Raw genomic sequence first — 71,273 nt, forward strand, 5'->3', positions numbered from 1 at the left:
GCTGCTGTAACAAAATACTTGAGACTGGGTAATTTATAAAATACCATTCATTTATTGCTCATAGTTATGGAAGCTGGAAGGTCCATAACCATGAGCCAGTTATTGATCAAGGTGCCAACATATTTTGTGTCTGGTGAGGGCCCACCCTCGACTTCCAAGATGGCACCCTGAAAGCTGAGTCCTGCAGAGAGGAGGACAGTGGTGTCCTCACATGGTGGGAGGGATGGAAGGGGCAGAAAGGGCAAAACAGGGTGAACAGCTTCCATGCAGTTCTTTTATAAGGTCATTAATCCCATTCATGAGGGTGGGTCCCTCATGACAAATCACCTTCCCAAGGGCCCCACCTTCTAATATTATCACCTTGGAGATTAGGTTTCAACATGCAAATATTGGAGGGACACATACACTGAAACCATAGCAACTAATGAGTTGCATAATCTCCATATAAGAGTGAATTTGTCTATTTCTTCTTATAGTTGTATCAATATTTATATGATAGTTTGAAGCTATATATTATATATAATATGTATTTTATATATAATACATATATATTTTATATATAATATATATTGTATATAATATATACATTTTATATATTATATATATTTTATATAACATACATTTTTATATATAATATATATATTTTATATATATATTATATATATATTTGAGACATAGTTTCACTCTTGTTGCCCAGGCTGGAGTGCAACAGCACGATATCAGCTCACTGCAACCTCCATCTCCTGGGTTCCAGTGATTCTCCTACCTTAGCCTCCCAAGTAGCTGAGATTACAGGCGTGCACCACCATGCTTGGCTAATTTTTGTATTTTTAGTAGAGACGGAGTTTTGCCACGTTGACCAGGCTGATCTTAAACTCCTTACCTCATGTGATCCACCCACCTCGGCCTCCCAAAGTGCTGGGATTACAGGAGTGAGCCACTGCACCCAGCCTGAAGCTGTATTTTTATATGGATACGATTTAGAAGTATTATGTACTCCTGGTGAGCTTAACCTTTTCTCATTATAAATCACCTATTTGTATTACTCATCTTTTGCTAAGTTAGGCCATAGTAACAGCATGATAGCATGAATCATTCACTCGCTCTTAAAGTGCCCACCTGGAAATGATGCATGTTTTATAATACATTAGTGAGGCCGCGCGCAGTGACTCATGCCTGTAATTCCAGCAGTTTGGGAGGCCGAGGCGGGCGGATCAGCTGAGGTCAGGAGTTTGAGACCAGCCTGACCAACATGGAGAAACCCCATCTCTACTAAAAATACAAAATTAGCTGGGCGTTGTGGCGCACGCCTGTAATTCCAGCTACTTGGGAGGCTGAGGCAGGAGAATCGCTTGGACCCAGAAGGTGGAGGTTGTGGTGAGCCAAGATTGCGCCACTGCACTCCAGCCTGACAACAAGAGCGAAACTCCATCTCAAAAAATAATAATACATTAGTGAAAGAAAGCTACCTGAACACATCTACCTTCAAAAATTTCTGCAGCTTACAAATGGTTAATTTCTCACTTACGTTATATGACTTTTGTGTGTCATTTGTGGCACTATCCATTCTTTTTTTTTTTTTTTTTTTTGAGACGGAGTCTCACTGGTCGCCCAGGCTGGAGTGCAGTGGCGCGATCTCGGCTCACTACAAGCTCCGCCTCCCAGGTTCACGCCATTCTCCTGCCTCAGCCCCCCGAGCAGCTGGGACTACAGGCGCCCTCCACCACGCCCAGCTAATTTTTTGTGTGTTTTTTAGTAGAGACAGGGTTTCACCGTGTTAGCCAGGATAGCCTCTCGATCTCCTGACCTCGTGATCCTCCCATCTTGGCCTCCCAAAGTGCTGGAATTACAGGCATGAGCCACCGCGCCCAGTCTCCATTCTTTATTCTATATTCTCTTCATCCGGGGACCCAGGAAGGAAGAATAATCAGTCCCACCCGGGACACGCTCTTCTTGTGGCAGAGGGAGAGAGCAATGGTTCTGAAAGCTGTGCTCTGGAATGCACACATAACCTCCATTCACATTTCAGTGATCAAGCCTGACATCCACGGGATGGGAAGTAAAGCCTCTCACAGGAATGGCTACCAAATTATTGAAAACAACAATATAAGCTACCACATATTTCTAGAAATGTTTTTTGTTTTAGAGTCTATTTATCCAGTGTTTTTTGGTTTTTGAGACTGAATCTCACTCTGTTGCCCAGGCTGGATGGAGTGCAGTGATGTGAACATAGCTCACTGCAGCCTCAAACTCCTGGGCTCAAGGGATTCTCCTGCCTCAGCCTTCTGAGTACCTGGACTATAGGTGTCACCACACTGGCTTTTGTTTTTTGTTTTTTGTTTTTTGTTTTTCGTTTTTTGTTTTTGAGATAGGGTCTTACTCTATTGCCCAAGCTGGAGTGCAGTGGTGCAATCATGGCACCCTGTGGCTTTGATCTCCTGGGCTCAAGTAATCCTCCCACCTCAGCCTCTCAAGTAGCTGAGACCACAGATGTGTGCCACCACACTTGGCTAATTTTTTTATTTCTTGAAGAGAGAGCATCTCACTATGTTGCTCAGGCTGAAATTTTTTAATTTTATAGAGACAGGGTCTCACTATATTGCCCAGGCTGGTTTCAAACTCCTGGCCTTAAGTGATCCTCTCAGCTAGGCCTTCCAAAGAGCTGGGATTAGGGGTATGAGCTGCCACAACCATCCTTATTTATCAGATGTTAATATAATTTAACCAGCACAGAATCTCTTTTGCCATTCGTTTACCTCAATTTTTCTTTTTTTCCTTTTCTTTCTCTTTTTCTCTTTTTTTGAGACAGGTCTCACTCTGTTGCCCAGGCTCGAGTGCAGTGGCATGGTCATGGCCCACTGCAGCCTCAACTTCCTGGGCTCAGGTGATCCTTCCACCTCAGTCTCCAAAGTAGCTGGGATTACAGGTGCATACCACCACACCATTTTTTGTAGAGATGGGTTTTCACCATGTTGCCTTGGCTAGTCTTAAACACCTGGGCTCAAGTGATCCACCTGCTTCCCAAAGTATCAGGCCTCTGAGCCCAAGCCAAGCCATCGCATCCCCTATGCATCCCCTATGACTTGCACATATATGCCCAGATGGCCTGAAGTAACTGAAGAATCACAAAAGAATTGAAAATGCCCTCCCCCACCTTCACTGATGACATTCCACCACAAAAGAAGTGAAAATGGCCGGTCCTTGTCTTAAGCAATGACATTACCTTGTGAAATTCCTTTTTCTGGCTCATCCTGGCTCAAAAAGCTCCCCCACTGATCACCTTGTGACCCCCACTCCTGCCCGCCAGAGAACAACCCCCCTTTGACTGGAATTTTCCTTTACCTACCCAAATCCTATAAAACGGCCCCACCCTTATCTCCCTTCGCTGACTCTCTTTTCGGACTCAGCCCGCCTGCACCCAGGTGATTAAAAAGCTTTATTGCTCATACAAAGCCTGTTTGGTGGTCTCTTCACACAGATGCGCATGACACAAAGTGCTAGGATTACAGGTGGGAGCCACCATGCCCGACCTCAAATTTTCTAGGTTTGTGTTTTAAATAGTGTATAACTAGATTTTTTTCTTTTTAATCTCATGTTTCCACTTCATCCTCCCAAGTTGCTGGGATTACAGTCGCCCACCACCACGCTTGGCTAATTTTTTTGTTTTTGTTTAGTTTAGTTTTGAGATGGAGTCTTGCTCTGTCACCAGGCTGGAGTTCAGTGGCACAATCTAGGCTTCCTGCAGCCTCTGCCCCCGCCCCAGGTTCCAGAGATTCTTCTACTTCAGCCTCCTGGGTAGCTGGGATTACAGGCACACACCACCACACCCAGCTAATTTTTGTATTTTTAGTAGAGACAGGGTTTCATCATGTTGACCAGGCTAGTCTCAAACTCCTGACCTCAGGTGATCTGCTCACCTCAGCCTCCCAAAGTGCTGGGATTACAGGCACGAGCCACTACACCCGGCCATTTTTTTTCTTTCTTTTTTTTTTTTTTTTTTTTTTTGTATTTTTAGTAGAGATGGTTTTTCACCATGTTGGCCAGGCTGGCCTTGAACTCCTGACCTCAGGTGATCTGCCCGCCTCAGCGTCCCAAAGTGCTGGGATTATAGGCATGAGCTGCCATGCCCGGCTGCCTGACAATTTTTCAAGAGTTTCTTGATGCTTGTGCTTTTAGCCCCTTTGTTTTTCTAAGCATGCTTGTTTTATATTCTGCTTCTAAAATATCGAATATCTAAAGCTGGTGTGGATCCACCTCTACTGCTTGTCTTCTTTGCTTATTTCCTCAGGGGGTTTGTGGTTTCTGGTGTGAGTTCATATTTATTTAGAACCCTATCTGTGGGAATTCTTTGAAGCCTGGGTTGCCAGCAAGTTCTTTCAGAGATTTGTGTTTTGGCCAAATACTGTAGGCACCACCTACCCAGGTTCATTTCAAATTAAAATGTTCAGATTGTGGGCTTTTGAACTATGCAAATTGTGTGGCCATGTGATAGTCAGACTTTTTTAGCCATGAATCCTCCAGGGGAATGATTTCCCCTTCTGCTCAGAACCAAGGCACAGACAGACATCTTTAACTGCTGCCTACCTCTGTATGGCAGATTTTTTCCCCTGTAGTTTATCCTTCACCTGAGGACATATTTCTTCTTGAGTCCCAACCTGATGTTGCAATTTGACTTTAATCCTGTCTGGACCCAGGTGAATGCTCCTATAGTTGGTAGCAGTATCAGTGTTTACCTATCTCCAGAGATAATTTTGAAAATATTTGTCAGTACAGGGCATGCACCAATGGATCGGAACAGATGCAGACTTTACCTCTGCATAATTTCTGAACATCGTTTGACTTCCCAGGCCTGTGTTCTTGTTTTCCTCCTAGCTTCAGATAATTTTCCTGATTTTTTTTTTTTGCAAGTGTATCCATGCGTTTAAGAGGGTATTCTAAATATTTCTTCTAGCAATTTTATCTATTTTGTTGCAGTAATATTTGGAAATATATAGTCCTCAATATTGCCAGAAATAAAGTCCAATTAAGAAGTTTAGCCGGGTGCGGTGGCTCAAGCCTGTAATCCCAGCACTTTGGGAGGCCGAGGCGGGTGGATCACGAGGTCAGGAGATCGACACCATCCTCGCTAACCCGGTGAAACCCCGTCTCTACTAAAAAAATACAAAACAAAAACCTAGCCGGGCCAGGTGGCAGGCGCCTGTAGTCCCAGCTACTCGGGAGGCTGAGGCAGGAGAATGGCGGGAACCCGGGAGGCGGAGCTTGCAGTGAGCTGAGATCCGGCCACTGCACTCCGGCCTAGGCGACAGAGCGAGACTCCATCTCAAAAAAAAAAAGTTTATTTGTCTCATGCAACAAAACACTTAAGGGTGTCCAAAGCTGGAACTGTGGCCTAATGTCACATGGGACCTAGGTTCTCTCAATCTTCCTGCTTTGCCAGCCTTAGCATTTACTTACCACTTCATAGGCACATGATGGCAGTTGAACTTCCAAACTTCAGGTCTGCTTAGAGGCAGGAATAAAAGTGGCAAAACACTTAAAGAGTATACTCAACTAGGCTAGGCGCAGTTGCTCATGCCTGTAATCCCAGCACTTTGGGAGGCCAAGGTGGGTGGATCATGAGGTCAGGAGTTTGAGACCAGCCTGGCCAAGATGGTGAAACCCCGTCTCTACTAAAAATACAAAAATTAGCTGGGCATGGTGGCGGGCACCTGTAGTCTCAGCTACTGGGGAGGCTGAGGCAGGAGAATTGTTTGAACCTGGGAGGTGGAGGTTGCAGTGAGCCGAGATTGCGCCACTGCACTCCAGCCTGGGCAACAGAGCAAGACTTTGTCTCAAAAAAAAAAAAAAAAAAAAAAAAAGGCGGGGGTGCTGGAGAATACATGTTTGAAGGTTTGAAGTAGAATCTTTGACAAGCTGTTCTGCATCCATTCCCATTTCTGTGCTTCCATATTTGTTTTCTTTCATTTCGTTTTCCAGAAATTTTTTCTTCTCTTTTCTTTTCTTTCTTTTTTTTTTTTTTTTGGTAGAATTCTCTCTAGAAAAGCTACACTCCTGTGTCTTAGGGCCCAACAACAAGCGAGACAGGCATAATAGCTGGGAAACCAATCAGCTTAAACTAAGACAGACAATATCAAAAGGGCATGTCTAGCCCATGAGAACATCCACCCTAAATCCAGAAGGCATTATGACCACATCTCTTCAGCTGCCTGGATTTCAGGTATAAATTAGCTCTTCTACAAAGAGGGCACTTGGTCTGTAAATGGGTCCAAAGGTAAGAGTCCCACTGCTATAAGACCTATCTCTCTTCTACACTAACATGGTGGCGCGAGGGGGAAGAAAGGGGCGAGAAGGATGGAGGGTTTTGGGAAGGAGTGGGAGAACTGGAGGCTACAGAGATCGTTTCTGTCCCACCATCTGTGTGACCCCAGTGCCCAGCACAACGCAGCCCACGGAAAGGCACTGGTCCTTTCATTGAACGTTTACTGAACATCTACTACATGCCAAAAAGCTGGATGGGTGCTGTGGAGGCAGAAATGGATTTGGAGATAATCTCCGCCAGGCAAACTGAGGTCAAGGTTTTCGTTTGTTTGTTTAGAGAAGAGACGGAGAAGGTCAAGGTGTTTTTGTTTTGTTGTTGTTGTTGTTAAGAGTCTTGCTCTGTGCCCAGGCAGGAGTGCAGTGGCATGATCTCGCCTCACTGCAACCTCTGCCTCCCGGGTTCAGACAATTCTCCTGTCTCAGCTTCCCAAACAGCTGGGACTACAGGTGCCAGCAACCACACTCAGCTAATTTTTGTATGTTTTGTAGAGACAGGATTTCACCATGTTGGCCGGGATGGTTTCGAACTCCAGCCTCAAGCGATCTTCCCGCCTCGGCCTCCCAAAGTGCTGGGATTACAGGCGTGGGCTACCGCGCCTGGCCTATGTCAAGGTTTCAAGAAGGTTTAGAACTCGGTATCTGCTTCCCTATTTTCAACAGCTTAGCCAGTCCCTAAAATTGATTGACCCGCTCCAGACTGCACTGCGCAGGCGCCCGCTACCTATGCGCTCTCTCCGGACGCCCAGCTCAGACAGTGAATCCCGCATGCGCACTCCTCTTTCTCTCTGACGCACCCCCGGAAGCACTGTCAATTTCGGGGGGCGGGACCGGGAAGCGTTTCCGGGGGCTGAGGCACAGGCTGAATCTGTTGCGGCAGCGAAGGCTAGAACAGGCCTGCGCCGGCGGCGGAGAGGATCCGTTGGACGGGGAATGTGAGCGCTGAGCCCTTGGCAGGTACTGAGTGGCCAGGACCACGGGCGGCAAGGCTAAGGGAGGAGAAGTTGGTGGGGGAGTTAAGGGCTCCTCTGCAGGCCCCGACGCACGCGCCGCTTGCCCAGCCAGGCCCATTCCGTGGACCGGCATGCTAAAGCCCCGCGCGGAAGGTTAGGGTCCCGGCGCCCCAGCTCCGAATCCCGCAGTCTCCTGCCCACACGGCGCGCAGACCGCGATACCAAGGCCTTTGGGGCAGCTTCTCGCCCAAGGTCACCCTCGCGGCAGCGGAGCTCCGCCGGCCACAGCGCTTAGAGATCCTGCCCCCGTCCGTCCGCTGGCCTTTCGGGGCGTAGGGTGGGCGCGGCTTGACGGCCTCGGGTTCGAGCCACCAATGCGTGAAGCCTGAAGAGCCGAGCTGGCAGAAAGACTGCGCCTAGACTTCTCTGATCTTCTTTTTCCCTCTATTTCACCCCGGTTGCTGTCTCTGTCACCTGTTGTAACCTGTCCTTTTTGTCTTTCAGCTAGGTCCCTGTCAACCTGATATTTCTCTCCACTTTGTCTTTCTCGGGGTATATGGATCGTGTTTCATATCTGTCTCCACCTTGTTTCTGTGTCTGTTCACCCTGTCTCTGCCACTCAGCCCTTACTCTAATTCAGGGCCTGTCAGTCTGGCTTTTTGGCCATCTGTCTGTTTTTCTCTCTTTCTTACAACTTTTGTTTTTCCTCTTGTTTCTGTTTCCTAGCTGAGTTTGTCTGGGTAGGGCAGGGCTGCCCAGACCTCTGAGCCGTGGAAGGTGACTCATGACCCCGTGAAGCTCCCTGCACTGGTGACACTCTCAGTGACTCGACCGCAGTTTGGCCTCAGCTCTGACAGGTGCCGCCCAACATAAGTGTCAGAGTGCGGGAGAGCCTGTCAGGGAGACAGGAGGCCCATTTTAGGGCCAGAGCAGCTTGATGAGTCCTAGCCTTTTCTCGCCTGTGGTTTTTCAGGCCTGCACAGCTTCCCAAATCCCTTCACTCCATCCACTTAGCACGGGATGGTCTCCAGGGATCTCTGGAGCCTGCTCTTTGAGTTACAGCTGTTTAACAGGCCTGTCCACAGGCTAAAGAAGGATCAGACTGAGATCTTTGGGGCTACTGGAACAGTAGCAGAGTTTCTGGGAGAGCTGCATGCTTAGTTCAGAGACTGTGTCAGCATTTTCAGTTAAATTGTAAGAAACCTAATAATCGGGGATTTATTATTTGCTTTACAAAAGTACCACGGGAGAAATAAACCGCACACAAAAGGACAAATATTGTTTGAGAGCACTTAAATGAAGTACCTAGAATAAATCAGTTAAGAGATGGAAAGTAGAATAGTTTACCAGGGGCTGGGGAGAGGAGTTAGTGCTTAATGGATACAGAACAGAATTTTGGGGGATGATGAATAAAGTCTGAAAATGGGTTGTGATGATTGCACAATATTGTGAATGTACTTCACTGAATTGGACTCTTAAGAATGCTTAAAATTGTTAAGTCTTAAAGTTTTATGTATATTTTATACAATACAAAAAACAAAAACAGTATTCATTGGAGACTCCTGAAACCAATAAACTCCTTTTACGTGTAATTTTTCAAAATTCATTCGGTAGCTGTTAGGAACATTTAGTTGAACCTGGGTTTATTGATTCCTACTCTCTTTACAGCAGTGGGTACAGCTGAGGTTCTTAGAAAAGTTTAGTTAAATGGATATGGTTAAAATCTTCCTCAAGCTTTCTACTTACTTTCTGCCCTGGCTCTCTTCCCTCTGCCTTTCTTGGAATCAGTGCAAGAATCTGCTCATAAGTAGGATACTTGATAATTATACTCTTCACAGGAAGAAAACTCATAAGGTTAAAAAATAGCCCTTTTATTATAATGCAAAATTATGTGTTATTTCTTGAGTTTTCTTATGGGGGATGCCTTTGTGGGTTTTTTGTTTTCTAAAATCTCTAAGCTGTTTGCCTTTAAGGTAGTTTATCAAACTTTCTAATAAGATATCGCAACTGAATTACTAGTTTATTTCATTGAATCCTAGATGCTGTTGATTATTTCATGTACCACTAAGGAAGAGAGAAACCCTGCTAATTAAACTATGGCTTAATGCGCTCTTATCGTTTAGACTTTTTATTATTGAAAACACTTTTAGACTTAGACACTAAAAAATGGTATCAATGCCTATGCTAATGCATGTATATGCAAAGGAAAAATAATAATAAATTGGTTAAAGTATTCATTAAAGTTAACATTCCAAGTTCTACTCTTTATACTTTTCAGTTCAGAGTGTGTCCATATTTTTTCTAGCGTGTCATCCTTTGTGTCATCAAGAACATTGATGAGGACCTCAGCAGTTCTCTGTCATTTTCTCAGGCTGTGACAACTATTAAAACTGCCACCTGGTGATCACATGCTGATTTCAGGAATTTTAAAATGTGAAAAAATGCATGTCTGAAAATTAATTGAATAGTATCATTTTCATGAACTTTTCCTTTTCTTTTTTCTTTCTTTCTTTTTTTTTTTTGTGATGGAGTCTCGCTCTGTTGCCCAGGCTAAAGTGCAGCGGTGCAGTCTCTGCTCACTGCAACCTCCACCTCCCAGGTTCAAGCGATTCTCCTGCCTCAGCCTCCCAAGTAGCTGGGATTACAGGCACCTGCCACCATACATAGCTAATTTTTGTATTTTTGGTAGAGACAGGGTTTCACCATGTTGGCCAGGCTGGTCTCAAACTCCTGACTTCAAATGATGTACCTGCCTTGGCCTCCCGAAGTGCCGGGATTACAGGTGTAAGCCACTGCGCTGGGCCTGAACTTTTCCTTTTCACTCTGTTTATATTTTCAGTTAGAATAGGGGCTTTTGTCTTACTTGTAACATATTGAGGAAATAAGATTTTAAAAAATTTGTCGATATGTTGTTAATTTCGTGAAATGAGTGCTGTTTCTGCCTTCTGCTTTCTTGATTTCAACTTCTTATCCTGACTTTTAATGCACATGAGGGCACAGTTAAAAACATTTCCTTGGCTTTATTGAAATTTGTTGGAAGGATGACTGATGAATGGAGGATTCGTTTCTAGAACATTACCTTCTCTTTTGAATCTCAGAGAATTTGCTGTAATGGAATGTTTGTCCTGGAAATTTTTAAGTAAAACATTCAGCCGTGGCTTAAAATTGAAGGGAGTCATGAATCAAACTTCATAAAGCAGGTGGCTTGTTTTTTTAAAAAACATCTTAAAATAGATTTTACTAAGTTATTTGGCCAAAGTGTTCTAATTAGGAAAAAAATAGACGAATACTGATTGACAATGGTCAGGAGACCAATAGCGCTCTTCCAAAGGATATGTTAATTCTGTAAAATTACATAGTCATTGACCGTGTTGGTTTTCTAGTGTTAACAAATATAACACAGTAATGGATGAGAGGTATACGGGAATTATGCATTGTCTTTTCAATTGTTTTGAAAATTTAAAATTATTACAAAATAAGTTTATTTTTTTAAAAAATACAAAGGCAGGAGCTACAAAGTTGCAGAATGAATTTAATATAACCAAAAATGCCAGTCTTGATTACTTTTCTTTCTGCCACTAATGTACATCTCCAGTGTTTATTAGCAAATATACATGTACATAGCATCTCTTTTACATTTTCACTGTTACTCTTCCTTCCAGAAGTCAATGTGATTTTAATTTGAAGCAAAACTGAAATGGGTTCTTCTTCCTCATTCTATTCATATTGCTTTTTGATGGCCATGGCATAAGAAACTTTATCCCAGGAATACAGCTTTGCATTAGGTAAGCTATAAACTTGCTCATAATAGCATTGTTAAAAATTACTTACTGTAATATTTTCTCTTTTAGCAAAAATAATAATGTATTTTGTTAAGATATTTAATTCCTCTAGACCAGAAGATTCTTTCTTCTCTTCTGAAGAGATATTACGCATTCTAAGGCCCACCAATGACATACTTTTCACTGATATAACATTTAATGTCAGATAAATTTTTCTGCCAAGTGATTTTTTTTTTTTTTAACTTAGAAAAATGTTAGATTTGGAGTTATGCTGCTGTTTGAATCCTGACATGCCATTTCTGAGGTGTGTAACCATGGGCAGGTCTTTTAATTTGAGCTTCAGTTTACTCATCTTTCAGAAGGATGCAATGATACGGGAGTGTTGCACAATGTAGGTTTACATAGTGTGCTCTGTGAACTCTAAAGCATTTCACTAATGTAAAGAGTAGGCATAGGGAATTGGTATTTTTGTACATTTGTGCCAGGCTTTAAATTTACTGAAGCAACATTTACTATGTTTAAATGTGCTTTCTATAGTAAGCCTGCAAATTACCATATGCTCTGATTAAAGAAATCTCTGAAGGACTTCACAATAAGTAGCTGGTGGGTCTGCTTCCCCATTATATTGCTGTCATCTGTGTTTTTAGGATGTTTAATTGGGTTTAAATCACGTATAAAATTTGACTTAGAGTTCCTCAGCTGAATAATAAATAGTGGCTGCTATTAAACTCATCAAAGTTGGAGGGAATCTGAAGGTCATCTAGTTCAAGATTTCTTCAGTATGTTACCCTTCATCTGCTTTTAAAAAGCCAAATGGCTTTTCAGAAGCAGAGTGGAACAGGCTGGGATTGGTGTGTTTGTTTTAGAACTGTTGCTATTGGATTAAAAGAATAAAATATATGTGCAAAGTGACATAAAACTGCTGGTATCTTTTTTTTTTTTTTTTTTTTTGAGATAGAGTCTGGCTTTGTCGCCCAGGCTGGAGTGCAGTGGTGGGATCTCGGCTCATTGCAACCTCCACCTCCCAGGTTTAAGCAATTCTCTACCTCAGCCTCCAGAGTAGCTGGGATTACAGGCATCTGCCAGCATGCCCGGCTAATTTTGTATTTTTAGTAGAGACAGGGTTTTGCCTTGTTGGCCAGGCCGGTCTCAAACTCCTGACCACAGGTGATCCACCACCTCATGCTCCCACAGTGCTGGGATTACAGGCATGAGCCACCATGCCCACCTGTCTTTTTTTTCTTTTTTTGAGATGGAGTCTCGCTATGTTGCCCAGGCTGGAGTGCGTGGTGCGATCTCGGCTCACTGCAACCTCTGCCTCCAGGGTTCAAGCGATTCTCCTGCCTCAGCCTCCCAAGTAGCTGGGACTACAGGCACTGGCCACCACGCCCAGCTAATTTTTTTGTATTTTTAGTAGAGACGGGGTTTCACCATGTTGGACAGGATGGTCTCCATCTCTTGACCTGGTGATCCACCCGCCTCGGCCTCCCAAAGTGCTGGAATTACAGGTGTGAGCCACCATGCCTGGCCTGGGCCATCTTAAGTCTAAGGATGGTCAGTGTGCTAAAGTTTATGAATGCATTGTATATAATAAGATTATTTAGATTATTTGTGAAAATGATATTCGTGTTTACTTTCCATACTCTCAAACTATAATGATATTCACAGCCAGGCACAGTGGTTCACACCTGTAATCCCAGCACTTTGGGAGGCTTGGGTGGGCAGATCACCTGAGGGTCAGGAGTTCGAGACCAGCCTGGCCAACATGGTGAAACCCCATCTCTACTGAAAATACAAAAATTAGCGGGGCGTGGTGTCACACACCTGTGGTCCCAGCTACTCAGGAGGCGGAGGCAGGAGAATTGCTTGAATCTGGGAGGCGGAAGTTGCAGTGAGCCGAAGTGGAGCCACTGCCCTTTAGCCTGGGCGACAGAGTGAGACTCCATCTCAAAAAAAAAAAAAGAAAAAATTATATTCACCTTTTCTTTCCGCCTCTTAAACTATAGTGGGCCTGAACAAGTGCTTTGGATTTAAATCTCAGCTTTACTCCTTACCAGTTACATGACCTTAAGTTGCTTAGCTTTTTTGTCTATCTCCAATTCTGTACAATGGAAGTAAAAAATACCTATTGAGTGGGTTGCTGTGAAGATTAAGTGAGACAGAACATCTAAAGCGCTTTGCATAGACTTTGTACAATGTCTGTATGAAGCAGTTTATTTGTATATGTGTATCATAAATAGTAGTTGCTGTTATTTCCTATTAATGATGACATTTTCCTAGTCACTCAGTCATGAAACTTCAAAGTCAGCATTGGTACATCAGTTTGCCTTGCATTACTCTTTATTTTATTTATTTATTTATTTATTTGTTATTGAGACGGAGTCTCGCTCTGTCGCCAGGCTGGAGTGCAGTGGCGCAATCTCGGCTCACTTCAAGCTCCACCTCCCGGGTTCACGCCATTCTCCTGCCTCAGCCTCCCGAGTAGCTGGGACTACAGGTGCCCACCACCACGCCCGGCTAATTTTTTGTATTTTTAGTAGAGACAGGGTTTCACCATGTTAGGATGATCTTGATGTCCTGACCTCGTGATCCACCCGCCTTGGCCTCCCAAAGTGCTGGGATAACAGGCGTGAGCCACCGCGCCTGGTCTTATTTCTATTTTTTTGAGACGGAGTCTCATTCTGTCGCCCAGGCTGGAGTGCAGTGGGGCAATCTCGGCTCACTCCAGCCTTCACCTCCTGGGTTTAAGTGATTTTTCTGCCACACCTCCCGAGTAGCTGGGACTACAGGTGCCCACCACCACGCCCGGCTAATTTTTGTGTTTTTAGTAGAGATGGGGTTTCACCATGTTAGTCAGGCTGGTCTCGAACTCCTGACCTTGTGATCCACTCGCCTTGGCCTCCCAAAGTGTTGGGATTACAGGCGTGAGCCGCTGCGCCTGGCCACATTACTCTTTTTTAAACAACGTTATAGAGACATAATTCATAAGCAATAAAGAGGGTTTTTTTTTTTTTAGTATTTTCACCATCACCACAATCTAATTTTAGAACTTTTGTCTCCCCTCAAAGAAACCCAATTAGCAGTCGCTCCCCATTTCTTCTACCCCCAGCCACGAATCTACTTTCTGTCTCTATGGATTTGTCTATTCTGGACATTTCATGTAAATGGAGTCATACACGATATGACCTTTTGTGTCCGACCTCTTTCATTTAACGTAACGTTTTCAAGTGCCAGCCGTGTTGTCACATCTGTAAGTATTTCATTCTTTTTTATTGCCAAATAATCCTATTCTAAGGATATATCCCATTTGTTTATCCATTCATAAGTTGATGGAACTTATGATGGTTTTTTTGATTTTTAAGAGTAATGCAGTTATGAACATTCATGTACAAGTTTTTGTGTAGACATATGTTTTCATTTTTCTTGGGTATGTACCTAGGAGAACTGTTGGATTACGTGGTAACTATGTTTAACTTCCCGAGGTGCTGTCACACTGTTCCACAGTAGCTGTACCATTTTACACGCCCACCAGCAATGTATGGGGGTTCTAATCCCTACACATCCTCGCCGACACTTGTTACTGTCTGTCTTACTTTTCACAGCCATCTTAGTGAGTGAGAAGGGGTGTTTTGTAGTTTTGATTTGCATTTTTCTAATTACTAATGATGTTGAGCGGTTTTCATATGCTTATTGGTTATTTGTATATCTTCTGTGGAGAAATGTCTCTTCAAATCCTTTATCTATTTTTCAGTTGGGTTATGTATCTTTTTATTATTGAGTCATAAGAGTTCTTTAGGTATTCTGGATGCAAGTCACTCATTAGTCACATGATCTGCAAATAGTTTCTCCCATTCTGTGGGTTGTCTGTTCACTTTCTTGATGGTATCATTTATACCTTGTGCTACTGCTGTATCTTCCTGTTGACCAGTTCTGTCAGTCTCATCAATGCCACCCCTTTTCCATACACACTGTTACTTTTTTTTTTTTTTTTTGAAATGTAGTTTCGCTCTTGTTGTCCAGGCTAGAGTGCAGTGGCATGATCTTGGCTCACTGCAACCTCCGCCTCCCAGGTTCAAGCAGTTCTGCCGTCTCAGCCTCCCGAGTAGCTGGGATTACAGATGTGTGCCACCATGCCTGGCTAACTTTGTATTTTTAGTGGAGACAGGGTTTCAACATGTTGGCCAAGCTGATCTGGGACTCCTAAAATCTTGAGTGATCTACCCGCCTCAGCCTCCCAAAGTGCTGGGATTACAGGCGTGAGCCACCGTGCCCGGCCCCACTGTTACTTTTATTATTACCTGGACTATACTTGTTGAAATCTTAAAATTAACTTCTGCTTCAGACTTTCTCCTGCTTTAGTCCTTGAGCAGATCAGCCTTCCTTAACCATGACTCACAACATATCACTTAGAAGTTTTCAATGCTGCCCCAATGCAGACGTCTCATTCGGCTTTTTCCAGATTTCTCTCCCATCACTCATTGTCACTTGTAGAAGGAAGCACAGGTAATGATGTGTGTGTCACCAGAGTTAGTCTTGAGTGGAAGAGAGCCAAGGGAGAAATGAAATGCCTTTCTGATGGTAATTTCACCATAGTCTAGGATCTTGCCCTTAGTGTGATGGGGCCAATAACTCAGTTTCTTCAACATATCATACTTACGATGTACCAAACCCGCAAGAGATTGAACTATACAAACCAGAATGCCATGTGATTTATGATTTTTCTTTCTGTGTTAATAAATGAGATTGGCTTGTAGGGTTTTTTGTTGTTGGCCAATTTTGATACCAGAGATTTGTATAACATTTATGAATTTTCTCCTACCCTATTCCCTTGTCCTCTTCTCCTCCTCTACTTTTAACATTTCTAGTTTTATCATATTGTGTAATCCATTGTACAGTCACATGTAATCAAATGTGCCCTGTGCATTTCTGCTTTGGGGAATTTATTGATGTTCTCTGTAGCCACGTATATTATCATTTTTATAAATGTCCTGCAGACATTAGGAAAGAAGGAGTATTATTATTTGTAGAGTATATAGGTATTGCATTAAATTAGCTTTATTGATAGCTGTCTAAACCTATAGATTCTTATCTTTTGCCTACTTGATTTGTTAAGAATTAAAGAGGGATACTTTTATTTCCTGCTACAATTACATTTCTGTTACCATTGCCTTAATTTCTAACATTGTACTCTGACACATAAATGTTCACAGAGTAAACTTCATTGTGAATTACAGGATTCACAATAAACTTTCATCCTATCTGATGATTTTTGCATTGAAATTTACTTTGATACTAGTATTGTGTTGCTTGACTTTTGTTTTCATGTGATCAGGCGACTTGTTTTTTTATTTTTGACCTTTTTGATGATAAGTTATTTCAACTTTTCTATGTCTGAAAAAGTATTTTGGGCCGGGCGCAGTGGCTCATGCCTTTAATCCCAGCACTTTGCGATACCGAGGTGGGCAGATCACTAGGTCAGGAGATCGAGACCATCCTGGCTAACACGGTGAAACCCTGTCTCTACTAAAAATACAAAAAATTAGCCGGGCGTGGTGGCGGTCACCTGTAGTCCTAGCTACTTGGGAGGCTGAGGCAGGAGAATGGCATGAACCCGGAAGGCAGAGCTTGCAGTGAGCCGAGATCGTGCCACTGCACTCCAGCCTGGGTGGTAGGGCGAGACTCTGTCTAAAAAAAAAATAATAATAATAAAGAAAAAAAATATATTTTGCCTTCATTTTGAAAGATATTTTCGTGGGTGTAGAATTCTAAGTTGACAGGCCTTTCCACCCCTCCCCCACCTTAGTTTCAGTACTTTAAAAATGTTGATCTCCTGGCTTCTGAGGTTCTCTGTACTAAAGGGGTCTTTTTTTCTCTGGCTGCTTTTAAGATTTTCTCCACTGATTTTAAGTGATTTGTTTATGATGTGCCTTGCTGTAGTTTTTTTCATGTTTCTTGTGCTTGGAGTTTGTTGAGCTGCTTAGGTCTGTGCATTTGTAGTTTTCATCAAATTTGAAAAAGTTTTGGCTATTGTTTTCACATATGTATAAAATGTGTGTGTGTGTATTGTTTTTATATATATAGTTTTTAATGTATAAAACAGCATATACATATATATATATATATATATATATATATAGTTTTCATGTGTCTCATAGCTTATCACATAAAACTTTTTGCCTTTCCCACCACAACCATGTCTACATTAGGCATCTGGAAGTTGTCTCACAGCTCACTGATGCTCTATTCCCTTTTTATTTGCCTTTTTTTTCCTCTGTGTTTTATTTTGGGTAGGTTTTTGTTGCCTTGTTTTCAAGTTCACTAATGTTCTGCAGTGTTCATTCTGTTGTTATTCTCATCCCAATGTATGTTTGTGTGTTTTTTAAATCTCTAGATGTTTTATTTGGGTCTCTCTTTTATTTTGCAGTAGTTTCCCTGTCTCTACCTAACATGCTTAATCTTTTCTCTACCTTCTTGAAAATATAGAATGTAGAATTGTCTACCAGTTGTATAAATCTCTTGTCATTTCTGGATCTGTTTCTGTTGATTGGTTCCCACCCCCACCTCAGTATCCTGGGTTATATTTTCCTAGTTCTTGGCATGCCTGGTGATTTTTAAATTTGATGTCAGATATGAGTTTTACCTTGTTCGATGCTGGATATTTTTGTATTATGTAAATGTTCTCAAGTTTCATTCTGGAACATAATTAAGTTGGAAACAGTTTGATCCTTCTGAGGCTTGTTTTTAAGCTTTGTTTGGCAGGACCAGAACTGCATTTTGTCTGGAATTAATTTGTCCCCACTACTGAGATAAGGCTTTTCTGAATACTCAAGGTTTTCCACTCAGGGCAGTTTTCTTCAATTAAGTTTATTTTTTATTATTTCACGTTCTCTGTTTGGTTCTTTCTCTCAAGGACGTTAACGGGCTGTACATTGATCTATCTTCTCTGTTCTCCTGCTTTATCATCTTCTGTCTCGCTGTTTTCTTTTTTTTATCCTTTTCCTGTATTTTAGTAGAAAGTCCCCAAAGTGCCTTCCACATTATCGATTCCATTTTTTTACTGTTGTAATTCTGCTTCTTATCGCCTGTGTAAATTTCTGCTCTATATTAGTTTCATGATACCCTATCGTTAATTCAGGCCACCCTTTTTTTCATATCGTTCTACCATTTTGTCTCATCTTCCTTATACTTTACTCAGAGACTGTTTTCATGAAGTTTGTGAAACACATTTTAAAAATTGTTTAAAATGCACTCTTTGTCTATTTCTTGCCTTTTTTTCCTTTTTGCTATTCTGGAATATATCCACAGACCCTGTGTTGGTTTTATTTTGTTTAATTCTTGAGAAGGAAACCTGAATTTCTGTTTAGGTCTGAAATTTGCTTTTGGGTCCCTTGCTGTATACCTGAATATTGTTAGAATCAGCTCTTAGTTCTTAAGCTAGACGTAGGGCTGAACCACATTGACATCTGGGATTAGCTGAGTGGGGCTGAAGGGGTAGGCCTTAGGCCTTGGGCACTCTCAGGGTAGCTTGAGCTCTGTGTACTTCCTTTGCAGTTGGTGAAATTGGTATGCCAGGACCCTCTGTTGTCTTTGGCCCAGCTGGCAAATGATGGCTATGCCTTTATCTCTTTTCTTGGGGCTACTGAGCCCCACCCGCTTATGTTAATATTTTTTTCCTTCTGCCAAGGCAATGTGTGCAACCTTTGGTATTCTAATACCACCCACCTCTGAGTTTTGCCAGTCTACAGGACCTGTCTGTCCCTGGCTTTTAGCTCTGGGCCCCACGTGAAAGAGTGTTACTGATTCTGTCAGAATTGCCTGGAATAAGAAGTGGAGTTTCAGGCCAGTGTCTCCCTTCAACTTGGCCCCATTTCCACTATATCTTTTTTTTTTTTTTCTTGAGACAGAATCTTTCTCTGGAGTGCAGTGGTGGCAGTCACAGCTCACTGCAGCCTCGACCTCCCCTGCTCAAGAGATTTCCCCTCTTCAGCCTCCTGAGTAACTAGTGTGTCAGGTGCATGCCACCGTGCCTGGCTAATTTTTGTATATTTGTAGAGATGGGGTCTTGCTGTGTTGCCCAGGCTGGTCTTGAATTCCTGGACTCAGGTGATCTGCCCACCTCAGCCTCCCAAAGTGCTGGGATTACAGGCATGAGCCACCATGCCCGGCTGGGCTGTGACATTTCTTGATTGTCTTTGAAGTCCCCCATAGTACATTGAATATAATGTTCCATGAGGTTTTTTAGTGAGCTAATTAATTACTTCTATGACATCATCTAAATAACTGAAACAACAGCTATACTCTCAGTGTAGGTCACAATTGCATATGAGTTTGTAATAGAAAAACCTGTAGAAGTTTAGCATGTTGCAGCTCAGAGAATATGAATAAATGCCATATTCACCCAAAGTTAAGGGCAAGGATTTTTGATGGGGCTTGGTTTGAATCTGTGTATTGCTTTGGGTAGTATTGTTGTCTTAGCAATATTATGTCTTCCAATCCATAAACAACATGGGATGTCTGTTTATTTGTGTCTTTAATTTCTTTCAGTAGTGTTTTGTAGTTCTTTTTCTTTTCTTTTCTTTTTTTTTTTTTTTTTTCCTTTTTGGACAGAATCTCCCTCTGTCACCCAGTCTGGGCTACAGTGGTATGATCACAGCTCACTTTAGCCTAAAACTCTTGGGCTCAAATGATCCTCTTGCCTCAGTCTCCCAAATAGCTGGGACTACAGCTGTGCACCACTATGCCTGGCTAATTACAAAATACATATTTATTTATTTTTAGAAACAAGGTCTTGCTGTGTCGTCCAGTCTGGACTCAAACTTCTGACCTCAAGTGATCCTCCCAAGTAACTGGGATTACAGATGAGAACCACCACACATGGCAGTTGTGTAGAGACAGGGTTTTAGCATACTGCTCAGCCTGGTCTCAAACTCCTGAGCCCAAGCAGTCCACCCACCTCGGCCTCCCAAAGTGTTAGGGTTACAGGCGTGAGCCACCATTCCCAGCTTCTTGAGTGTTTTTGTCACAAAAGAGTGCTGAATTTTGTCAGATGCTTTTTCGATATCAGTTAAGATGATATGTGTTTTACGTGGGGTTTTTTTTCCTTTATTCTGTTAATTTGTGTTACATTGATTGATTTTGTATGTTGAACTATCCTTGCATTCCAGGAAGAAATCCCACTTGCTGTTAGTGTATAATTCTTTTAATATGCTGCTTAATTTGGTGTGGTAGTATTTTGTTGATATTTACTCCAGTGTTCGTAGGGATATTGGTCTATAGTTTTTGTATAGTGTTTTTGTCTGGCTTTCATATCAGAAGGTACTCCTGACCTAATAGAATAAATTAGGAAGTGGTCCCTCCTCTTCAGTGTTTTAGAAAAGTTTGAGAAGGATTGGTGTCAGTTCTTCTTTAAATGTTGTTAGAATTTACCAGTGAAGCCATCAGGTTAGGATCTCTTTATTGAGAGAGTCAATGCCCTTAATAGTGGTAGGTCTTTAAGGGTATTGTTTAATTTCCACATATTTATTAGTTTTTCAGTTTTCTCTCTTACTGATTGCTACTTTCATTTCATTGTGGTTAGAAAAATACTTTGTATTTTTAAAAAGACTCAGTCTTTTTAAGTGTATTGAGACTTGTTTTATGGTCCAACACATGATCTATCCTGGAGAATGTCCTGTGTGCACTTGGTGGTTGACATGTCATATACAGGCATACCTTGTTTTGTGCTTCGCAGATACTGCATTTTTTTTACAAATTGATAGTCTGTGGCAACCCTGCATTAAGGAAGTCTATCAGCAGCATTTTTCTTGTTGCACATGTTTACTTTGTGTTTTTGTGTCATATTTTGGCAGTTCTTGCAATATTTCAAACCTTTTCATTGTTATTTTATCTGTTACGGTAATCTTTGATCAGTGATTTTTTGATGTTACTATTGTAATTGTTTTGAGGCACCGTGAACTGCACCCATAAGGGACAACAAACTTAGACAATAAATATGTGCTCTGACTACTCCACTGAGCCACCATTCCCCCATCTTTCCCCTTCTCTTCAGGCCTCCCTGTTACCTGGGGAGGTAACAGGGGATGGTTGAGACACAACCATCTTGAACATAGACACAACCATCTTGAAATTAGGCCAATTAATAAACCTACAATGACCTGGTGTTTAAGTGAAAGGAAGAGTCATATGCTTCTTACTTGAAATCAAAAGCTAGAAATGACTAAGCTTAGTGAGGAAGGCATGTCAAAAGCAAACAGAGGCCAAAAGTTAGACTTCTTGTTCTAAATAGCCAAACTGTGAATGCAAAGGAAAAGTTCTTGAAGGAAATTGAAAATGCTACTCTAATGAACTCGTGAATGATAAGAAAGCGGCAGCCTTGATGCTGATATGGAGAAAGTTTTAGTGGTCTGGATGGAAGATCATGCCAACCACAGCATTCCTTTAAGCCACAGCCTTCAGAACAAGACCCTAATTCTCTTCATTTCTCTGAAGGCTGTGAGAGAGGTGAGGAAACTGCAGAAGAAAAGTTTGAAGCTAGCAGAGGTTGGTTTATGAGATTTAAGGAAAGAAGTGTCTCCATAAAGTAAAAGTGCAAGGTGAAGCAGCAAGTGCTGATGTAGAAACTATAGCAAGCTATCTAGAAAATCTAGCTAAGATAATTGGTAAAGATGGCTGCACTAAGCAACAGATTTTTCAATGTAGATGAAAAAGCCTTCTATTGGAAGGAGATGCCATCTGTAACTTCCAAAGCTAGAGAGGAGAAGACAATACCTGGCTTCAAAAGACAGGCTATAATTCTCTTGTTAGGGGTTAATGCAGCTGGTAACTTTAAGTTGAGGCGACTGCTCAGGTACCATTCCCAAAGTCCTAGGGCCCTTAAGAATTATGCTAAGTATACTCTGCTTGTGCTCTCTAGATGGCACAGTGAAAGCTTGGAGACAGCCTGTTTACAGAATGCTTTACTGAATATTTTAAGCCCACTGTTGAGACCTACTGCTCAGAAAAAGATTCTTTGTAAAACATTACTGCTCATTGAGAAGCACTTGGTCACCCAAGAGCTCTGATGAAGATGTACAAGGACATTAGTATTGTTTTCATGCCTGTTAATACAACATCCATTCTGTATCCCCTGGACCAAGGAGTAATTTCAATTTTCAAATCTTATTATTTAAGAAATACATTTTGAGCCAGGTGCAGCAGCTTACACCTGTAATCCTAGCACTTTGGGAGGCCAAGGCAGGCAGATTGCTTAAGCCTCGGGGTCCAAGACCAACCTGAGCAGCATGCAAAACCCTGTCAATACAGAAAATGCAAAAAACTAGCAAAGCATGGTGTCATGCACTTGTATTCCCACCTACCCAGGAGGCAGAGGTGGGAGGATCACCTGAACCAGAGAGTCAAGGCTGCAGTGAGCCACAGTCACACCATAGTGATTCCTCTGGCGCTCTGATGGATCTCTGGGCAAAGTAAATTGAAAATGTTTTGGAGGCAGCACGGTAGCTCACACCTGTAACTCCCAGCACTTTGAGAGGCCAAGGCGGGTGAATCACTTGAGGTCAGGAATTTGAGACCAGCCTAGCCAACATGGTGAAACCCTGTCTCTACTAAAAAAATACAAAAATTAGTGTAATGACATGGTGTCACATGCCTGTAATCCCAGCTACTCAGGAGGCTGAGGCAGGAGAATCGCTTGAAGGCGGGAGGCAGAGGTTGCAGTGAGCTGGGATTGTGCCACTGCACTCCAGCCTGGGTGACAGAGCAAGACTCTGTTGAAAGAAAGAGAAAGAGAGAAAGAAAGAGAAACAACAAAAAAAGAAAATGTTTTGGAAAGGAGTCACTTTTCTAGATGCCATTAAGAACATTCGTGATTGGTGGGAGGAAATCAAAATATCAACATTAACAGAAGTTGATTCCAGCTCTCGTGGATGACTTTGAGGGGCTCAAGACTTGAGTGGAGGAATTAATTGGAGGTGTAGTAGAAATAGCAAGAGAAATAGAATTAGAAGTGGAGCCTGAAGATGGGACTGAATTATTGCAAAGGCATGATAAAACTTGAGTGGATGAGAAGTTGCTCCTTAGGGATGAGCAAAGAAAGTGATTTATCGAAATACACTCTACTCCTGGTGAAGATGGTGTGAACATTATTGACAACATAGGATTTAGAGTGAGTTTTTCCAACCTGTGGCCCAGGACGGCTTTGAATGTGACCCAACGCAAATTCATAACCTTTCCTAAAACATGAGTTTTTTTGTTTTTGTTTTTGTTTTTGTTTTTTGAGACGGAGTTTCTCTCTTGTCACCCAGGCTGGAGTGCAATGGCACAATCTTGGCTCACTGCAACCTCCGTCTCCCGGGTTCAAGCAATTCTCCTATCTCAGTCTCCCAAGCGATTACAATCGTCCACCACCACACCCAGCTAATTTTTGTATTTTTAGTAGAGACGGGGTTTCACCATGTTGACCAGGCTGGTCTCGAACCCCTGACCTCAGGTGCTCCACCCACCTTGGCCTCCCAAAATGCTGGGATTACAGGCGTGAGCCACCATGCCTGGCTGAGTTTTGTTTTGTTTTGTTTTTTTAAGCTCATCTGCTATGGTTAGTGTTAGTGTGTTTTATGTGCGGTCCAGTTCTTCCACTGTGACTCAGAGAAGCCAAAAAAATTGGACATCCCGATTTGGAATATAAACTTTATTGATAAAGCATCAGCAGGATTTAAAAAGATTGACTCAAATTTTGTGAAAGAAGTTCTGTGGGCAAAATGTTATCAAACAACATTGCATGCTACAGAGAAATCTTTTGAGAAACAGTCAATTGATGTGGCAAACTTCACTGTTGTCTTATTTTAAGAAATTGGCAGGCCAGGCACGGTGGCTTATGCTTATAGTTCCAGCACTTTGGCAGGCTAAGGCAGGCGGATTGCTTGAGCCCAGTAGCTCAAGACCATCCTGGGCAACATGGTGAGACCCTGTCTACAAAAAATACATAAATTAGCTGAACATGGTGACACACGCCTGTAGTCCAGCTCCTTGGGAGGCAGAGGCAGGAGAGTTGCTTGAGCCTAGGAGGTCAGGGCTGCAGTGAGCCGTGATCACACCACTGCATTTCATCCTGGGCAACAGAGCGAGACCCTATCTTGGGAAACAAAAAAGAGAGAAATTACTACAACCACCCTACCCTTCAGCAGTCACCACCCTGATCAGTCAGCAGCCATCCGCTCAAGGTAAGACTCTCCACCAGCAAAGGATTGCAACTGGCTGAAGGCTCAGATGATTGTTAGCATTTTTTAGCAATAAATTTCTTTTTTTTTTTTTCTTTTTGAGACAGAGTCTAGCTCTGTCGCCCAGGCTGGAGTGCAGTGGTGCGATCTTGGCTCACTGCAACCTCTGCCTCCCGGGTTCACGCCATTCTCCTGCCTCAGCCTCCTGAGTAGCTGGGACTACAGGCGCCTGCCACCACGCCCGGCTAATTTTTTTTGTATCTTTTAGTAGAGACGGGGTTTCACCGTGTTAGCCAGGATGGTCTCCATCTCCTGACCTTGTGATCCACCCGCCTCGGCCTCCCAAAGTGCTGGGATTACAGGTGTGAGCCACCACGCCCAGCCAATAAAGTATTTTTAAATTAAGGTGAGTACATTGTTTTTTTTAGACATAATGCTATTGCACACTTAACAGACTACAGCAAGGTGTAAGTGTAACTTTTATATGCACTGGGATACCAAAATGTGTGTGTCTCACTTTATTATGCTGTTTGCTTTATTGCGGTGTTGTTGAACTGAACGAACAATATCTCTGAGGTATGCCTGTATGTGTCTTTATAGTAGGCTTAACTGGTTTATAATGTTGTCCAAGTCTTCTGTTTCCTTATAGATCTTCCGTCTGCTTTTTTCTGTGCATTCTTGAAAGTGGGGTGTTGGAGTCTCCACCTATTGTTATAGAACTGTCTATTTCTTCCTTCAGTTTTATCCACTTTTACTTCGTGTATTTTAGAGTTATATTGTTAGGTGTGTATATGTTTATAATTGTTATATTTTCTTGATAGAATTGAACCTTTTTACTCAACATATAATTGTTTGTCTCTTGTAACCTTTTTTGACTTAAAATCGATCATTTCTAATAATATAGCCATCTCAGACCATTTTTTGTTGCGATTACATGGAATATTTTCTTTCATCCTTTTACTTTCAACCTCTTTGTGTCATTATATCTAAAGTGAGTCTCGTGCTCACCTCGGCAGCTAAAGTGAGTCTCTTGTAGTCTGCATGTAGATGAGTCGTTTTTTAATCCAGTTACTGACAAGGAAAGATTCACTTTACAATTTAGATATTTGTTTTCTGTATGTCTTACATGTTTTTTATTCCTCAATTCTTCCATTATTGCCCTCATCGTATTTTTTATTATTTAGGGATTTTGGGTTTGTTTGGCAGTAAACCATTTTGATTCTCTTCTTTTTGTGTATGTTTTTCGTTATTTTCTTAGTAGTTACTTTGGGGTTTGCAATTAACATTTTAAACTTTTAACAACTTACCTTGAATAATACCAACTTAGGTTTAGTACAGTCACAGCAAGGTATATCTCCTGTCCCTTCACCTTCATGTTGTCGTTGTCACTGATTACATTTTTATACATTGTGTAATACGTATATTAACATAGATTTATAATGATTGTTTTATGCATTCATTAGCCTTTTAAATAATATAGAAACAAAAGGATTATAAACCGAAAGTACAATGATGGCTTTTTTTTTTTTCCTGAGACAGATTCTCACTCTGTTGCCCAGGCTGGAGTGCAGTGGTGCGATCTCCACTCACTGCAACCTCCACCTCCTGGGTTGGAGTGATTCTACTGCCTCAGCCCCCCGAGTAACTGGTATTACAGGTGTGTGCCACCACACCTGGCTAATTTTTGCCTTTTTTAGTAGAAATGGGGTTTCACCATGTTGACCAGGTTGATCACAACTTCTGACTCAAATGATCCACTTGCCTTGGCCTTCGAAAGTGCAGGGATTATAGGCATGAGCCACTGAGCCCAACCAGTGGTGACTTGTATATTTACCTAAGTAGTTAACCTTTACCAGCAATCTTAGCTTTTTTATGTGGCTTTGAATTTCTGTTTAGCCGTTCTTTTATCTCAGCCTGAAGGACCCCTTTAGCATTTCTTGTAGAGCAAGTCTACAGGTAGCAAACATCCTTAGCTTTTGTTTCTCTGGGAATGTCTTAGTTTCTCCTTCATTCTTGAAAAGATACTTTTGCCAGATCTTAATTGACAGATTTTTTTTTTAAGCGCTTTAAATAGATTGTCCTACTGCCTATGGCCTCCATATGGTTTCTGCTTATGGTTTCTGATGAAAAATTAGCTGTTAATTTTAGTGAGGATCTCTTTTACTTGACTAGGAGCTTCTCTCTTGCAGCTCTCAAGATTCTCTTTGGCTTTGGCTCTTTCTACAATTTGACTATAATGTGTTTTATCCTGCCTAGAGTTTGTTGAGCTTCTTGGATGTGTAGATTCAAATCTTTTATCAGTTTTTAGAAGTGTTTGATCATTATGTATTTCTTCCAATTGTTTTTCAGCCCTTTTCTGTGCCTCTACTTCTGGAACTCCCATGATATGTATGATGGTGTCCCACAGGCACCTCAGGTTCTGTTCATTTTTCTTTTGTTGTTGTTGTTGTTGTTGTTTTTGAGACAGAGTCTCACTGTGTCATGTAGGCTGGAGTATAGTGACATGAACATGGTTCACTGCAGCCTCAACCTCCTGTCCTCAAGCGATCCTCCCACCTCAGCCTCTTGTGTAGCTGGGACTACAGATGCATGCCACCATGCCTGGCTGTTGTATTTTTGGTCGAGACAGGTTCTCACTATGTTGCCCAGGCTGGTCTCGAACTCCTAGACTCAAGTGATCCTCCCACCTTAGCCTCCCAGAGTGCTGGGATTACAGGCATGAGCGACTGTGCCCAGCTCATTTTGCTTCATTCTTCTTTCTTTCTACTCTTCAACTGGATTTTATTTACCTTATCTTTGAGTTTGTTGATTTTTTTTTTCCTTTTTTTTTTCCTGCTCAAGCATGCCATTGAACCCCCTCTTATGAACATGTAATTTCAGCTTGTATTAGTTTGCCAGGACTACTGTAACAAAATACTACAGGCTGGGTGGCTTAAGCAATGGAAATGTATTTTCTCACAGTTCTGGAAGTGGGCAGTCTGCAATCAAGATGTTAGCAGGTTTGGGTTCTTCTGTGGCCTTCCTCAGCTTGCGGATGACCTCCTTCTCATTGGGCCCATACAGAGTCTTTTCTTTGTGCGTGTGCATCCCTAGTGTCTCTGTGTGTCCAAATCTCACCTTATTGGGACACTCATCATACTGTGTTAGGGTGCAACTAAATGGCTTCATTTAGGTTAATCACCTCCTAAAGACTCTACTTGTAAATATAGCCAGACTCTGAGGTGCAGGGCATTACAACTTCAGTGTGTGAACTGAGGGGCAGCGGGGAAATGCAGTTCAGCCCATAATGCATTGTTGTTCCTTTCAGCTCCAACTTTTTCCATTTGGTTCCTTTTTATTATTTCTTTTTTCTTTTCTTTTTTTTTTTTTTTGAGATGGAGCATCACTCTGTCGCTCAGGCTGAAGTGCAGTGGCGTGATCTTGGCTCACTGTAACCTCCACCTCCCAGGTTCAAGCGATACTCATGCCTCAGCCTCCTGAGTAGCTGGGACTACAGGCTCATGCCACAATGCCCGGCCAAGGTTTTTTTTTTTTTTTTTTTTTTTGAGACAAAGTTTTGCTCTTGTCACCCAGGCTGGAGTGCAATGGAACGATCTTGGCTCATTGCAACCTCCACCTCCCCGGTTCAAGCAGTTCTCTTGCCTCAGCCTCCCAAGTAGCTGGGATTACAGGTGCCCGCCACCACGCCCAGCTTATTTTTGTATTTGTTGAAGGCTGGTCTGGAACTCCTGACCTCAGGTGATCCGCCCATCTCGGCCTCCCAAAGTGCTGGGATTGCAGGTGTGAGCCACCACACCCGGCCCACGCCCGGCCAATTTTTATATTTTTAGTAGAGATGGGGTTTCACCATGTTGGCCAGGCTGGTCTCGAACTTCTGACCCCAAGTGATCTGCCCACCTTGACCTTCCAAAGTGCTGGGGTTACAGGTGTGAGCCACCACTACTCCTGGCGCGCCCCCCCCCCCTTTTTTTTTTGAGATGGAGTCACGCTTTGTCGCCTAGGCTGGAGTGCAGTGGCATGTTCTCAGCTCACTGCAAGCTCCACCTCCAGGGTTCAAGCCATTCTCCTGCCTCAGCCTCCCGAGTAGCTGGGACTACAGTTGCCCACCACCATGCCCGGCTAATTTTTTATATTTTTTTAGTAGAGACGGGGTTTCACCGTGTTAGCCAGGATGGTCTCCATCTCCTGACCTCGTGATCCGCCTGCCTTGGCCTCCCAGAGTGCTGGGATTATAGGCGTGAGCCACCATGCCTGGCCTCCTGGCCCCTTTTTATGGTTTCTGTCTCCTTATTGACATTGTTATCCTGATTTTCTTTATTCATCATTTTCTTTTGTTCTTTTTTTTTTTTTTTTTTTTTTTTTTTTTGAGGCGGAGTCTTCACTCTGTCACCCAGGCTGAAGTGCAGTGGCTCGATCTCGGCTCACTGCAAGCTCCGCCTCCCAGGTTAGCGCCATTCTCCTGCCTCAGCCTCCCGAGTAGCTGGGACTACAGGCACCCGCCACTGCGCCCAGCTAATTTTTTGTATTTTAGTAGAGACGGGGTTTCACCGTGTTAGCCAGGATGGTCTCGATCTCCTGACCTCGTGATCCGCCCGCCTCAGCCTCCCAAAGTGCAGGGATTACAGGCGTGAGCCACCGCGCCCGGCCTTCTTTTGTTCTTTGAGCATATTTAAAACAGTGGATTTAACCTCTGCGACGTGTGATTCTAGTGTTGGTGTTTCCTCAGTGACAGTGTTTCTGATTCTTTTTCCTGTGAATGCACTGTATATTCCTTTTTGTGTGTATGCTTTTACTTTCTTGTTGAGAATTGGACATTTGGAGTATGATATTGTGGTAACTCTGGAAATCAGATTCTACGCCTCCTCAGGGATTGCTTTTGTGACTTGGTGAGGTTACAGTTATCTGTTTGTACAATGACTTTTCCTATTTTGTGAAGTCTTTATTCCTTGTTGTATGTAGTTGCTCGAGTTTTTTTTTCTCTTATCCATGCAGCCAGCCTGTGACCTGAAGATTTTCTTAACTGTCTGGATCTGTGTGTGTGAGTGTACAGAGGTAGGTGTAGGTGTCTTAAATCTTGTGATAGGTGCCACCAGGGAAACCCCTGCAGCCTGAGGGGGCCAAAACAAGCTGAGCGAGTTTGCCAGACTGGACAAAATGCACAACCGCACATTTTTGGAGGACAAGGTCCTTCCTCCACCCCCCACTCCTTGTATGAGCCAGCTGCTGTGGGAACACAGGCCACCTTCCTGCAGGCTGCGTGTGGCAGGGCTGCGGAGTGGGGATTTATGCACACTGATCTCTCCTGAGCTTCAGCAGCCTCCCTTCATCCAGCACTCTCTTGGTTGCTGTGAGTGTCTGATCTGCTTCCAGAGTTCTGAAATCGTGATTTTGATCATTTTTTCAGCTTCCTGATTGTATTGGTGGAGGGACCGACCCATGGAGCTTCTGACTCCACCATTTTCCATAACCTCCCTTGTGGCATTTATTTTTTTAGAACGAATTTTAAATGTCTTATTCTCAGTCATTTAGAATTCCACAACAGAGGCCAGGAGAGCTGGCTCACGCCTGTAATCCCAGCACTTTGGGAGGCTGAGGCGGGTGGATCACCTGAGGTCGGGAGTTGGAGATCAGCCTAACCAACATGGTGAAACCCTGTCTCTACTAAACAAAAAAATACAAAATCAGTCGGGCATGGTGGCACATGCCTGTAATCCCAGCTACTTGGGAGGCTGAGGCAGGAGAATCACTTGAACCTGGGAGGCGGAGGTTGTGGTGAGCTGAGATCGTGCCATTGCACTCCAGCCTAGGCAACAAGAGTGAAACTCCGTCTCAAAACAAACAAACAAACAAAAAAGAATTCCACGACAGATACCTGCACTTTATGAAGAAAGCATAGGTTATTTGACAAATAGTGTTAGAAAAATAGGCTAGCCATTTTGGAGGAAAAGGGGCTGGGTCCCAACCTTATTCTTCATGCCAAAATAAACTCCCATGTATTAAAGGTTTTATTATTTGTTTGTTTGTTTGTTTATTTATTGAGACAGAGTCTTGCTCAGTCGTCCAGGCTGGAGTGCAGTGGCACCATCTCGGTTCACTGCAAGCTCTGCCTCCCAAGTTCACGCCATTCTCCTGCCTCAGCCTCCCGAGTAGCTGGGACTATAGGTGCCTGCCACCACGCCGGGCTATTTTTTTGTAGTTTTAGTAGAGACGGGACTTCACCATGTTAGCCAGGATGGTCTCGATCTCCTGACCTCGTGATCCGCCTGCCTCGGCCTCCCAAACTGCTGGGATTACAGGTGTGAGCCACCGCACCCAGCCTTCATTTTTATTTTCAAAAATAATTTTGGGCCAGATGCAATGGCTTACACCTGTAATCCCAGCACTTTGGGAGGCCGAGGCAGGAGGATTGCTTGAGCCCCCAGGAGTTTCAGACCAGCCTGGGCAACACAGTGAGACCCCATCTCTAAATAATAAATAATAAATAATAAATTTGGGCTGGGCGCGGTGGCTCAAGCCTGTAATCCCAGCACTTTGGGAGGCCGAGACGGGCGGATCACGAGGTCAGGAGATCGAGACCATCCTGGCTAACACGGTGAAACCCCGTCTCTACTAAAAAATACAAAAAACTATCCGGGCGAGGTGGCGGGCGCCTGTAGTCCCAGCTACTCGGGAGGCTGAGGCAGGAGAATGTTGTAAACCCGGGAGGCGGAGCTTGCAGTGAGCTGAGATCCGGCCACTGCACTCCAGCCTGGGCGGCAGAGCAAGACTCCATCTCAAAAAAATAATAATAATAAAAAATTTGGAGGTGTAAATGCCCTCCTGTGTCTGACACAAACCCTGGAGCAAAGAGTAAAAGCAAAGAGTAGTTATTTTATGTAAATTTCATCTTGGCAAAAAAATCTATAAAATCAGCTAACTGAAAAAAAATCACAACATAGGATAAAGTTAACTTCCTGAATTTACAAAAAGCCCTACAGATCAATAAGATTAATTGCCCAATTTATTTGCATCAAGGATGTGACTGATTGTATGAGAAAACCACAAATGACCAGTAAACTAAGTACAGAGTGCCAGCCTCATTCGTAATTAAGGAAATGCAGGAATGAATCATGTCACTTAGAAGATAGACAGGCTTTATTTTTCTTGTTAAATGATATCCAGTCTTGGTAAGAGCATTGATTGTTGGTGAGGGTGTGACTTGGTGCAGCCTTTCTGGCAAGTAGTTTGGTAATATGTATCAGAACATTTTTTAAAAACATCAGCCAGGCGTGGTAGCATGCCTATAGTCCCAGCTACTGGAGAGGCTGAGGCAGAAGGATTGCTTGATGACCCAAGAGTTCAAGGCTATGTCAAATGCACAGCCCTTTAACCCAGCAGTTCCACTGGTAGAAATTAAGCTATGGATATTTCCAAAGGTATGCAAGATAGTTATGCAGAAATATCTATTACAGCATTGCTTGTGATTTTAAAACCCCTGCCAACTGAAATTCTGTAAGAGGAGAACTGCTTAAATTACGATACATCCATATAATAGAAAGCTATGTGGCCATTAAACAGAATGAGTTAGCTCTTCTTGTACTAATGTGGGAAGATCTCCAAGATATATTAAGTGACAAAATCTAAGTGTAGAATAAAATGTAGGTAATGAACCCAGTTGAGTAGGGATTTTTAAAGGATGTATATGATTTATTCTGATATATGCACAGAGAAGTTTCTAGAAATATAAACAGGAGTTTAATGGTGATTTCCTTTGGGGGAGACTAGGAATAAATGATGGAGAGATTTTTTTTACACCTTTCTATAAATTTTTTTTACATGTGCATGTGTTATCCCACACCCCCTTTTTCAAATAGCTAAAAACAAAATTCTACAGTGGTGAGATCTAGCAGAGAATCTGTTCACCCAGATGTAGTTTCCAGAATTTACATACTTTTAGTCTACTCATTTATATAGTCAACTTTTCTTTTTGAAATTACGAATGCCTAAATCATTTATTTCATGATCTATTTTTGTTTTAAATTACTATGAAATGTTTTAAGATGTATAAAACTGTAATACTTCACTCTAAAAATGCTGTCTTTTAAAATTATTAGTGCCTAATCTGGCATTTTTGGCATCTTAGAGGAGGCAGAGTGATGTGATAGGAAAAATCACATAGACTTTAGAGTCATCCAGACCTGGATTCACATCTCAACGTAATAAAAGCTAGCTTTTAACCTTGGGAAAATTTCTTAAAATAGCTGAACTTCACACAATCAAGCCCTACATTTGCAGAGTAAATTATAAAGATTAAGTGAAAAAAGGTATACAGTCCCTAGCAAATCATAATTACTCAAGAAACCTTCATTTCTTCTCGTCATCTCTCCCTATCCCTCGAAGATGGCTTTCAGTCTTTGTCTGGGTTGTCTGGCTCTGTTTATACTTAGAAAACTTGGGGCTGGGTGCGGTGGCTCACGCCTGTCATTCCAGCACTTTGGGAGGCCAGGTGGGCAGATCGCTTGAGTTCAGGAATTTGAGAGCAGCCTGGGCAACGTGGCGAAACCCTGTCTCTGCAAAAAATACAAAAGTTTGCCGGGTGTGGTGGTGCATGCCTGAAGTCCCAGCTACTCAGGAGGCTGAGATGGGAGGATCACCTGAGCCCAGGAGTTTGAGACTGCAGTGAGCTGTGATCACGCCACTGTACTCCAGCATGGGTGACAAGAGTGAGACCCTGTCTCAAAAAAAAAAAAAAAGAAAACTTGGTAATTTAGCAATGTTTGGATATAGTATCAGAGCAAGGTGACACATAGCAGTGATAAATCGTTTGGGTGGTTTTTTTGCTTTAATTACAGAATTTTGGGGAATTACAGAGTATGGGCAGGATCTCTAGCACAGCTCATCTTGTGTGCCGTTGTTAGGAATTATTTCTAATGTTTGACTTACCCCACAGAATATATTTACCGTAGCAACACAGGCAATGCCTTATTCTTTGTTATAACTTTGTCTTCTGATGGACTCTGTTCAGTAGCAGGGACTACTTAACTATCGTGTTTGGTCTATAACTCTTTAGACAGTTTGGAGATCACCAGATAAGAAAATAACTCACCTTGCAGTTTCATTCAGTTTCATATCCTCAGAAGCCCTTAAAGGGCTAAAATGCTGGCAGCAGCTGGAGAAAGCTCAGGGCCTGAGTGACTGTGCCCCTTTAATGGTGAAAGACCAAAGGTGCAATTGTCCTGTCCTCACTGCGCCAGCCCCCAGGCCCCTTACTCCCTTAATGTACTCTAGTCTAATGGTCTCCTTTCAGTTCCTTGCAATTGCCAAATGCATTCCTGCCTCAGAGCCTTTGTATATGCTTTTCCTTGTTCCCTCTATTCTATTCTCCCACCCTCACCACAACCTGTCAAATAGCAGTTAAATCTGAGGCTTAAAAGTTCTGTCATTTTGAGATGGGCACAGTGGTGTATATCCATAGTCCCAGCTACACAGGAGGCTGAGGTGAGAGGATCACTTGAGCCCAGGAGTTCGAGACTGCAGTAGCTATGATGGTGTCACTACACTCCAGCCTGGGTGAAAGAGTGAGACCTTATCTCTTTAAAAACAATTCTGCCAGGGGCAGTGGCTCATGCCTGTAATCCCAACACTTTAGGAGGCTGAGGCAGGTGGATCACTTGAAGCCAGGAGTTCAAGACGAACCTGGGCAACAAAGTGAGACCCCTGTCTCTAAAAAAAAAAAAAAAAAAAAATTAATTAATTTTTTAAAAAACTAGCTGGGCAGCCAGGCGCAGTGGCTCACACCTGTAATCCCAGCACTTTGGGAGGCCAAGGTGGGCGGATCATGAGGTCAGGAGTTTGAGACCAGCCTGGCCAACATAGTAAGACCCCATCTCTACTAAAAATGCAAAAAAAAAAAAAAAATTTAACCAGATGTAGTGATGGGCGCCTGTAATCCCAGCTACTCGGGAGGCTGAGACAGGAGAATCGCTCAAAACCGGAAGGTGGAGGTGGCAATGAGCCGAGATCGCGCCATTGCACTCCAGCCTGGGCAACAAGAGCGAAACTCCGTCTCAAAAAAAAAAAGACTAGCTGGGCATGGTGGCATGTACGTATAGTCCCAGCTGCTCAGGAGGCTGAGGCAGGAGATTGCTTGATTACCCAAGAGTTCAAGGCTGCAGTGAGCTATGATTGTGCCACTGCACTCCAGCCTGGGCAACAGAGCAAGACCCCATCTCATTAAAATATATATATATATGTATATATTATTTGAATGGGTATCGTTTGTTTTAACTGTAAATATTTACAGTACTTGGTTTTACTTGGGAGATTTGTATAGCTTACAAATCCTGTCACTGGATTCCGTCCTCTTACCCACAGACACAGAGCCAAAATCAGGAGTTCTACAAGGAGCGGTGGTGAGTCCTGCCTTTGGCAAACTCACACCTGCAAGCCTTACCCTAGGGATTGAATCCCGGGGGACCCATAGGCTAGAGGACCTTGTGGAACTTTGGAACTTAAGGATGGAGAAGGGGATAAAATACATTTATCTTTGGGCTGGAATTAGTACTAATTTTTCTTTTTCTTGTAGCACCGAACAAGATTTGTGATGAAATGGAGCCTGGAGCAAACTCTTTTCGGGTAGAATTTCCTGATTTTTCCAGCACCATTCTACAGAAACTGAACCAGCAGCGCCAGCAAGGACAATTATGTGACGTCTCCATTGTTGTCCAAGGCCACATTTTCCGGGCACACAAAGCCGTTCTTGCTGCCAGTTCACCCTACTTTTGTGACCAGGTACTCCTGAAAAACAGCAGGAGAATTGTTTTGCCTGATGTGATGAACCCAAGAGTGTTTGAGAACATTCTCCTATCCAGCTATACAGGACGTCTAGTAATGCCCGCTCCAGAAATTGTTAGTTACTTGACCGCGGCAAGCTTCCTCCAGATGTGGCATGTGGTAGACAAATGCACTGAAGTTTTAGAGGGAAACCCTACGGTCCTTTGTCAGAAGCTACATCATGGCAGTGACCACCAGTCACCAAGCAGCAGTAGTTACAATGGCCTGGTAGAGAGCTTTGAGCTGGGCTCTGGGGGTCATACTGATTTTCCCAAAGCCCAAGAACTGAGGGATGGTGAAAATGAAGAGGAGAGCACCAAAGACGAGCTGTCATCCCAGCTCACCGAGCACGAATACCTGCCCAGCAACTCATCCACAGAGCATGACCGCCTGAGCACGGAAATGGCGAGCCAGGATGGGGAGGAGGGCGCCAGCGACAGCGCCGAGTTCCACTACACCCGGCCCATGTACAGCAAGCCCAGCATCATGGCTCACAAACGCTGGATCCACGTGAAGCCCGAGCGCTTAGAACAGGCTTGCGAGGGCATGGACGTGCACGCGGCCTACGACGAGCATCAGGTCACAGAGTCCATCAACACCGTGCAGACCGAGCACACAGTCCAGCCTTCGGGAGTGGAGGAGGACTTCCACATCGGGGAGAAGAAAGTGGAAGCCGAGTTTGATGAACAGGCTGATGAAAGCAATTATGATGAGCAGGTGGATTTCTATGGCTCTTCCATGGAAGAGTTTTCCGGAGAGAGGTCAGATGGGAACCTCATTGGGCACAGACAGGAGGCTGCCCTCGCAGCAGGCTACAGTGAGAATATTGAAATGGTAACAGGGATTAAAGAGGAAGCTTCCCACTTAGGATTCTCAGCCACCGACAAGCTGTATCCTTGTCAGTGTGGAAAGAGTTTCACTCACAAGAGTCAGAGAGATCGGCACATGAGCATGCACCTCGGTCTGCGGCCTTACGGCTGTGGCGTCTGCGGTAAGAAATTCAAAATGAAGCACCACCTCGTGGGCCACATGAAAATTCACACGGGCATAAAGCCGTATGAGTGTAATATCTGTGCAAAGAGGTTTATGTGGAGGGACAGTTTCCACCGGCATGTGACTTCTTGTACCAAGTCCTACGAAGCTGCAAAGGCTGAGCAGAATACAACTGAGGCTAACTAAAAATAGGATCTGGCCCTTGAGTGGCATGCACAAAAATAAACTATGGTAATTAATGCAAATCTGGGCACAGATGATGCGTGCTACTTGCTATTATGAGAGAAGCTTAAAAAAAAAAGGAAGATATTTCTGAAAGACCAGCTCTAAGTAGGCCAATTAAAAAAATCTAATTCCTCAAATTTGTGTGTTCCAGTCCTGGCCTGGAATGGGTAATGGGGTGAGTTAACCCACCGCCCAGCTGGCAAGGGAAACCTTCTGACCGGTTGTGATTGAAACAGGTGGACAGAGACACCTGCACTTGGAACTGGACTCCACCCACCAGTTCCGTTTCGGGTGGCAGGCAGCAGCTTTGGATCACTCATTACTACAAGGTCATGCTGAAATTTTATTTTGCTCTTGCTATAGATACTTAGGTAATGTGGATTTGTTTTGATAGCTATTTCCCTGAAGGAAGTGCTACTTATATAAAAGCTACAACTAATGTGATTCCTAGGATGAGAAATTGGTTAACAGAGCTCTGTTGTCTGGTTTTATTCTTTCTAAAGGATATTTTCACTAAAACTATGGAGATGCTAAGAGAATGACGTTCTAAATATGAAACAACTTACGGTACAAGGCTGACATAGTGCCCTTGTCAGTTTCTGTAAGATGCCACTACTGTCACAAGGTGTTTCAGACTCTTGATAAGGCAGTGTTTTGTGTTTTAGTTCTAACATTTGAGTTTGGACAGTTGTATCTAATTGTAATTCTCTAGGGTGCCAGAGATAGGTATTTCTCATTGGTTTGCTTTCCCAAATCCTGTTTGGTTAATTGTAGCCTCTATGCAGTGGGGTCTGCTCTGTGGCTGGTAGACACCAAGCTGCTGTGACTGACCATGGTACCACGGGCCGCTGCAGCCCCTGCTCTGTCTTAGATTATGGTGCTTTACAAAGAGGGTGGTCCATGACCACACTTAGTGGGAAGGAGCTCCAAGTTGTGGCTGAGAGTTCCCTGTGAACTTCAGTAGTTCATAGAGTGCTAAGGTGACACTCCACCAACCAGAGTGAGAGGGCAGATAGGCAGGATTCTATGAGTGATTATACTTAAGGGGAAAAAACGTGCCCAAGGAGAATCTTGCAAATACACTCTTTCAAGGTGGGGGAGATACTCTTTAGGGGGTACACTGAGCTAATACTGCCAGTTCTTTATGAGCGCCGGAATGTGCTTTTAAAAGGAGTCCTAAGTTTAGCAAAGTAGTTTACAGAATCGTGCTCCCAAATTCTAGATAAAGCTGCTTAAACTTACAAGTCCACAAAGCTATGCCGACCAGAAAAAAAAACAAACGACAAAAAAACAAGCAGCTATCCTGAGACCTTTTCTGCCCATCAGCTAGATGGTTGAGGTTAAAAAGAAAGGTATATTACACATGCTTTTAAGCTGTATAATACACCTGAGGGCTTTTAAGCTGTGTAATGTCCCTGAGGTTATCACCAGGGTAGGACAGGGTGCTACTACTATGTCATCTTTTCCATAAACGTACTGGCTTATTTACTTCTAAATAGAAACGTTTTTCCTTAAAATAAAAATAATTTTTCTTGGATTTGGGGTGACATTTGATTTGAAAAGTTTGGCTTTGCTGTAATGTCATAGACATTGCTGGCAACGGCCTCTGATTCTCCAGCTCCTAACACCAAGGCGTTTACTTGTTGAACATTGTCTAGAAAGAGGAAAGAAAATACTTATGTACCAGTTAACTCTTGTAAGCAAGATTACAAACAGGGATTTATTCACAACACTGTATCATTCTCGATATATAAAAAGCACTTTGTATTTAAAACTTTATTATAAATATATATATATATTGTTTTTTTTTAAAACCTAGAAACTAGATATTACCTCTTGATTGTTTGCCACATTAATAGCTTCTCTTAGTATTGAAACGTTACTGGTTAGCAGTCTCTTCTCTGTGTACCTGACATGTATACCGAGGGGAGTGTACAATCAAGCCCAATGTCTCCTTTTCTTTTTCTCATGGTAGAGGCCAGTGGGGTTTAGGTATGATGCTAGCCATTATATTTGAGGAGAAATCGTTCTATTACTACCAGTTTCAGTACTAAAGTGGTGATGCCATTCTGTTCCGCCAAAAACTGATCACCCTCTCCCATGGTATTAGCAGAGCATTTTCTGCCTGTTTGGAAGGTGTGGTGTGCTGTTTCTCATTGTACTATTCGCACGATCATTAGGACACTGTGGGAGAAGAGTCTGAGAAGGGAAAATACAGCTCTTCCGGGAGAGTTGTGGTCCTTCAGTTCTGCTGAAGTCAGCGTAGTGCCCTCGTCATGAGGAAGAGTTTCTGTTCAGCCGAGAGTGGTGGCACGCTTGGGTGGTAGTTTTTGGAAGCAGTCGGTTGTGCTAGGACTTATTTAATATGTTGTGAAGAGAAGAGTGTCTTCTTGAAAGCCTTATGCGTCCATCAGCTACTAAATGTAGAACTTAAATAAGTTGCTCACATCTGTTCTTTTAAGTTTGTTGTGGTATTTGAGGTTTTGGTAAAAATTGGGATTTTTTATCAGGCAGCCAGAGCCTGTGAGGTGGTAGGGTGTCTGAAATGCTGGCCATGTTCAGAGAGGCAGGAGAAGACGATTGCTTTCATTTGAATATTAAAAGTGAATTTTTGTAAACTCTGGCTTTTACCTTGGGTTGGAGGAATAGTCTCTTCTCTTCACCTCAGTATAGCTTTAGAAAATCTTTATCCTTCCTAATGAGTTTGGGTAGTTATGGGTAACGTTGTTCAAACAATCTTTCAGGGATCACGTCAGTGGCCTACAACCAAGCTATTTGTCCCCTGCTTTGAGTCTTAACTGTGGTTTTTCTTCAATCCCCATGGGAAAGGGCTTCAAGGCACCACCAGTGGTATTTAATATTCATACTTGGGGCCAGGCGCGGTGGCTCGCGCCTGTAATCCCAGCACTTTGGGAGGCCGAGGTGGGTGGATCACCTGAGGTCAGGGGTTTGTTACCAGCCTGACCAACATGGTGAAACCCCATCTCTACTAAAAACACAAAAATTAGCCGGGCGTGGTAGCACGCACCTGTAATCCCAGCTACTCGGGAGGCTGAGGCAGGAGAATCACTTGAACCCAGGAGGCGGAGGTTTCAGTGAGCCAAGATTGCACCACCGCACTCCAGCCTGGGCAACAGAGTGAGACTCCGTCTCAAACAAACAAAACAAAAAACATACTTATACCATGCTTTTACCTTTAGATACACATACATTAGAGTAATCCACATGGTGAAGTGCCTGTCACCGTTAACTAAGGAAGGACTGCGGTAACTTACCCTGCAGGGCTGTGTAACTTGCCTGCAGGCGCTCCAGGGCCCCAGCCTGTTGATTCTGATTTCTAGGTCTCCTCTTCCTCTGGTCCCTTTTGGCCACGACTTTAAAAGCTTGCCCAAAAGGATCCCCTCCATTCTAGTGGGCATTTGCTGAACTAACCTGACCCTAAGGCTGGCTTCTAACCACTGGGGAAAGCTGCTTAGCCTCTGGGGCTCCCTCCTTGAGAGGCTCACACACCCCCGAGCTGCTGTGGAAGTGAAGTTGAGACAGAGCAGAAGCTGCAAAGCCGTGCTTTCCCTGGGGAAGGGGATGTGCTGCGGCCTCCTGGGTGGGCGTGGAGAGGGTGCCATCACAGCGAGGCCGGGTTTTTGCTTTTGGAAGTTCTCTGATAACTTGGGGATGCTGGAAACCAGCATCACATTATCCCCAATCCCTCCCGTGCCGCCAATTTTGTGATTTAGGTTGCTTTAGTGGGTGACTAACTTTGTCCAGTGAAACCAGGGTTTGTCTGGAGTTTTTTCTTTGCTACTTACATATTTAAAGGTACAAGTTTCTTATTTCAAATCTCTACTGATAGTACCCTATGGGAAGATGCTGGAACACATTTTGCAAATGTGACCTTTTTTTTTTTTTTTTTTAATTTTTGCTTGAAGTCTGTGTCATGTTAGTTGCTGCTGCCTTCTTTCCTTTTATGAGGTTCCCAATGTTTCGTCCAGAAAAGTACTTTATTTATGCAAGTCAGGTGACTCTTAGGCCACAAAACCATTTGATGATAAACAGATTATCATTAGGTGCATATCTTATTGATATTTTGTGAAATGTTATGCCTACGTTGCAAAAGTTGAATAGTTTTGTCTTTATATATTGCTGTCTTCAGTGTACAGCATGGTTTCACTTAATTGAATGTTAATGTTTAATATTTTCTTCTTATAGAAGAGATCATGCCCTTTTGTATGACATGTTTTAATAAATGTTATCTGTCAACTTTGTAAAAGTTTTGTTTTTCACTATGAGTAGATGACCACATCTTATTTGACTCTGGGTTTTGCCACCTGAGAATACAGTTATATGGTGGCCTTTTGGTAAGTAAACGCCAAATAATCTGATCCAATGGGCAGTGAGTGACTGCCAGGCAGGCATTTATAGTAATATTTTAGACCCCCACTGGCCCCATCGGGTACTTGGGGTGTGCAAGAGGCTCTCTGTGGGTCCCTCTGGGTCCCCTTCCTGCTGTGCGCTTCTCTCCAGGAGGCTGGCCGCTGTGGACCTGTCCTGGCTTCTGGTCAGGATCCAGAGACACTCTGGATGGAGCCTGGCAGATGAGAGGACAGGGAAGTCAGGGAATTCATTCCCGACTCCCTCCTGCCAGCTGTGGGTTGGCGGTGGCTGGGCTCCTCTGCCAAGGCCCACAAGTCCTGTCAGGCAGCTTCTGGGGTTTAGTAGCCACACCCTCTCCTTGTCCCCTCAAGCCAGTCTCAGTCCTGACCCCCTGCTTTTGCCAGGCCTCGGGTACATCACTGTCCTCAATGGAGTCTCTTAACCCTGCCCACACCCTTTGTAAATAGTCCCTTTGTGAAACTCTCCTTGGTCACTCCATCTGAGTGTACCATCTGTCTCCTGCCAGGACCCTGGCTGATAGCTTAGGTGTCCTCATTTTACCAGTGAGCCAACTGATTCAGAAAAGGTAGGTAAGATACCAAAGGTGGTCTAGCGCCCAGAGCAGAGCTGGGCTTCTCTGTGTGATCCGCGGCTGCCACGCTTGGCGGTGGGTATCTCCACTGCTCTGTCACCTCCACGCACTTTAGTGTTCGTTGAGTCTTCGCTTCCCTTCACTTTGCCCTCTCCTACCCCCACAACCCTGCCCTCTAGAAGCAGCAGTGGTGCTCTTTCAAAGGCTGCAAGCGCCGGGTATTTCCTAACAACAGCTCATTACCAGAGACACTGCTTGTTTTAGACCAAACTCAACCACCTTCCCACACAAACCTTCTGTTACCACTGTTTGTTGTGAGGTTCTTCCCCCTCCCCATTGCTGATTTTGAAGCCAACTCCAGATTGCCTCAGCTAGATTAACCATTCTCTGTATGGGGAAGAAGTCATCCAGAAAAAAATACTTCCAGCCTTTATTTGAGGCAGGGCTTGTCCATCCTGACCAAGGACAAGTAGCTCAGTCCCTGCAGCATGGTGATCTCTGTGACTCCCACTTTCAGCCCTGCAGAGGACCCCGCCGAGGCGCTGGGGACCAGCCGTGCACACCTGGGAAGCAGGTGTCCCCACAGCACATGCCTCTCCCCGGGGTGGAGGCCGGTGGGGTTGAAGGAGAGCAGCACTGCGGTTCTTGTGAGGAGAAAGAAGATGGAGTGGTTCCTTTGTGCGTGGGAACAGAAGTGGGTGGGATGTGAGGGGTGTCACCCACATGGAGCATTTCGCCCCTGTGCGGTTATTTTGATTCCGTCACAGTCAGCACAGGGACTGCCACTTCCCACCAAACCACCGAAGCGTTCCTTGAGACAGTCCCCATCCCTGGGCATCTTGGAGGGTTCAGGGCTCTAGAATTTGCCCCGTCAGTGGACCAGTTAGCAGGTCATTCGAAATGAGGTAAGCTTGAACTTGCTGTAACAGTCTGTTATTCCGTAAATGATGTAAAATATGTACTTTCTCAGTGCAGGTAAGTGAAGGATAAGAACTCTGTACCCTTGGTTCCAACTCTTAGGTTCTTTTTAAGAAAATGTTCTACATTTAAAGTTCAGTGAGTGACGTTGAGTGCAAATAACACTTTTTTCCTTTAACAGGGAAACAAAGTGAAGTAGTGGTGGGGAGAGGCGTCTTGGGGACTTTTTCTGAACTGATTTGACTTGTTTGAATCAAAACCAAACAATTTGCTGGGTGCAGTGGCTCACACCTGTAATCCCAGCACTTTGGGAGGCTGAGGTGAGCAGATCACCTGAGGTCAGGAGTTCGAGACCAGCCTGGCCAACATGGTGAAACCCCATCTCTACTAAAAGTACAAAATTAGCCAGGTGTGGTGGTGGGTGCCTGTAATCCCAGCTACTCAGGAGGCTGGGGCTAGAGAATCGCTTCTCCCAGCAGGTAGAGGTTGCAGTGAGCTGAGATTGCACCACTGCACTCCAGCCTAGGCGACAGATACTCTTGTCTCAAAAAAAAAAAAAAAAAATTGATTTTAAAATCTTGTACTACTTTTAATTTCTTCCAAATAAACCAAAACTTAGCCTTGCAAGTAGCTGAAAGAGTTACCGTTGTCCTTTGAGGGACTTTGTGGGCTCTATAAAAAAAGATAATTCATAAACAATATTGTAGGTAAATACACATTGTTTTTTTAAAGTGTCTTTTTACTTAGATTGCAGTGATTATGAGATCTATTTTTTTTCCTCATTCCAAAATAAGAAACCAATACGAAAGCCTTTAAATGTATTTATAACTTAATAAGATACTATGTTACTCCCCAGAGTATTCTGGTCTGCTTAGTGCAACAGCTAACCTTTGTTAATGGAAGCTAAAGGCTGCCTCTAGAACTGCCACCATCTTGTTAATTTGGGATTAGCAATGCTGTGATAAAATCTCACTCACTAGGATTCTCGGGAAAGATCCTCAACTGCACAGCATTCCACTCAGGATAGACGGATGCCAACGCTGTAAATGCTGCTAGAATTCCTGCAGGATCTGGCTTAGCTAGAAATTCTAGGCTTTAACGTGACAGCAAAGTGACCTTCAGCCAAACTAGAAAGGACTCTTTTGCTTCATATACAGTGTGTCATATTGTGTGACTCTCTTTTGTCTATTCATAATATGAAGAATATAAGAGAATTTTTCTTGGAGAGAATTTTTTTTACTGCAGTTCTATATATTTATTGGACTCTGAACACCCACTCAACTCACTAAACACCATGCCGACTTTAATAGATATAAGAAAAATTGGGATTATGGAGTAAAAATAACAGCTCTAAGTGAAGATGCACTGCATGCTTAACGTGTTAAGAACGTAACTTGGATTAACTCATTTATAACAGAACCATGAAGGAGAATTTCCAGGCTTCTTGTAGTGGGAAAGGCTGACAGCTTCCTATTCTGTTGGCGAGATGTTTTTCTTCTTCAGGGGAACCCCTCTGTAAGGCCTTCCTCCTGGGCCAGCAGGGATGTCTATGTCTGGAGTGAGATGCAGACAGTTGTCCCTCTCAGGGCACCAAGCCCAGCTTCTGATGCTGGGGAGCAAGAACCAAGACCAGGGCTGGGCGCGGTGGCTCACGCCTGTAATCCCAGCACTTTGGGAGGCTGAGACGGGCAGATCACAAGGTCAGGAGATCAAGACCATCCTGGCTAACCTGGTGAAACCCCGTCTCTACTAAAAAATACAAAAAACTAGCCGGGCGAGGTGGCGGGCGCCTGTAGTCCCAGCTACTCGGGAGGCTGAGGCAGGAGAATGGCATAAACCTGGGAGGCGGAGCTTACAGTGAGCTGAGATCCGGCCACTGCACTCCAGCCTGGGCGACAGAGCAAAACTCCGTCTCAAAAAAAACAAACAAACAAACAAACCTAGACCAGGCTGTCCTACTGAAGCCTTTAGGTGGCGGGTGACTCGCCGGATCCCCCTCAGGCTCTTGCACTGGGTTCTCTGAGGAGAAATAGAGACTCCACCCCCAGACTGTGCTCTAGGCCTGGCACCAGTAGCTAACCCTACTTGAACCCTCGGGTGTGGGAAATACATGTAGAAATTAACCCCAGGAATGCAAAGTCCAGTGATTTTCAAACTAGTAGAAAAGCTTCATCAAGGCCTACTCCAAGGAATGGGCGGGGAAAGGGAGCACTGACCCCTCCTCACCATCCAGAGCCGTTTTAATCTCACGTGCCACAGTGACCAAGCGCTCACTCCTTGCTAGCATTTACATTTCCCCAGGGCCCACTGGGTTCTGCAGCGTTCTAAATGCTTTCCATGGATTCAACCTTCACCCTGACACCAGCTCTGCCAGGTAGGTGCCGTTGCCGTCCCTACCTAACAAGAGAACACTGACTTTCACAGATGTAAGAAACCCAGGCAGCCGGTGTCCTGGGCCCCACTGAGCTACATGTACCCTGTTGGTATCTTGTGACTGCCAGCCCAAGGGCCCAGAACGTCAGAGGAAACCCCACTCTGCCTGCTGGCGCCTGGAGAGGGGTTCCAAAGGCCAAGGGCTTATCTGGGCCCCTGACCATTGCCCTAATGTTTATCTCCAAGAGACTGTGGGTCTCAACACCAGCAGAACCTGCTTATCTCCGGGTCGTTGGGCCCCAAACGGGCCTGCCCTGTTCCCATTTGCTCCGGCACAGCCACTCCCTCACAGCAGCCTCCCTTCCACACGTAGTCATCTGCCCTTGACTGCTCCAAGGCCGCCTCCTAAGCAGATCTGATGCCATCGTCTCCCACGTGAGGTCTGCCTGCCGGGATCTCAGTTCCTCAGCTTGGCCTCCAAGACCCTTCCAGATCTGACATCAGCCCTCTTGTTGGTTCTGTTCCTCTGCTCCCCACTTGGGACCTGGCTACTCTCCTAAGGCTTCTCTTGGCTCTTGCATGATGATTCTGTCTTGAATATTCCCTCCTCCTCTTTTCTATTCACTCCCCTCTGACTTTTCCCCTCCTGGGTGAGCTCCTTTCTATTGTAGGCTCTGCAAAAATTATTGCCGTGACACCTTCCCTGAGCATCCATCCCATTTAAATTTTTTTTTTTTTGGAAACGGAGTCTCGCTCTGTCGCACAGGCTGGAGTGCAGTGGTGCAATCTCAACTCACTGCAACCTCCGCCTCCCGGGTTCACGCCATTCTCCTGCCTCAGCCTCCTGAGTAGCTGGGACTACAGGCGCCCGCCGCCACTCCTGGCTAATTTTTTGTATTTTTAGTGGAGATGGGGTTTCACTGTGTTAGCCACTATGGTCTCGATCTCCTGACCTTGTGATCCACCCGCCTTGACCTCCCAAAGTGGTGGGATTACAGGGTTTTTTTTTTTTGTTTTTTTTTTTTGAGATGGAGTCTCCCTCTGTCCCCCAGGCTGGAGTGCATGATCTTGGCTCACTGCTACCTCTACCCTGGCCTCCCGAGTAGCTGGGACTACAGATGCCTCCCACCACACTTGGCTAATTTTTGTATTTTTAGTGGAGACAGCGTCTCACCATGTTGGCCAGGCTGGTCTTAGAACTCCTGACCTCAAGTGATCCACCTGCCTCAGCGTCCCAAAGTGATGGGATTACAGGGGTGAACCAGCATGCCTGGCCCCATTTCATTTTGAACTTAGCTCTGCTGTGGCACTTGTCACTTTGTGATTTTGTATATACCATCCGTTCTTCACTCCCCTCCCTGCCACACACACCCACATGCCCCCTGCTAGACAGCGGGCTCCTCCGAAACAGGAACTATGACTTCATTGTCTGCCCGTTCCTGGCACAGTCCTGATCCACACTCAATCAATACTGCTGAATTTTTTTTTTTTTTTTTTTTTTTTTTTTTTTTTTAATGAATGCAGATTCACTCTTGAGTATTTTATCTACCAGTTACAGCCATGGACTTTTTGCTTCCAAGATCTTAGGAAGTACAGGCACACGACAATCTTATGAAGTGCCCTCTTCCAACTGAATGTCACCTAAGTGTTGCCAAAATTGCCTGTTAGCTGAGAATTCTGAGATAAGTATGGGTCTTCTTTTCTAACCCAAATGAAATTTTATATCTCAGGAGACACTTAGCTGAAATACTGGACACTGGTTTATGTAAGTCAGGCAGAAGAAGGCAGTGGGATTGATCAGAAAAGGGTTTCTGGTAGAGTCAGTGCGTGTCAAGAGAATGACAGTTGGCAACTAGCTTTGGAGGTAGAACAAATGGAATTGACACATTCTCGATTAAATATACCAGACCTATAGTTATAAAAAGTGACTAATTTTGTTAATTTCTGCTGGGAAGCTTGTTCTAGAAGGGCATATTTTCAGTGAGGTTTTGGCACAATCTAAAGCAGATGGTTACATGTTATTTGGTGCTTCATCTAATACTGAAATTTGTGGCAATCGGTTAAGGACCGAAAGTTGCTTTTGGACAACTTTCAGATTGTGATTTCACCAATCTGAGCTTCAACTAACAGTACCACGTTGTAGTCAGGAAACACAGAATGTGGGCTAGATAACTTAGGAGGTTATACGTAATAAAAAACTGTTCCGTGTGAATCAGCTCTGAAGAGTATGGTGTGAGCCTGTTCAGACCACCCAAAGTTAGAAAGGGCAGGAGTGAAGTCTGTGACTCACACAAGGAGCTCTGCCAAGAAGATGCCATGCAGTTCTGCTGGCAGGGGCTTCAGAAGCATCTTAGGACAACTGTTTCCAGTCTTTTCAAGTACTGTAGAATGATGGATTTTTATTTATCTATCTATTTATTTATTTATTAATGAGATGGAGTCTCACTCTGTTGCCCAGGCTGGAGTGCAGTGGCATGATCTCGGCTCACTGCAACCTCTGCCTCCCGGGTTGAAGCAGTTCTCATGCCTCAGCCTCCCGAGTAGCTGGGATTACAGGTGCACACAACCATGCCTGGCTTTTTTTTTTTTTTTTTTTTTTTTTGTATTTTTAGTAGAGACGGGTTTCGCCATGTTGCCCAGGCTGGTCTCGAACTCCTGAGCTCAGACAATCCACCCACCTCAGCCTCCTAAAGTGCTGGGATTACAGGCTTGAGCCACCGTGTCCGGCCTGTTTTAGACATTAGAAAATTTTGCAGAGCGTCCCCTCCACCACATAATAGTTGGTCAAGAAAAATTCAAAATCACAAAACTATTATGAATTCAGTAATGCTTAATGCATTTATATTTGTTCTTCAAAAAAATATACAATTGATCAGTAGTAGTGCAAATATATGGGAGACCTCAAAAGTAGCTTTATATCCTTCCAGAGTCTGTTCTTTGGCTTAGTCATTCACTCCTTTATTTACCAAATATTTATTGACCGTCAGCTTTGACTCTGGGCTGGGTCTACAGTGGCGATTCCCTGTCTTCAGGGGTTGTGAAGATCACTCCAGTACACAAAGGAGATAGGTCCTTTGCTGTCTGTGTCTCATAATTGGCTAAACCTTAAGACTCCAGACCTGTAAATAAAATTTAACCATCAACTTAAAGAGAACAATTCTCAAACAAAGCTAACTGTGCTTGGTAACTAGGACACTCTTTTTTCTTTCTTTTTTTTTTTTTTTTTTAGACAGAGTCTCATTCTGTTGCCCAGACTGGAGTTCAGTGACGCGATATCAGCTCAGTGCAACCTCCGCTTCCCGGGTTCAAGTGATTCTTCTGCCTCAGCCTCCCGAATAGCTGGGATTACAGGCCTGTGCCACCATGCTTGACTAATTTTTGTATTTTTAGTAGAGATGGGGTTTCACCATGTTGGCCAGGTCAGTCTCGAACCCCTGACCTCGTGATCCACCCACCTCAGCCTCCCAAAGTGCTGGGATTACAGGCATGAGCCACTGTTCCCGGCCTAACTGGGACACTCTTAACTGTGAATGTGGTCCAAGCTACTGAGCTTAATTGATCTGTAGGACAAGACCAAAGTTAAGGCCACTTCTTGTAATAGCTGTGTAGCTACCTTCAATCACATCTCTTCTGCTGGGCGCTTTCAGTTAACTCATAACTTATCACCTGACTTTGAAAAGGGGCAAAACTTCCCCATCAAAGATTTCTATTTCTGCCTCCTAGGCTTTTGCCATTCCCCTTTTTGAGCAGAACCTTTTTCTTATGTTTCACCTGCCATAGTTCAGCACGTCGACTTCACAAGGGCAGCATGGAAGCTGTAGAATAAATCAGACACTCAAACAGCACTATCCATTGAGTAGGCAGAGTCATGCTTTCAAAAAACCATAAGAGCCTAATACTATGTGCTGTTCTAAGCACTGGAGATACAGCAGTAAATAAAATAGATTTTTTTAAATCCCTGCTGTCCTGGAGTTCATATTCTAAAGACAGATAAGAGTGGTCCCTCTCCAATGCTAATGAGAAGTACCACGGACTCTCATGTAGGAACAGAATACCTAGGAAAGATGCAGAAAGAATGAATGGGTGGAATTCTGACCTTGGGAAATGTGGATTGGAGTGAAGAGGGCATCCACCACCAACACCGAGGTGTGAAGAAAGGCACGGAGGTGGGAAAGTGTGGAGGGAGCTGTGGAAAGAGAGTAGGAAAGGTAGGTTGGGGGCCAGATTGTTACCATAGTAGTGGATATCAACTTGCAAGCATTTACTTATGCCAGGCTCTGTGCTACCTTCCAGATGTGTAATCTCATTAGGTCCATACTACAACCCAGCTTGACAGGTGAGGGGAAACAGGCTGAGACAGGTTAAGTGATGGAGCTGGGATTCTGAACTAGGTCGTCTGACGCTAGCATCCCAGCTCACGATGATGACACTGCATTGCTGCACAAGGTCACGAAGGGCTGCAGATCCCAGGCTGAGGAGCAGTGGACTTGATTTCATAGGAGCTCATCAGAGCTGCCAGGAAGATTAGCCTGAATGATAGGATCTAGGACGTGGTGTGTGCGCTGCATTCCCTACATGGGCTGAGTGGCTAATAATAGGCTTACCAATATGGTCTCCTGGGTGTGGAACAGGTGCCTGGAGGGAGGAGCCACCAGGAGCCCAGGTAGGTCACATTCAAAGTCAGTGATGAAATGAGGCAAACCCAACTCCTAGTAGCCTAATGGGGGGCTGTTGTTAGCCTAAGTAGGGCCATCTGAGAACAAGCACTGCAGAGGCTCCTAAATCTGGTTTTCTTCCATGGGACTTTTGCCTCTGGCAGTGGTCACACGACCTTCCAGTCATGTATGCCAGCCAAACTCCAAGGGGCAATTCCTTTCATATAACCCAAGCATTGCTCCACCAGCGTCCTCAGGATGAGCCATGTCCTCCTTTCTATGAGGCTCACGCAGGGAAGGGCAGCTGGCAGGGAATGTCAAGAACCCCATCCCACACACATACTTCAGAGGTCCAGTCCTTCATACCTGGAAGGTGGCTGTCCCCGCCTATCCTCATTGTCTCTCACCTGGATGATTGCCACAGCCTGACCTCTGCGCTCCACATCATCCTACACATTCCTATCTGCCTCACTTTTCAAAAACGTCATGCTGCCAGGCTGCTCAGAAACCTCCACGGGCTTCCCAGTTCCTGCCAAAGCATACCTACTGTAGACCTATGCCTAGTCCAGACCGTAGGCTTGGACTTTCTTTCTGGTTTGTTTCCTTCCCCACTTCTGCGTCCTACTTACTCTACTCTGCAGCCAAATCTCATATTCCTTGAATGTTCCCCTGTGTCCGGATGTAGGCATTGCTAATGCTGTACCCTTTGGGATGACCCCTTTGTCCTCTCTCCTCCTGCTAGAATCCTACCAATTAGGCAAAGCCTTTTTTTTTTTTTTTTTTTTTTTTTTTTTTGAGATGGAGTCTTGCTCTGTTGCCCAGGCTGGAGTGCAGTGGCATGATCTCGGCTCACTGCAACCTCTGCCATCCAGATTCACAAGATTCTCCTGCCTCAGCTTCCTGAGTAGCTGGGACTACAGGCACGTGCCACGACACCTGGTTAATTTTTCATATTTTTAGTAGAGACTGGGTTTCACCATGTTGGCCAGGCTGTTCTTCAACTCCTGACCTCAGGTGATCCACCCGCCTTGGCCTCCCAGAGTGCTGGGATTACAGGCGTGAGCCACCGCGCCCGGCCTATTTTTTATTTTTTGACAGGGTCTTGCTCTGTCTCCCAGGCTGGAGTACAGTGGCACCATCTCTGCTCGCTGCAACCTCCACCTCCTGGGTTCAAGTGATTCTTATGTCTCTTCCCAAGTAGCTGGGACTACAGACGCATGCCACCACAGCTGGCTAATTTTTTGGTATTTTTAGTAGAGACGGGGTTTCGCCGTGTTGGCCAGGCTGGTCTCGAACTCCTGGCCTCTAGCAATCCACCTGCCTTGGCCTCCCAAAGTGCTGGGATGACAGGCATGAGCCACCGTGCCCAGCCTAGGCAAGGCTATTTCTAATGCCAACTCCTCTAAGAAACTTCCGCCCTTCTAGCCCAGCCTCATCTGTCCTTCCTTAGAACCCCATAAAGCTTAGGTTGTGTCCTGCACACAGGCATCATTTAGAGTACATTTCTAGTTCTGTGAGGACCACAGGGCTGCGAGATCAGCTTACTTCTGTTTCCTTACAGCCTAGGGCCTGGCCCCCAACTGGTGCTTGTTCATTGGAGGTCACAGCAGGCTCCTACGGTCTTGAGGCAGGCTTGGGAGTGGCACTAGCAGGGTGAGAGAATGGGGAAACCAAAATACTCCCTGAGATCCAGAGATACCCAATTCCTCTTCTGGTGAGAGCTACAAATGTACGAAACTGTACCCTCACTGGTTGTGTTGCCTCTTGTAAATTCAATCATCCAGTAAATACAGATGTTTCATTACCAGCCACTCCCAAGCCAGGCAGGACCCGCTTCAGAAATTACTGGGTGTTGGCCAGGTGCAGTGGCTCACGCCTGTAGTCCCAGCACTTTGGGAGGCTGAGGTGGGTGGATCATGAGGTGAGGAGGTCGAGACCATCCTGGCTAACACGGTGAAACCCTGTCTCTACTAAAAATATTTTTTAAAAATTAGCCGAGCGTGGTGGCAGGCGCCTGTAAGTCCCAGCTACTTGGGAAGCTGAGGAGAATGACGTGAACCCGGGAGGCGGAGTTTGCAGTGAGCTGAGATCGCGCCACTGCACTCCAGCCTGGGCAACAGGGCGAGATTCTGTCTCAAAAAAAAAAAAAAGGAAAAAGAAAAAGAAAAGAAAAAGAAATTACTGGGTGTTGCAGGTCAGCTTTGTCACATTCAAGTTTCTCCCCTCTTGGGGACTGAAATGTGCTGAGCCACAGAGAAGCTCCTGCAGCTCCTCCACCAGCCTGGCCCGTGAGCATCTGTCACAGCTGGCGTACGGTGCCTGGGATCAGGAACTGATCACTGTTCACAAGCTAAAGTTGTCTGACCGGGCCGTCCGTCAACCACCCTCTACTCCACCCCTAGCCGAGCTGCTTCTGCGCCTTGTGGTCTCTGCACCCTCTGCAAATGGAGGCCCATGGTCATTCAGGCTGGATTGTCTTTTGGAACTTAGAAAAATGACTGGCTTGGCTGACTTTAAAAACAGTCTCTTGTTCTTTGAGTCATCTTATCAGGGTCACAAACCTCCCTTTCAGAAATCTGGACCCCAGATTGCCTCCCTCTACCTTGGGCAGGATGAAAGTCAACTTGTTATTCTACCAAATGCCTGGGAGGCAGCTTGTCCTGTGATCAGAGTTGGGGGGTGAGGGGATTCTGCCGGGTGGAAGGGCAGCCTCCTTTGTGGTTGGCAGCCCCTCCCCAAATATGACCCTTATCTGCTCCAGGCAAAATTGTTACATGCTCTTACAGATTTTCTCCTGTAACAGCTGCACTTTCCAGCAGCTACTGACCCCTGGCCTCCATCGGGGGTAATGATACGGAACTTGCACAGACAGCGATCCAAGGAAGAGACCCTGGATAAGCATTCCCCCTCCCCCCACCCCTTATTCACTAGAAAAGGAAGGTTTTCTCTTGGTAGAGTTTAATGACCCCTATGGACACAAGAGAACTGGACTGAACGCACCATTCTTCCCATCGCGCTGTTAGTTTAAACTTAAAGAAATTTACACAAAAGCTTGCATTATCATTGTGTGATTCAGTTATGGACCTCAGGATTTCCTGCTGGCCACATTCACTTTTTTTTTTAGTAACTGAAGTATGATCAAGCATAAAAGCACAAATCATAAATGTACAACTCAATGAATTTTCACAAAATGAATGTGCCCATGTCACCAAGTATCTAGATCAAAAAAACATGAAGCTCAAAATTTCCCTCCTTCTTTTTTCCAAGGGTAACCTATCCTGACTAGTAGCACTATAGAGTAGTTTCACCTGTCTTTGAACTCAATATAAATGGGATTGTAGTGGCCAGGTGCGGTGGGTCACATCTGTAATCCCAGCATTTGGGCAGGCTGAGGTGGGAGGATTGCTTGAGCCCAAGAGTTTGAGACCAACCTGGACAACAAAGGGAGACCCTGTCTCTACAAAATAACATAAAAAAAAAAAAGTTTGCTAGATATAGTGGTGTGTGTTTGTAGTCCCAGCTACTCAGGAGGCTGAGGTGGGAGGATCGCTTGAGCTCAGGAAGCCAAGGCTTCAGTGAGCAGTGATTGCACCACTTCACTCCAGCAACTGAGTGAGACCTCAACTCAAAAAAAATCATTCAGCAAATGCTGTTGCATCTGGCTTCATTTTCTCAATGTTATGTTTCTGAACTTTGTCCGTGTTGCCTGTGATTGGAATTCCCCACACTTGTTCTGAATTCATTTGTTCTTTAAAGGGGGTGGCCCCTGAAGTTGCAGCTCAAGTTCCATTAGAGTGTCATACTCCACAGCAGACAGTTCCAGCTATGATTAAGATAGTTATACACAATCTTCATCCTGCTAACCATAGCATTCCTGTCTACAGGAACATGACACAAGCAAGTTACCATAGGTATCTGGGGAGATGCATGGGCAAAACGATATGGCTTAAACTGTAATGAGCAAAGAAAAGGCCACGTGTACAATTTTGCTTTAAATTCTTTCTCATGAGTTTCTGGGCTTCCATAGCCTCCTGATCAAGAAGGCTATCATCCGACTGTCTTTGGAGTGTGATTTAGAATTCAAGGCCTTTCTGCTGAAGAAGATTTTTGGTTTGTTTGTTTTCTGAGAGTCTCACTGTCATTCAGGCTGGAGTGCAATGGTGCCATCTCAGCTCACTGTAACCTCCGCCTCCCAGGTTCAAGCAATTCTCCTGCCTCAGCCTCCGGAGTAGCTAGGATTACAGGCATGCACCACCACACCCGGCTAGTTTTTGTATTTTTAGTAGAAACGGGGTTTCACCATGTTGGCCAGGCTGATCTCGAACTCCTGACCTCGTGATCTGCCCTCCTTGGCTTCCCAAAGTGCTGGGATTACAGGCATGAGCCACTGCGCCCGGCCTCTGCTGAAGAAGGTTAACTGGTAGAGGACTCTAAAGCTAAGATATCAGCAAACATGAAGAAATGTTCCATCCATTTCACTGAAAAGAATCGCTGTCCAGGCCGGGCACGGTGGCTCACTCCTGTAATCCCAGCACTTTGGGAGGCCAAGGCTTGACCTCCTGAACTCAAGCAGTCCTCCCACCTCAGCCTCCTGAGTAGCTGGGACCACAAACACATGCCACTATATCTAGCAAACATTTTTTTATGTTATTTTGTAGAGACAGGGTCTCCCTTTGTTGTCCAGGTTGGTCTCAAGACCATCCTGGCTAACATGGTGAAACCCCGTCTCTACTAAAACTACAAAAAATCAGCGTGGTGTTGGGCGCCTGTAGTCCCAGCTGCTCAGGAGGCTGAGACAGGAGAATGGCATGAACCCGGGAGGCAGAGCTTGCAGTGAGCCGAGATCGTGCCACTGCACTCCAGCCTGGGGGACAGAGCGAGACTCGATCTCAAAAAAATAAATAAAAAGAAAAAATAAAAAGAATCGCTGTCCCCCAAGTGGGTTTCTGGAACATACTGTGGGTACAAGAGCGATGATGGAGGAGAGGTTGTTGCAGGTGACTCTCCCACTGGGAGAGAGAATGGGGTCAGTTACACCCAGCCGCCCTGGGGCTTCACCGTTGGTTGTCTCTTACAAGTGGACTCTGCCTGCTTTTCGACTGTATAGAAACGCAGGGTGAGCAGCAGTTTTGAGATGATATTGGCATAACGACCCAGGAAGGCTGGCATGGTGGGAGATGGTCTGCCTACAGGCAGGGTGGTTGGAATGCTGCCTAATCCGGAGGGTGCCACGAATCTGTGTTCCCTGGTTCCAAGCCATCTCATCCTAGCGGGAGCCTGACCTTTTTTTGTCCTTCCTTTGTTCCTTATTTTAAAACATTTATTGAGCACTTGCCTGTGCCCAGCTTGGTGCTACGCTCAGGGACCACAGTGGGAAATAAGACAGTCCCTGCCCTCAAATCGCAGGATGCCCGTGACAATGGGAGATGCTGGTAACTCCTAAGAACGATGAGAGAGCAAGATAAGGTCCCTGTTGTTAAGCTGCTTATGCCTGACAGCAGATGTCCAGGCTCAGTGTGATAGTTCCCAGGTAAGTTGGGCGTGATAGAGAAGCTGCAGGAAAATAAGACCTCACCTCAATAAACTCCAACCTGGATGTAAGAACTGCTGTCTATTGCATGTTTATCACACACTAGGCACTTTGTAAAGCACTGTACAATCATCTCCTAGGGCTACTCCCAGCAACCCTGTGGAATCAAACAATTATCTCCATTCCATAGATGAGGAAACAGAAGCTCAGAAAAGTTAAGCATCTTCTTTGTTCAGTGAGTTTTGGCAATGGAAACTGTGTCCTTAATTTATTGCTTGACCGGAAGTTGAACCACCCCTAACTAGACTTCAGGTCTGAAAGTTCTGTTGAAGAGAATGGGTGCAGGTTACCCATGTATCCGAATGTCCTGTGAGTACTGGAGGGAGGTATTAGGGAAAGTCTTTTAGTATATTTTTGTCAGCTAAGCCAGGCTTCTCTGGGCTTGGAAATTAAAACCTGCTTTGGTTCCAGCCAGGAGGAGGGATTGAAGCACAGATACTGAGATTCTCTCTGCAAAAAAAGTCCTCTGGATGGATTGAACCTACTGACTAGTTTGGCAGTGAGCACTAAGGTTTCTGGAAGTTCTAAAAGCTACTTACTCTCAGGGAGAAAAACGGTATCTTGCAAGCCAGGGAATTAGAAATAAAGGAAGAGCCAAGATACCCCAGTCTTCTGGAGTCTTGATTGACAAGGAAGACATCCTCCCCTTTGAACAGAGACAGCTCTTCAGGCTATGAGGTGGGAGGGAGGGAGGGAGCAGATCAGTTGAAGAGTTTTCCCATTGAGTGGCCAGAGGCAAAGATTCCACAGAGCTAAGCTCCATGATGAAAGGGGAGCCCAGAATGACAGCAAGTCAGGGGTGGAGTGGAGGAGGGGGAGTCTTGAAGGAGGGCAGGGGGAAACAAAGCCAGGATGCACCTCCACACCATGCTGCTCCCTCACTGCCCCCTGCATTGCTACCATCTGCTCTGCCCCTCATATGCCAACAGCTCCTATTGACCCGCCACCAACGAAGGGCAAGTTTCTGCGGGCACTTTACCTCTGCTATCTCCTGGGATTCTTCTAACAACCAGCTGGGACAGGTACTGTGATGATGCCCATTTTACAGAGCAGAAACCTGAGGTTCAGAGAGTCTGATTAACTTGCCCAAAGGCCCATGGTTTTTACCACGTGTGCCCTATCTTGGAAATGCAGTGAAAGAAATCAACTGCCCAGTAACAGCAGAAGCACTGAATGTGAAAACAAGGCCAGTGAAACTCGGGCCAGGGATGGGGAGCTGGACTGCAGAGCTGGGACCGGGAGACAAAGGGCACCCAGGAGCTGATGAGGAGCAGATCCCAGAGGAGCCAGCAGAAGAGGAGAGGACTGATCAGAGCAGGGCAAGTAAACAGGGCTCAAGTAAACCCCAGCTCAACATCAGCAGAGAGGAAGATAGTGAGGAAGGCAGGTAATGGTATCAGAGGTCCCTGCTCCCCTGACATCCGTGAGCCTCCTCTTGTTTCATAGAGTAGGGCAAGGCTAGAAGAAAAGTAAGAATTCAAACTAGTGTTAAAACACCCTCACTGGCAATGTATTTCTTCTCCCGTGTTCCCCTTTCCCAGTTCATTTTTCCCACACCCCTTCTCACCATCTAGCATATCACACACGGTTACTCTATGCCTTTCCTTCCCATGAAAGCATGAGATAGCATGTAAGCTTAAAAGCATGGACTCTTTCCCCTGTCTAGTTCTTTTTTTTTTTTTTTTGGTGAGATGGAGTCTTGCTCTGTTGCCCAGTCTGGAGTGCAATGGCGCGATCTCTGCTCACTACAACCTCCGCCTCTCATGTTCCAGCGATTCTCCTGCCTCAGCCTCCCAAGTTGCTGAGATTACAGGCATGCGCTACCATGCCTGGTTAATTTTTGCATTTTTAGTAGGGATGGGGTTTCACCACGTTGGCCAGGCTGGTCTCGAACTCTTGACCTCAGGTGATCCGCCTGCCTTGGCCTCCCAAAGTGCTAGGATTTACAGGCATGAGCCACCGCACCACCCTCCCCTGTCTACTTCTATATCCACATTCCTTCTAGAGCAATGCTTGGCCCTTAGTAAGAGTTCAATAAATATCTGTTGAATGAATAAGCATGCAACAGTAGTTTTCATGACAGGCTCTCCCTGGCACCGTGGGCCTCCCTTGCGCAGCAGGGTCTGCGTGCGGCATGGTGATCACACCTGATTGGGACTCCTTCATTGACTATTTCGCAGCCTGAACAAGCAAGGCAAGGATGTATGGGGACTCTAGGAAGCAGAGTTAAAACAGATGCTGAGCACTCTGTTCACGCTTAGCCAGGAAGAAAGGCAAAAGTCAAAAAAGCAAGGTCAGCCAGGCGCGGTGACTCACACCTGTAATCCCAGCACTTTGGGAGGCCAAGGTGAGCGGATCACCTGAGGTCAGGAGTTCGAGACCAGCTTGGCCAACATGGTGAAACCCCGTCTCTACTAAAACTACAAAGATTAACTGGGCATGGTAGCACGTGCTTGTAATCCCAGTTATTTGGGAGGCTGAGGCGTGAGAATTGCTTGAACCCGGGAGGCAGAGGTTGCAGTGAGATGAGATTGCACCACTGCACTCCAGCCTGGGCAACAGAGTGAGACTCTGTCTCAAAAAAAAAAAAAAAAGAAAAGAAAAAAAAGCAAGGTCATGGTGACAGTGAACAAATGTGCACATTGGTCAAGACTCATCATACCTCATTAAAGTTTATTAAAAGAAAACAAGCAAAGACAGACTCTCCCTTCTCCACAGTGCTTGGGACAATGATCTCATAGCCCCCTGGGATTTTTATCCCCAAAGGGTTCCTCTCCATTCTGATTCTCTTGTAAGGAGGAAGGGAATAAAGGACTAGCAGAAGGAAAAAAAAGAAAAAGGAAAGAGATTAAAGAGAGACTCCCTCCCCTCCTACCCTCCAGATCCTCACATTTGAAATCTTTAGTGAGGTCTTCAAGCAATCAGATTCCGTAACTTTTATTTTTAAATAGCTCTCAGCTCTGAGGAGAGCCCTGAAGTCATGTCTAAGGTCAGTGGAACTATTTGCTCTAGGGAAATTTACTTAGAGGGAAAAGGTTACATCTTCCCAGGTATCTTTATTTAAAAAGCCTTGGTCATCAAAGTCATCCTGCAAAGCCCTCTGACTTCTGAGCGAAGGCGAGCAGTGTTTCTGGTCTCATGTTTGATGGACAGGATGTTGGCTTTACATTAAGCACATGTGGCGGCGTGAATGCTGTGCACGTGCGGTTGGCTTCCTTCACTGAAATCCAGGGTGTGCTCAGCAGGTTTCTGCCTGGTTTCTAACACTTACAGCACAAAGTCACCGCTTTAAACCAGGCTAGATCTTTGAAGATGTCGTCACTTTTCTGACTGCCTGTGAGAAAATGCAATGTGAGTTACATCAGTCCACCCTGAGACATAGCTTTCAAGAATGCCATTGATTCTGAGCTATACTCTGGAAGTAATGACGGCCTTTGGGGCAAAAAAACACAACCATATTAAATAGATGCATTGCTTGTAAGTTGTCCTCTGATTCCAGAACAGAAATTCAGTGACATTAGTCCCTGTTTTCAGATGAGTAAGAAAAAGTAAAAAAGATTAAGTGATGCACCCACGGCAACTTTAAAGACCCCTCCACCCTCTTAACCAGCACACAGCACTGCCCACCACAATACTGCGAGTGTGGTTGTGAAACTTTGCAATTAATGGCTCTGATGAAAACTGAGAGGAAATTGCCCTGTGTTGAAAAAGTGGGTCCTGTTGAAGGCACCCTTTTTGACTGGGTAAGTGTGTCCTCTGCAGGAACTGGGGTGGAGAGGTCCATGCAGATTTCTTGAAAATCCTATTTTTCTTTTCTTTCTTTTTTTTTTTTTTTTTTTTTGAGACGGAGTCTTGCTCTGTCACCCAGGCTGGAGTGCAATGGCGCGATCTTGGCTCACTGCAACCTCCGTCTCCTGGATTCAAACGATTCTCCTGCCTCAGCCTCCTGAGTAGCTGGGACTACAGGCGCCCGCCACCACGCCCGGCTAATTTTTGTATTTTTAGTGGAGATGGGGTTTCACTGTGTTACCCGGATGGTCTCGATCTCCTGATCTTGTGATCCACCCCACTTGGCCTCCCAAAGTGCTGGAATTACAGACATGAGCCACCGCACCGGGCCTGAAAATCCTGTTTTTCTAATGAGGATTCCCTACAAATGTGGAAGGCATTTCTCTCTCTTCTTACCTATTATCGTTATGTGTCAAGGGAAGCTTCCAGGTAGGGGCTGGTTAGGACCAAGAAAGCATTTACAGTGAGGGGAGAACCAGTCCTAAGTGTGATACAGGTAAAAGGGGAAGAGAAATAGGCTTCAGTCTCTCATTCATTCATTCATTCACTTCATTCATTCATTCACTCATTCACTTCATTCACTTCATTCATTCATTCACTCATTCATTCACTTCATTCAGCAAATAGTGTTGCCCGCTCAGTACCAGGTTCTCTGTAAGGTGCAGGGAAAATGGAACGATAAAGCAGTCCTTGCCCTCAGGGAACATAGACTTAGAAGAAAAACAGGTAGCCTCTCATTATCTGTTAATCCAACAAATATTTATTAAGTATCAAGCACTGAAGAAATGGCAGGAAAGAAGTCAGACAAGTTCTCATCCTCATGGAGTTTACCGGCTAGTGGTAGGAGACACAGCTATTAAACACATAATTGTACAGGTAATTAATTACGATTGTGATTACTACAAAGAAGTGCAGAGTGCCAGGAGAGTCAGTTGCAAAGTGCTGGAGAACCAGCAGGAAACCAGGAGGGAGCAGACCAGGAAGAAAATTACAGAGGGGAGGAACTCCGGAGGCAGCACCTGGGCCCAGTGGATGTCAGCAGAACTCAGGTCAGAGAGAGGCAGGACCCACATGGAAGCTGAACAGGGGAGACAGGCGGAGAGTAGAGGGCAAGCCTTCTCTCCAGGAAGTGAGGAGTGGCCTCATGGAAATGGGTGGCGGCTCTTGAGACCATCCTTTCTCCTTTTCTTTCCTTCCCTTCCTCCTTTCCTTTTTCCTTTCTTTTCTTTTCTTTCTTTCTTTTTTTTTTTTTTTTTTTGGCGACAGGGTCTTACCCTGTTGCCCAAGCTGGAATGCAGCAGTGCCATCACAGCTTACTGCAGCCTCAATCTCCCAGGCTCAGGTGATCTTCCCACTTCCCACCTCAGCATCCCAGAGTAGCTAAGACCGTAGGTGCTCACCACCATGCCTGGCTAATTTTTGTAGAGAAGCGGTCTTGCCATGTTGCCCAGGCTAGTCTTGAGCTCCTGTGCTCAAGCAATCCTCCCACCTCAGCCTCCCAAAGTGCTGGAATTACAAGCGTGAGCCACTGCACCCAGCCTTCCCTTGCTTTCTTGCTGATCAAAAATATTTATTGAGTATGCCATTCTGAAAACATTAAATTATCATCTTATTTGCCCACTGAGGTAAGTACCATCCCCGTTGCTACATAGACGAGGAGGCCAAGGCTCAGTAGGGTCAAAATGTCTTGCCCCATCTCAGGTCGCAGAGGTCTTGTGCGGCTGAGCTGGGGTTTAGACCCAGATCTGCCTCATTGCATAGCCACAGGATTCTCTACTGCCCGGTCTTGATCATGGAAAGGAAGCTCTTTAAATCACACCCCTCAGCCTCACCATCATCTAACACGTGAAGAAGAGAAGCTCTGAGGGGTGAACCAACTACCTGGTCCCCACTGCAAAGACGGTGAGTGTCAGAGGGTTCTCCAAGGAAGTGCTCTCCCTGAGCCAGGAGGAATGTTCACCCTCTTCTGCAGAGGTGGCCAGGTGGAAGGAACCCTGACCTACTGGAATGATCTGGAAGTCAGTGGACATCTTGGGACTGTTTGGAGAGACGGGCTCCCCCTTCGACGGTACTGTTCAGGTAGTAAGGTAGGAGGAAGGGACACATTAGTGGGTCCTGGTGAGAGGAGGAAGAATGAGGAAACCCCAAATAATTCATATAATATTTTGTTTAAGGGAGACACATGAGTTTCGTGTGTGTATAAAGACTAACAGGTGCCAACAGTCAACAGGTTTTGCCAAACTCTGAGAATTGCCAGGTGGACCAGAGCCAAGTCCTGCAGCCGGACTTCTGGCAGAAAGGGTCCCTGGTGGAGGCCAGAAGGAGAAGCTGGGACCAGTTGTAACCTGGCTCTCTTGGCTCTCCAAGTGCTCAGGAATCTGGAATAAATGAGAAGCGGAGATTCAGGCCGCCTCTGTCCAAGGTGGGGGAGAAGAGGAAAGAATGGGAAGGGAATTCACTTTTATGGCAGACTCACACATGCCAAGCACCTCACAGGCTACCTCAATTAACACTTGACAACGGTGAGGAGGCTGGAGATGTGTTTTCGCCATGTGCGGCGGAAGAAGAGAAGGCAGAACACAAGTATTGGTAAGCTATCAGCCATCACCCCCACATAGGCTGACCCCCACGGTGGGAAGTCCCACACCGTTTTTTTTTTTTTTTTTATTAAGAGGCAGGGTCAGCCGGGCGCGGTGGCTCAAGCCTGTAATCTCAGCACTTTGGGAGGCTGAGACGGGCGGATCACGAGGTCAGGAGATCCAGACTATCCTGGCTAACACGGTGAAACCCCGTCTCTACTAAAAATGCAAAAAACTAGCCGGGCAAGGTGGCGGGCGCCTGTAGTCCCAGCTACTCGGGAGGCTGAGGCAGGAGAATGGCGTAAACCTGGGAGGCTGAGCTTGCAGTGAGCTAAGATCCGGCCACTGCACTCCAGCCTGGGCGACAGAGCGAGACTCTGTCTCAAAAAAAAAAAAAAAAAAAAAAAAGAGGCAGGGTCTTACACTGATGCTCAGGTTGGAGTGCAGACTGGTGATCACGGCTCACTGCAGCCTTGACCTCCAGGGATCACGAGATCCTCCACCTCAGCCTCCCAAGTAGCTGAGACCACAGGCACATGGCACCACACTCAGGTTTGTTTTTTTTTTTCTTTTTTTCTTTTTTTGTAGCGATGAGGTTTCACTATATTGCCCAGGCTGGTCTCAAACTCCTGGGCTCAAGTGATCCTCCTGCCTCAACCTCCCAAAGTGCTTGGGATTACAGGCATGAATCACTCTGCCCGGCCAGAAAACCCCTTCTTAACTGTGGATTGAAGGGTAACCCCAAACTTCAACAAAATGTGAATTTGAACATTTCATAAGTGCTGCTGGGGAAAATGGATAACTGTGGAATAAATTAAAATGAGACTTGTACATCACTCCGTAGACTTCTTGATTTCAAGGGAGCTAACGGGTTAAATCATTTAAAACTGCCACAAAGATTATGGGAAAACAGAAACACATATGCACCTCAACTGTGGAGGAGTGACAGTTTTTTAACTAAAATTAGTAGAGACCATGACAATCAGCTAAACAACAAGAACAAAAAAAGCAAGGGGCTAGAAAAATATATAAATGATGAGTTTGGTAACCCAGTTAGGTGGGAGAGTAAATATAAACTATGAGGGGGAAATACCCAGCACCCAAAGGACAGACGGATGGCCAACAACTTTGAGACACTTGGCAGTGGAGGGTCAAAAACTCAGGAACTATTTTAGTCTTTTTTTTTTTTTTTTTTTTTTTTTTTGAGTCGGAGTCTCCCACAGTCACCCCGGCTAGATTGCAATAGTGAGATCTCGGCTCACTGCAGCCTCCACCTCCCGGGTTCAAGCGATTCTCCTACCTCAGCCTCCCGACTAGCTGGAATTACAGGCGCGTGCCGTCACGCCCGGCTAATTTTTTTTATTTTTAGTAGAGACGGGGCTTCACCGTGTTGGCCAGTCTGGTCTCGAACTCCTGAGTTCGTGATCCGCCCGCCTGGGTCTCCCAAAATACTGGGATTACAGGCGTGAGCCACCGCGCCTGGCCTCTATTTTGGTCTTTAGAGTCCTTAATGACATGCAAATACTGTATCACAGTCAAGAAGACCCTAACTCTTACCAACAAATTTAGCAAAAATCAGTTAAAATGATGAGGCCCAAGGCTGATCTGTAGGAAAAACTCTGGGCATAAGAATCAGCTCGCCGGGCGCGGTGGCTCACACCTGTAATCCCGGCACTTTGGGAGACCCAGGCGCACGGATCACGAGGTCAGGAGATCAAGACCATCCTGGCTAACACGGTGAAACTCCGTCTCTACTAAAAATACAAAAAATCAGCCGGGCGTGGTGGCGGGCGCCTGTAGTCCCAGCTACTCTGGAGGCTGAGACAGGAGAATGGCGCGAAGCCGGGGGGCGGAGCTTGCAGTGAGCCGAGTTTGAGCCACTGCACTCCAGCCTGGGAAACAGTGAGACTCTGTCTCAAAAAAAAAAAAAAAGTTCAGCTCAGTAGTCCAGAGTAAACCTGACCTGACAAGATGATGTATTCCTGTGCCCTGGGTGCACACATATTTCACCCTTGGGGACAGATCTCAAGAAAACAACTTAAGTGCAATAGCAATTCAAGAGCGAGACTACCTGTCTGCCCAGGTGCCTGCAGTTGTAGGTGGGTTGCCTAAAATCCTATGCTTGGATGTTCTGTTGCTATAAGAAGGAAGAGAGACAAGGGAGTTCATCCCGAGTCTGCCATTTACTAGCTGTGTGACTTTGGATAAGTCACTTAACCTCTCTGAGCCTCAGTTCCCTCTTGGATTAAAACGGGAATAGAGCGCCACCTCCTTAGGTTGTGTTAAATGAGGTCATGGCTGTCAAGTGTCTACACAGTGCCCTGCATGGAGTGTTTGACAAGGGGTAGCTGTTGTTATTGGAGGATGACCACTGGATGGACCCTGGAGAGACAGTTCCTGCTTGCAAAGGATGAAGTAACATCAGGAAGTCTCAGCAGCTTTCTATCCTGAATAGGAGCTGGTATCTTTGCCTCCTAGTTTATTTTTATTACAAAGCCAGAAAAAGGAAAATAAACCTCTGCCACGACTACTGAGTGCACCAAAATGCAAAGGGAAGCTCTTCAAAGGCTGTTACATTGATCTAAAGCTGAGAGGAAAATGCTGGGTGAGGTTCCCACTCCCACCCAACGGTTTGAAGACTGGGGTGTCCCCAAGGGTCTGGAAATGCACATTTTTTGAGCCATGCTCTGTGAAATGGGTTTTATAACAGTGAGCTGGGAATTTTCACCTCCGTTTTGTTTTGTTTTTGAGACAGGCTCTTGCTCTTTCACCACTGCTGAAGTACAGTGACACGATCATGGCTCACCGCAGCCTCGACCTCCCAGACTCAAGCGACTCTCCCACCTTAGCCTCCCCAGCAGCTGGAACTACAGTCATGTGCCACCATGCCTGGCTAAGTTTTAAAAATTTAGATGGGGCCTCTCCATGTTGCCCAGGCTGGTCTCAAACTCGTAGGATCAAGTGATCCTCCTGCCTCGCCCTCCCAAAGTGCTGGGATTACAGGCGGGAGCCACCTCCATTTTGAGAGAAAACCGGCCCAAGGTCGTAAGTCAAGAGACCCCCTATGGCAGTTCCCCAGAGCCCTGCTGCTAACCACTGCACCTTGCTGCCTTCAGCTGCCCTGCCAGGTGCAGCTCCGGTGCGTGGCAAGAGCCTGAAGAGCTGCAGGAGCGAGGGTCTTGGAACAGAGGGCTGGGATGGGGGCAGGCCCCCACTGCTGGGGGGTCGAGGGCCCTGGGCTCTCTCCCACCCGCTTCGATTCCGGGAGACCCTGAAACGCGCCCCACTGCGCCCCCCTCCTCCCGCCAGCAGGGGGCGCCGAGGAGAGCGCGGGCGGAAGGCAGAGCCGACGCCGCTCCCTGGAGTCGAAACTCCGGGGTCCAGACCAAGGCTGCCGCTCGCCCACGGCGAGGCTCTGGGACGACAACCGGGCGGGACTCAGGATCCCGGCCCCTGGCGAGAGGTCCGCCTCGCAGCGCCGCCACCCGGGTCGGCGCCTGCCCGGAAGCGCGGGCGCCCAGGGGGCGGGGCCGGGAAGCGCTTCCGGGGGCGGGGGGCGCGGGCTGGGGCGGCAGCCGGAGCGGCGGGGACGGGCCTGGCGCCGGCGGCGGCGGAGGGGGCGCCGCGGGCGGGCGATGTGAGCGCGGCGCTCTGCGCAGGTGAGGCACGCTGGCCGGGGGCGGCGAGCAGCGGGCTAGGCGCGGGCGGGGCCGGCGGGGCGGGGGGCAGTCCCCGGGCCGCTGTCCGGCTCCCTCTGGGTGCGGCGGGGCGGGAGCCTTCGCGCCTGGTCAGTCCCGCGGGCTGGCGGCCGGCGCGGGCGGGAGCCGAGGCCGGGCGCGGTCCGGAGGCCCGGGCACCTGCTGGGGTCAGGCGCGCGCCCCCGAGGGGCCAACTGTGCTCCGTCTTTAGTCCGGGCGCCGCTGGCCCGGCCGAGGGTCGCGCTCGGGCAGCTGCCCTGGGCTCCCCAGCCTCCACCCGGGGCGTCTTGGGATCCCCAGCTTCCGGGCCCCTAGCCCTGGGGGCGCTCCCTTTTGTACGGGGAGGGAGGTCAGATGGTTGAGTTCCCTGGAGAGCCGGCCGGGCAGGGGGTCGGCCCTTCGGGTGGCTGCCACGGAGCCACTGCCTCACGCCACAGCCTTTCTCCAGGTAAACAGGCGGCGGCGACGGGTTGCGCTTGGCCCCAGACGTCTCCATGGTCACTCGCGCTCAGTTGGTCCTGCCATTGCGGAGGGCTGGGCTGGGGCTGACCGGGGGTGTAAACAGTGCCCTTCTAGGCCAAGTGGCTGTGCTTTCAGGGCGGCACTCGTCTGGGAGTCTCTGTCTGGAGGCGTTCCGCAAGTCCTTTCCATGCTGGGACTCAGTTTCCCCATGTGATCATTGAGGGTTTCATTTAACTCTCTTAAGAACCCTTCTGGCTCTGCCATTCCGTGTATGTCTCAAATTGGAAGGGCTGTCCCTGGTTCAAGATACTGGGCAGTTTCGCTGAAGACTTTGTCAGTGTGGACTTTTTAAGCCACTTACTGCATTTCGTTTCAGACAGGCTTTAAAATGATTTCAAGAAGCGTTTTCTAAACCTCACCTTAATCCTCATTCATCCCTTGCTTTTGTCCCTAGTAGGAGTTAATCACATTCCGCCGAGTTTTTGCATGCAGAATTTTTTGTTGTTTATATTTGCCCATTTTCTCTTTGTTCCCTAGTCCAGGCCTTCTTTGCTTCACATCTGGATTATTGCAACAGCTTCTTAGCTGGTCTCTGACTCCAGAGGTTCCCCCCTCCCCCATCCTTCCTTTATGCTAAAGCCAAACTTACTATAGGAAGTCAAAAAATAGTTGAGTGCTTGCTTGCTTATTAAATGTCAAGATGCTGTTCCATGTGGTGGGAAAGTAGTAGAAGGCACACTTACAGTCTCCAAGCAGCTTTACACAGGGTGCTGAGACATTACCTATGAGAAGGTAATTTTGATGAGACAAGGCTGTGTGCTGTAGAATTAAGAAGGAGAGATGGAGGTCACTGTAGGCCGAGTGGTTAGGGAGGGCTTAGTGAGGAGGCAGGATTTGAGCCGGTGTTAACGGATGAGTAGCATTCAGATAGGAAAAGAGGAATCAGGCCCAGTGATCCTATGGAGTTCGTGAATAGACCAGTCTCCTGGCAGAGAAGGGTTCATACAGGAGGGAAGTAGGAGGAGAGGTGGGCCGCGGCTAGTTCCTCAAAGAACTCGAACACTAGGTCAAAGTTGAAACTACTGAAGGCATTGGTGAAGAAGCTAGAGGCCAGGAGATCAGTTAAGAGGCCATGGCAGTTATACCACTGTTCAAAGCTGAGTAGTGGCCTCTTGCCTGCCACGGTGTGTCCAGCCACCGCCCACCCTGTCTTTTCAAGACTCTCCATGGTTTGGCCCCACCCCACCTACCTGAACGTTGTTCTCTGCTTCTCCAAGTCTCTCCCTGCAGAACTGAGTTAGTTACGGTTTCTTGGGCTTTGCTTCTGTTGTTCCCCCTTCTGAAGCTCTGACCTCCTTTTTCTCTGTGCAAATTCTCCATTTCACTTCCTTCCAGCCCCTGCTGAAGATACACTTCCTCCAGTGGGTGTTCCCTGACTTCCCTGCCCCCATGGCTTTGTGGCACTCGGATTCAGCACTTGTTCCTTGGCTGTTGAACTTGTTCTTGTCCCAGCTGGAGTGGGAGATTTTTTAAGGGCATTGTGTCTTAATACTCCTTTCGGAGCCCTTATGGTGTCTAATACTGGGGCTGGACTTCTATAATAAGTACTCAAATACTTCCTGATTTTTGTTGGTAAACAACTTGTTGTTTTGTTTTGTAATTTACCTTTTTTTTTTTTTTTTTAAGGAGAATCTGTTTTTGTCAACTTTCTGTGATATGTAATACTACCATTCAAGGTGGATGTTTTCAGCTTGCCCTCTTAGGGTGTAGAAAGCACAAAACGAATCTTTGAAACTTTAAAACGTTCCCCTCTGATCATGGGAAAAGAGAAAAGTCATGTGATTCTTCATTCGGAGACTGTGGGGAAAGAACAGCAGCTTTGGAATCATGGGTTTGAATCCTGGCAAGTCTACTTCCCAGCTCTGTGAAGATGAGCAATTTAATGCCTCTGAGCCTCCGTTTCTTATTTGCGGTGTGGAGGATAATAAAATCCATTTCATAGGGTGACTGTGAACTGTAAACGAAAATGGTATATGAACTTCTATATGAAGTAGAAAAATGGGCAGCACTTAGTAACTGCTTAGCACATTTTCATTATTGTTATTGTCATTATTGGGTGTACATTTATCAAGGTGAAGAAGTGATCAGCCACTGAACTGTATATCCACCGAGTTTTGGGTTTCTGCATCTCTGTGTCCCCCCACTTTTGCCTGCCTTTTGAAGCACTTGTCTAAAATGTCAGTATCATGAATCTAGAATGCCATCTTTATGTTTTATTCCCATTAATGTTCATGTTACTGTAGTTTAAATTCTGCTTAATGTTTTCCAAACTTCTTAATTGTGTCTATTTAATGTTTTGTAGCTGACAAACTGCTGAATTTAGCTTAGTGAAGGTCATCAACTGAACGCAGTTAAATTTCTAATGGTTATTTTCTGGTTGATGTTGATGGCAAGGAAAACCTCATGGAAGGATGCAAGTCCAGGTGAGCTTTTCTAATCCTTTTGTCATAAGAGGCAGGACTTAATGTATTTTCCAGGGCCAGTGCCCCTGAAATGCTAGCTAGCAGTAAGCAGATAAGATGCTGTGCCTTAATATTTTTGAATTCTTTGCCTTAAGAAAGCTTATTCTTTTATCTGAAACAAATCCTCTCAATTAATGATTAAAATATGAAACATCTTTTTGCCTACTTCACTGACAGAAGTAAAAATCATGGACATTTTGCAAAGAAATGGCTGCAGACCACTTGAGGTACAACATATTGTGACCCCTTAATCGTCACAGTGTCAGATCCAGCCTGACTTTGTCTGTGTGGTGGAACATCCTTCAGTGAGAATTCTCTTTCTACTTGGAGTCAATCAGTAAGAATCCAGCACCAATAAAAATCCTACATCTCATCAGTATGCCTGGATTAAAATCTTGTAAGAGATAATAGTTCTGAGTCTGAGACTGACAAATCTTGGTCCAAATCCTGGCTCAGCCAGTCATTAGCTGAGTGACCTTGGGTAAGTTTCTCAGCTTCTCTGAGTTTGCTTCCTCATCTGTAGAATGGGGATAACTGCAGTCTCTTAGTGTCTCTTAGTCTAAGAGCTTACTTACCATACTGTATACAGTAGGAGCCTATTGACGGTTAGTCCTTGTCATTGTTAGTAAAATTAAAGAGGCCATTCCTCTCCTGCTTGGAAAGCTCAGAAGAAGCTTCTGATGATGTTTTGCATTGACTAAAAGACAAATCGCACCCTCTTGGAATTAGTGTATCTGAGCAGACCTGGAGAATGTTAACGCCTTGGTAGGAAATGTAACAGTTTGGATAAAAATGTTCTTTCAGGCTCACATGAATTAATGCAGTAAGAACTCTAAACTTGTTTTCTTTTAAATTAGGATGAGTGCTTCATGAATATCCATCACAGAATGCCATTTTATTTATTTTTTTTTCTTGCATTGGGTTTCAGTAGCACCAGAATGTTTCACGCAGCCCTGGTGTTATTTGACTACTGCTTTCTAAAAGATTCGATTGTAGCTCATGACAGCTCAATTTTGGTTTTAATCGAGACCCAGGCAGAAATACCTAGAAAAGTTATTTTTAATAATTGTTACTTCTGTTACCATGACTTTTGTCTGCAGTGCTTCAATCTGTGGTCTTTTTAATGACTTCGTATGAAAGTGAAAATTAGGGATCTTCAGGTTTCCAGTGCCTGCCAGAGAAAGCCTAGTTTGAGCTGTGTCTCAGGTATCAGCAAGTGACTGAAGCCAGCAGGTGCAAATCTGGGTTTGGAATCATGAGCATCTTGATTGAGAATAATGGGTACCTCCTGGTGCCTTAAACAACTTCCAAATTTGTAACTTTCCTTTCTTTTCTTGGAAGTGTAACTGGATATTTTTAAACAAAGTGTAGCATCTTGTGGAGCAAATTAGAGTGTTTATGGGTTAGGTTGGAATAAGCCACCTTGCTAGATTTTGCGGTTGGCAGAGACTATCCTGCATCTCTGGGGTCTCCAGAAGGAAAAGTTCAGAGCTGAGGGTGCGGCTGTAGTGGCAGTCCATGGATCTTGAGCCACTAGCTCGTTTTAGCTGACATGTACTGAGAGCCTCTCTGCCCCAGACACACTGCTGGGCTTTGGGCACGCAGTCCCTGCCCTCAGAGAGCTCACCGCCAGGAGTGGAAGCTCAGAAGCCAGGAGTCTCACAGAATCGGCACATTTCTCATTGTTCAGCTTTTACATTTTTACTTTTGTTCTGGTTGTTGATACATGGAGACAGTTGCAAGGCTTTATCCAAGGAAGTTGTAGAGGTTTTAAGGCCCAGGTGGGTGCTTCGCCTAGATGGCATCTGAGAGTCCCTTCTTATTTTTAGGTTCTCTGCAGAATGGGTCAGCAGTGTGAGAGGATGTCATTAGTCTTCCATTGTTTAGTTTCCTCACAGCTTAACAGAATACGTGGTGCCGAATTTTACTTAAAGATACTAGTCAATGGGACTGGGCGCAGTAGCTCATGCCTGTAATCCTAGCACTTTGGGAGGCTGAGGCAGGTGGATCCCTTCAGGCCAGGAGTTAGAGACCAGACTGGTCAACATGGTGAAACCCTATCTCTACTAAAGACACAAAAATTAGCTGAACGGGGTAGCACATGTCTGTAATCCCAGCTACTCGGGAGACTGAGGCATGAGAATCACCTGAACCTGCAGGGAGCCAAGATCGCACCACTGCCCTCCAGCCTGGGCACAGAGCAAGACTCTGTCTCAAAACAAAACAAAAACAAAAACAAAACTAGTCAGTGGAAAGGCTTGAGGAGAGGGCTAGGTGAGGATGTTACCCCTTTCATCGGGTGCTGTTTCCATTCCTCTTTTCTAGGAGCAAACACCCTTTCTATTCTCAGCCTTCTCTCTTTTTTTTTTTCCTCCCTGAGTAACCTCATCTTACCACAACAATCCTCAGTCAGTACATGGTCACTCCCAAATCAGTGTCTTCGGGTCTGATGTTTCTCTCTAGCTGCAGCCCCATGTTTCCCACGACCCTGTGGAAAACCTGAGCCCAGCTTGTCCTGGCTGAGCTACGTGGCCTCCAAGTAGACATCATGCCTCAGTCTCCAGGTTCTGCCGCCAGAATTCTGTTTGAGTTCTCTGAGTATTCAAGACCCTCCACCTTCCGACTGTGGCCTTCTCCTTCCATGGCCTTCCTTGTGCCTGAGCCGGGGCCACTGCCTGCTGCCTGCTCTACCCCAGACGCCGTCTGTCTGCTTTCCCCTGTGCCCTGTTCCTGCTTTTCCTTCTGTCTGGAGTGTTCTTTCTTTTCCCTTTGAAATGCAAGGCCCTGTTCAAAAATATCTTCCTCCATGAAGTTTTCCTTTGTTCTATTTTGATTTTTTAAAAATCTTTTTGGTCAAGAGTAATCAGCCTTGTATTGTTCCTTGTAGTTCTTTGTTTCTGCCTCTATAACTGTCTGCTTGATATAATAATTATCCATTTGCAGCCCATCTTTCTCCTCTAGATTCTTTGGTTTAAAAAATTATATATTTGTAGGTACTAACCTACATGTCTTAAAAAAAACTTTTAGTGAGAATAATACAGTTATTTGATTTTTTAAATGCAAAGGTATAAAGTCTATTTCCCTTCCCTCTCCTTAGTCCTTAGTCCCTCCCCACAGTGACCACCATTAATAGTACCACATGGTTCCTTCCAGAATGGATACAGCAAGCAACATAATATAATTCCTTTACAAAATGTACATGAAGGGAGTGACATATATACATACATATTAGTCTACATCTTGCTGTTTTTGGCCAAATCTTAGTGCTCTTTCCGTATCAAGGCATATACATCTACCCACTCTTAATAGTTGCATAGTATTTCATTGTCGATTATATTTTTTGAAACCAGTTTCCTTTGGGGTTTTTTTTTTTTTTTTGCTATAGCAAAGAAAAATTCTTAGTGGTTATTTTCATTATATATCTCCTGCTACA

General features: G+C 45.2%; 2 protein-coding genes across 4 annotated transcripts in view; both read left to right on the forward strand.

Annotated features, from left to right (window-relative positions):
* Window positions 1-7,148: 7,148 nt before the first annotated feature.
* On the forward strand, window positions 7,149-37,613 carry ZBTB43 (zinc finger and BTB domain containing 43). Of its 2 annotated transcripts, XM_008006210.3 has the most exons (3): window positions 7,149-7,272; window positions 10,931-11,053; window positions 34,826-37,613. In XM_008006210.3, the coding sequence occupies exon 3, from the start codon at window positions 34,849-34,851 to the stop codon at window positions 36,250-36,252; it is 1,404 nt and encodes a 467-aa protein (XP_008004401.1). In that variant the 5' UTR covers window positions 7,149-7,272; window positions 10,931-11,053; window positions 34,826-34,848; the 3' UTR covers window positions 36,253-37,613. The 2 variants fall into 2 exon arrangements, with proteins under 2 accessions (XP_008004401.1, XP_008004403.1); XM_008006212.3 differs by lacking the exon at window positions 10,931-11,053.
* A 27,128-nt stretch (window positions 37,614-64,741) lies between these two features.
* The window catches only part of ZBTB34 (zinc finger and BTB domain containing 34), a 25,226-nt gene continuing 18,694 nt past the window's right edge, over window positions 64,742-71,273 (forward strand). The window contains exon 1 of one of the 2 annotated variants that reach the window (XM_008006207.3): window positions 64,742-64,817. Coding sequence is in view for 1 of the 2 variants with exons in the window: in XM_073021924.1 (XP_072878025.1) it covers window positions 67,782-67,801 (20 nt within the window). In the remaining variant the exon portion in view is untranslated. Of the gene's footprint in view, window positions 64,818-67,463; window positions 67,802-71,273 lie in introns of those variants that run through there. The other variant, XM_073021924.1, reaches the window with a different exon arrangement.

The sequence above is a fragment of the Chlorocebus sabaeus genome, chromosome 12, assembly GCF_047675955.1.
Source record: "Chlorocebus sabaeus isolate Y175 chromosome 12, mChlSab1.0.hap1, whole genome shotgun sequence".
In the NCBI taxonomy this organism is placed as follows: domain Eukaryota; kingdom Metazoa; phylum Chordata; class Mammalia; order Primates; family Cercopithecidae; genus Chlorocebus; species Chlorocebus sabaeus.

What these genes read in the sequence shown, in the direction of transcription:
- ZBTB43 (XM_008006210.3), top strand. Translation starts at nt 34,849, where the DNA reads ATGGAGCCTGGAGCAAACTCTTTTCGGGTAGAATTTCCTGATTTTTCC.